Source organism: Malaclemys terrapin, chromosome 5, assembly GCF_027887155.1.
Source record: "Malaclemys terrapin pileata isolate rMalTer1 chromosome 5, rMalTer1.hap1, whole genome shotgun sequence".
Classification (NCBI taxonomy): domain Eukaryota; kingdom Metazoa; phylum Chordata; order Testudines; family Emydidae; genus Malaclemys; species Malaclemys terrapin.
This window is the reverse complement of record NC_071509.1, coordinates 138,176,642-138,248,730: the sequence shown is the minus strand read 5'-3', so window position 1 is coordinate 138,248,730 and position 72,089 is coordinate 138,176,642.

Below are 72,089 nucleotides of genomic sequence, written 5' to 3'. Positions count from 1 at the left end.
CTTGACGTTCACCAAATTAATTTCTCATTTTCTACCCAGGAACAAGGAATGCTGTTAATTTGCAGCATATTCATGGCATACAGCAGCCTTTATGTAATTAGATAACATATGGCAACTGATGCGGTTGTTTGTGTGACATTGTGTTCATAACATGGGGTTCTACTAAGAAAAATGACTGCGAAAGTGGCATGGTGAGGTTCAGTGTTTTACTATCTTGCACTGATTTTCGGATCCAGTATGCAAAGTTTACAAGTAAAAAGAGATGGTGCTTGTGGCATTAAGCCCCATATTCTTCATAGTAATAATATTATGATATGAGTATGGCATAATTATGATGTATTTTGTGCAAGAAAAGGCATGCGAGATATCATTGAAAAGGTTATGATTTACTGATGTGATTATCCTATTTGTATGCATGTATCATATTTGTATCTGAAGTTAGGAATATTTACTGTGTAGCTGTATTACAAATACGTTTACAACAGGGGAACGCCCACTAAGCAGAATGCAATCAGTCTAAATGGCTGACTGGGAAGGGCCATTCGAGAAAACAATAGGCCTTAGAAGAAGTTTATCTCCCACCGGAGAGCCTTCCTAAGGACGCTACAAACAGCCTCTGACTCATGGCTGCTATGACACTATGGGGTCATGTGACCAAGACACCTGGTATTAGACTCCATCTTGGAATACCGGTGTTTTTCCACGGAAAGGTGTGGGAACCAAGCTTGGAGACAAAGGGTTCCTGCCCTATGCAAAAGCTATTTAAGGCAGGGGAGTGACCTCATCGTGGTTCTTCACTGACTCCCTGCCCAAAGGGAGGAAACATCTGAGGAACAAGGACTGAAGTGGGGGGAAGGGTTGGACCCAGGCTAGAGGGATTTCTAGCCTGTGAAAGGAATACCTGGGGTTTTAAGCTGCAAGCAGCTGGCCCCTTAAGAATCTCTGCAACAAGCTTAAATCATCATTTTGGGTGAGAATTTGCTACTTAGTATATTAAGCTTAGATTGAGTTTTTGTTTATTTGCTAGGTAATCTGCTCTGATCTGTTTGCTATCCTTATAATCACTTAAAATCTATCTTTTGTAATTAATAAACTTGTTTTTGTTTGTCTAAAATTAGTGTGCGGAAATCATAACTCGAGGGAGAAAGTGTTGCATATCTTTCTCCGCGTTGAGGGAGGGGGCGAATATCATGAGCTTACGCTGTACAGTTCTCAGTGCAGCACAAGATGGTATACTTTTGGGCTTGCCCTCCAGAGTGGGGTGGGTGCTTAGGTGGCTGGGAAGTTCCTTAGCTGAAGCCTTCCCATGCACAGCTGATCACAACATCTGTATGTTTCTGTAACTGGATGTGTCCCTCCCTGTATGTGTTGATGAAAGTGCAGACTGGAGCTTGGGAGAGGGCTTGGCAGGCTGGTCACAGCAGTATAGTGTAAAGGGAACCCAAGCTGGTGGGTCAGGCAGGCTCAGTGGTACCTCAGTTCCAGGTGCCAGCCCGGGGGGAACCCGTCACAGTGGTTATTATTGTTTATTTATTTGTATTGTTGTAGCACCAAGGTGCCCCAGCTATGGACTAGAGCCCCAGTGTGCTAGGTGCTGTTGAGGTTATGATTTCTATTGGAGTTGTGGCTGAAATTTGGCTAATGCAAGTAACAAAACAATACAAATGCTTGAATTTCACCAAAGGATGTTGCCCTCACTTCTGCTACTTCTGCTTCCCCTACTCTTACAGGTTAGAGGGGTAGTAAACAGGGTTTGCTTTATCATCTACCTGCACATTAGACATAGCCCAGTGGATCTAAAATGATGCTGAACCTTGTAAATAAGTGTTTTATGGGTCCCTAATTTTAATATTATTCTGTCAGAAGCAATTTAGTTTGCCAATTTCCCCTTTTCCTCCCAGACAGAGAGTGCCCAAAAGCACGTCCTCTAAAGTTTTTACAGCAACATGTCAGCTGCTGGTCAAAGCTTCAGTGACGTTTGTTTCCTATTGGCTTCGAAATTACAAATTAAAGGCACAGAGACCGTTAGCCTAGCGGATTACAGGACATGAGCGAAATGCATAGTTACAAGGTCTCTAAGACCTGGGGGGTGGGAGGGAGCTGAGCTGAGCTTTCAGTATTTTCTGGTCAGTAAGGGTTTTTCTCTTGATACTTCATATTTAACCATTTCTTTGTATTACTATTTGATTTACTATTCTGGATTGTTATTGCCCTGCTTTGTAAATTGGGCTTATATTAACAGCTATGCTTAGTCTTGTTGCTTCTCATTTCTCCATTCCTTCTCATTACCCCACCCGACAAGCATTAGCTATCTATGTATCTGGTATGAAACTGCAGAAAAACCTGAGAGTCTCTGGATAAAGTTGAGAAGAGTGAGCAACAAGGGTGATGTCGTGGTTGGAGTCTGCTATAGACCACCAGACCAGGGGGATGAGGTGGACGAGGCTTTCTTCTGGCAACTAACAGAAGTTGCTAGATCGCAGGCCCTGGTTCTCATGGGAGACTTTAATCACCCTGATATCTGCTGGGAGAGCAATACAGTGGTGCACAGACAATCCAGGAAGTTTTTGGAAAGTGTAGGGGACAATTTCCTGGTGCAAGTGCTGGAAGAACCAACTAGGGGCAGAGCTTTTCTTGACCTGCTGCTCACAAACAGGGAAGAATTAGTAGGGGAAGCAAAAGTGGATGGGAACCTGGGAGGCAGTGACCATGAGATGGTCGAGTTCAGGATCCTGACACAAGGAAGAAAGGAAAGCAGCAGAATACGGACCCTGGAATTCAGAAAAGCAGACTTTGACTCCCTCAGGGAACAGATGGGCATGATCCCCTGGGAGAATAACATGAAGGGCAAAGGGGTCCAGGAGAGCTGGCTGTATTTTAAAGCATCCTTATTGCGGTTGCAGGAACAAACCATCCCGATGTGTAGAAAGAATAGTAAATATGGCAGGCAACCAACTTGGCTTAACAGTGAAATCCTTGCTGACCTTAAACGCAAAAAAGAAGCTTACAAGAAGTGGAAGATTGGACAAATGACCAGGGAGGAGTATAAAAATATTGCATGCAAGAGTGAAATCAGGAAGGCCAAATCGCACTTGGAGTTCCAGCTAGCAAGAGATGTTAAGAGTAACAAGAAGGGTTTCTTCAGGTATGTTAGCAACAAGAAGAAAGTCAAGGAAAGTGTTGGCCCCTTACTGAATGAGGGAGGCAACCTAGTGACAGAGGATGTGGAAAAAGCTAATGTACTCACTGCTTTTTTTGCCTCTGTCTTCACAAACAAGGTCAGCTCCCAGACTGCTGGACTGGGCAGCACAGTATGGGAAGGAGATGACCAGCCCTCCGTGGAGAAAGAAGTGGTTCGGGACTATTTAGAAAAACTGGATGAGCACAAATCCATGGGGCCGGATGCGCTGCATCCGATGATACTAAATGAGTTGGCGGATGTGATTGCGGAGCCATTGGCCGTCATCTTTGACAACTCATGGCAATCGGGGGAGATCCCGGATGACTGGAAAAAGGCTAATGTAGTGCCCATCTTTAAAAACGGGAAGAAGGAGGATCCGGGGAACTACAGGCCAGTCAGCCTCACCTCAGTCCCTGGAAAAATCATGGAGCAGGTCCTCAAGGAATCAATTATGAAACACTTAGAGGAGAGGAAAGTGATCAGGAACAGTCAGCATGGATTCACCAAGGGGAAGTCATGCCTGACTAACCTAATTGCCTTCTATGATGAGATAACTGGCTCTGTGGATGAGGGGAAAGCAGTGGATGTGTTATTCCTTGACTTTAGCAAAGCTTTTGATATGGTCTCCCACAGTGTTCTTGCCGCCAAGTTAAAGTAGTATGGGCTGGATGAATGGACTGTAAGGTGGATAGAAAGCTGGCTAGATCGTCGGGCTCAACGGGTAATGATCAATGGCTCCATGTCTAGTTGGCAGCCGGTATCAAGCGGAGTGCCCCAAGGGTCGGTCCTGGGGCCGGTTTTGTTTAATATCTTTATTAATGATCTGGAGGATGGTTGGACTGCACTCTCAGCAAGTTTGCAGACGACACTAAACTGGGAGGAGTGGAAGATACTCTGGAGGGTAGGGATAGGATACAGAGGGACCTAGACAAATTAGAGGATTGGGCCAAAAGAAATCTTGTTAAACAAAGTTAAACAAGGACAAATGCAGAATCCTGCACTTAGGAAGGAAGAATCCCATGCACTGCTACAGACTAGGGACTGAATGGCTAGGTAGCAGTTCTGCAGAAAAGAACCTAGGGGTCACAGAGGACGAGAAGCTGGATATGAGTCAACAGTGTGCCCTTGTTGCCAAGAAGGCTAATGGCATTTTGGGCTGTATAAGTAAGAGCATTGCCAGCAGATCGAGGCACATGATCATTCCCCTTCTATTAGGCATTGGTGAGGCCTCATCTGTGTTTTGGGCCCCACACTACAAGAAGGATGTGGAAAAATTGGAAAGGGTCCAGCGGAGAGCAACAAAAATGATTAGGGGTCTGGAGCACATGACTTATAAGAAGAGGCTGAGGGAACTGGGAATGTTTAGTCTGCAGAAGAGAAGAATGAGGGGGGATTTGATAGCTGCTTTCAACTACCTGAAAGGGGGTTCCAAAGGGGATGGATCTAGACTGTTCTCAGTGGTACCAGATGACAGAACAAGGAGAAATGGTCTCAAGTTGCAGTAGGGGGGAGGTCCAGGTTGGATATCAGGAAAAACTATTTCACTAGGAGGGTGGCGAAGCACTGGAATGCGTTACCTAGGGAGGTGGTGGAATCTCCTTTCTTGGAGGTCATTAAGGCCTGGCTTGACAAAGCCCTGGCTGGGATGATTTAGTTAGGAATTGGTCCTGCTTTGAGCAGGGGGTTAGACTAGATGACCTCTTGAGGTCCCTTCCAACCCTGATATTCTATGATTGTATGATCTGTGATACTTGTAAATCTAGTTTTCTGTACTTTCCCTGACTATAACATACCACATATTAAATATTACATTAAACACATGATCATATGATCAAACTCCACAGGTTAGGGTGATTAAAAATAGCATCGCTATGTTGCATTCATAAAAAACCTCCTCCATGATCTCTAACATTTCTTCGTGCTGTGTTTTGGTTGACCACAGCTGCGTTCCCAGCACTCTACTCAATTCACCTCCAACTTCTAATCCAAATGAGCTCAATTAAATTTTACTAGCTAACTTCATTCTGAATCTAAACAATCCACACTTAACACTATATCTATGGAGAGGCATCTCTCCTTAAATAATTAACCCCTTAACCGGTTTCAACAATTACTTTTAAAAGTCCTAGTAAAAAGCGGGGAGGAGGAGGGGATTCTGGTCCCTCTCTCATTGGCTAATGTGCTCTTAGCTGGTTGAGAGACAGTTACCCAGTCTGGACCTACCGAGCAGTCGAGAAGCTGGCAGTAGATGAATCTCGGCGCAGCCCAGAGAGCTGAGGGGACTGTACTACTGCGGCCTTTTTGGCAGTACAATTAAAGCATAAATCAACTCTCCCACCACCTCAGAGTGTGGGTTACCGGGCCCCAATGATACTCCAATATCAACTTCAGGTACTTCAATATTACAACGCTGTTCTACTTAGAAAACCCTCTTAACATATGTATAAAGATTTTAAACCCCAATGACTAGTAAATAATATCCAATGAGGATGTCCTCGGAATGCAATGAGGTATCCTTGCCCAGTTACAATTTCCATGGAGACCTAATGGTTGGGGACTGGTGGTCACCACAAGACATGTCAGGTTACTCTGATGGTCAACACTCCTTTGTTTGAAATATGAATGTTTGTGTCTATGCATATCCCTCCCTCTGTTACAAAGTTGATCAGTGAAGAAAAATAGAAGTAACATACTAGAGCAAAGAAACAGAAAAGAGAAATGGCTGAGGAAAAAGTGTTCTTGGTGAGTTGCAGTGTTTCTGACCAGCATCAAATTCTGACTGACACATTAGTTAGGTTTCAACTTAGATTTTTACTTAGTTTCCTATCCTCTGTAGAGAGTCTGTCCCTGTGCGCTCCTTGGGGGTCCCATCTGGGGGTGCCAAATCTGTAGTCCGAACTATAGATTATGAATTAATTATATTCATTACTTAATGAATTCCCAGTTATCACTTTGAGGGTTTACATGTTCTTGTCTCAAGATCACGCCCAGTATTATTCAAATTATTATATAGTTGGAACTCCAATGTGCATAATTGCAACACTCGCACTATAGGAACTCTTTTATATTTACAAATAGTCTATTAATACATTTAGCACAGTCACAAACACCCCAACTCTGAAGGTAAACAGAGATACTACCGAATGTACATTCGCACAACCATATACTCACACCATTCCTTGAAGAACAACCTGAAATGCTAGCCATCAACTTCCTCATCACCATCACCTTCCTCATCATCACCAGTGGCCCTCATTCTGACACTTCCCAAGGACAACGTCTCTTTCTCCTACTGTTCCTAGGCTGGGATGCAACTTTTATAATATGGTATGCCAATGCCACTATGTTTGATGCATATGCAGTAGGGTTTTTTCCCCTTTTCCTTATTTGTATATTCTCCCCTTACTAATGTTGGAGGTAGTTGGCATACCACTGCCAGAAGCTGCCTTGTGGTGAGCAGACAATCTTCAAGCTACCTTACTCCAGACGGCGACCTGGGAACAATTGAAACGAGGTGATAGGAAGTGGCCCCAGGCAGGGCTGCCTTAACTATTCCCAGATGTCAGAGCACTGACAGCTCTCAAAAGGCCCTGGATCAGTGCCTGCTGAAAAGGAAGGCCCGGGCTTCCATACCAACAATCCCCCTGCACATCACTGGCCTAAGACCTAACCACTAGGTGGCTCTCCCCTACCATTCCACCCCAAGCGAGGGCCATCACATTCTGTCTAACTTGTTTTTAAGCCCCTGAACTCACACACTGCCTCCAAGACAATTGAACACACAGTCCCACTCATTTGCAGGTCGGGCAGAGATAATCACTCACCCACAAACATACACACAGGATGCAAATAAGAATATTCCTAGTTAGCTAATCAATCAAAAGGAGATCTATAGCTATCAGTGATTTAAACTGCCATGTTAGCAACCAGTTGACAGATCACTAGACTAGGACTGGGAGACCTGAGTGCTATTGGGCAAACCACTTTGTTGCTTCTTGCCTCAAGTTCCCCATCTGTTAAATGGGATAATGATACCAATCTCCTTTCCAAAGTGCTCTGTAAGAGGTTGGGATCACTACAGACTCACACTCAGACTTCCAGGCCATTATCATGAGTCTCGCAGTTGTTGTGATTTTACCTGCAGCCCCAGCTCCTGAAGTCTTGTGATGGTGCGAGAGACTCAGCTTTCATTTGAAAAAGAAAGTATGTTTCTCATGATTGCAGAGAGAAGTTTGGAAACATGACCCCCTCCTCCTCCTCCTCAAAGGATCACAAGCCAGACTGCAAATTTGCCCCAAATTTATTATTGTAAAGATCTTGTGATTTTGAAGCCAGTCTCATGATTTATGAATGTTTGGGGTTGTAAATGGTGTAATTGTCCCCTAATCTCACAGGGTTAGCAGTCTGAGAGCTGTGTTACAATTGTTATGACTCCTCTGTCTGCTAAACCTCTGGAGGGTTAAGTTACCACTTCATTCTACAACCTGTGTGAATCCCTATGCTGAAAACTATCTGTCCTACCTTGTATTAAGTATGGACAGTCTGGTTACCTTCTCCAGACCTGAGGAAGAGCTCAGCGAAGCTCAAAAGCATATCCCTTCCACCAACAGAAGTCAGTCCAGTAAAAGATCATCCGGTAGAGTGATTTGGTGGCTGGTTTGAGGCTTATTAGAATTTGGTGGTTGGAGGTCACGAGTTGATATTGGGGCCTGCTCAGACTGGTTGTTCCTCAGAGCAGGGACCATCTTTCTTTAGGTTTGGGAGCGTGTTTAGAACACTGAGTGTGACCCCAAATCGCATCCCACCTTGTGATTTCTTCTTGCCATTTCCTCTTGGAACCTCAAATGGCAGAACTTTTCCCTTAGGGCTCAATCTTAGCCAACCTGGGCAACTGCATGGGGGAGGAAGGGGACATACGGCGCTAGCTCCCTTCCTTCCCCATGCGAGCTGCCTGCACCAGGGGAAGACCTGCTGGGTGGGGGCATTACTCCCTCACATGCACATGTGGGTGGAAAGGTGCAGGGAACTTGACCCAATGCAGTAGCCAGCACAGCTAAGCCAGTGAGGAGGGGGAGCCTGCTCTAGGGTTGACATCGATTATTTCCCTCGTGATGCAAGGAGTAGCAGGGACCAAATTGACTTGTTGGGCAAATATGTACTACCCTTTACTCAGTGCAGACCAGCAGATGTGATGGGTTTTATACAGAAAATAGATGTCATTTGTCTATATATGAGTGCAAGTGGTTAGTTAATAGAGCACCATCTACTAGCATTTAGGGAAATGTAACATTAATAAATGTGTAGGACCAATAATGTTGCTGATGTTCACTGCAAATGGTTTCCAGATTACACGGCCCTTAACACAAGGTGCCAGTCTAGTGCCACACTATCCTTATTTCTTCAGACTGTCACCACTATTAGTTCTCTGCCTACGCCCAGGAAGTCTAGGAAGGGGTTGTGCGCCCACACCAACCCCAGTGTATCAAGGTATTGTTACAAGGTATTGGCATGGCTCACGTGCTGTAGACACTCACTACTGCTTGAATGCAGGGCAGAAGTTTTTTAGACTAGCCAGATCAGTAAGTGGCTTGACAGCTCCTCTTTGACTGGTGCAACCCCACTGTATTTCAGAAAATAAGTGACCCGTTCCTTCTATACCAGGGGTCCAGGGAAAGATGAACCTCAATTCTGAGGACAGGCCCCCTGAATTTCACAACACTTTGGTACAGCACATGAGAAATTTGGTAGCAACAGTGGGTGAATGAAAAAAACTGAGGATTTTTTATTCCGTTTAAGCAGTAACAGAACATCAGGTCCCTCGTTCACTTTTATATTCAATTCAGTTTATTTTGTGCTGCCTCCAATTGCTCATTTCTCAATACGCTGTAGGATTCACAATGACACAAATGCACTGTAAGAGATGTCAGGAGAAAGGCTGAGGTTTTAACAGCTGGGTCTTCTGGCAGCTGGGAAGGTGAAGGGGTGGTTGGAGGTCTTGTCACCGAGAAGCAGGGGACAGCACGACTGAGTGTCTTTCTCATCTCTTTGTGAACAGAGGCGAAGGTGACTTTACATGATATTTGGGGAATAGGAGGTGGAGCTTGAACTTCTAGTTCCCCATTCCAGCAGATCAAAAGTGAGGTGAGCTGGCAGAGCTGTGTGAGAGAAGTAACGCCATCCTTAACCGTGATTAACCTGCCTGTGACTATTGCTATCTTACATACTAGCAAGACACCCAAAATATTGAAATAGGGAAACTGCTCACAGACCAACTGACATCATAAAAGACACCCTGGTGAGACAATTATTTCTGTTCCCCTTTAACATTTGACAATGCGCATCCCTAATCTCCTACACCGTGAGCTTCAGCTGAATCAAATTGCACTGAAGACAACAATTGTACTATTGATTTCTGATGCTAAAAATGATGCATAATTCTCACTGGGCTATCAGATCTGCTCAGTGGATGAAAGTGCTATCAGAGAAGATGGATCATCATTGGCAATGATGAAAGGTCTAGAAAACATGACCTATGAGGGACGATTGAAAAAATTGGGTTTTTTTTAGTCTGGAAAAGAGAAGACTGAGAGGGGACATGATAATAGTTTTCAATTACATAAAAGGTTGTTACAAGGAGGAGGGAGAAGAATTGTTCTTAACCTCCGAGGATAGGACAAAAGAAGCAATGGGCTTAAATTGCAGCAAGGGCGGTTTAGGTTGGACATTACGAAAAACTTCCTAACTGTCAGGGTGGTTAAGCACTGGAATAAATTTCCTAGGGAGGTTGTGGAATCTCCATCATTGGAGATTTTTAAAAGCAGATTAGACAAACACCTGTCAGAAATGGCTTAGATAATAGTCCTGCCTTGAATGCAGGGAACTGGACTAAATGACCTCTTGAGTTCCCTTCCAGTGCTAGGATCCTATGATTCATCAACCATGTTATTCTTGAGGTGCAGCATTATCGCTTCATTCAAGTCATTTCTCTGCAGTTGTGCTTAAGCAAAAAGTCACAACATGGTGTGCGTTACTTGGGCAATGGTGCATGTCTGTGATGTGTTCAGCCAATGTCTTTATCCACACAAGCGTACCAAACAGCTTCCTCATGCACATCCTGTTGTGGCTTATTGGTATGAAAATGACAGCATTAGGGTATTAACCGTAGGGTTTTTAATAACAAAATATTAAAGAATTAGTTTATATACCACTGTGCCAGGAGAAAGTCCCAGAGAAAGAAATATAATGAGATCATTTGCCAGTAGGGGAAATTTACGATACACTCCAGGGAAGGAGAGACTGGGCTATTATGGGGTGCTGCAAAGGAGTCACACCATTCAGGGCAAGCGGTAGCAATTGTGCTGGTAATTAGACCAGCATGTCGTGGTTTTCAGTTCATTCTTGTCTATTTTCTATCACAAGGGCCATGCTGTGCACTGCTGGAAACTGGGCATTATTGGTCTGGGACTGTGACATTACCTTAAAAGCTCAGTCAGCCAATCAGAGCATGGCTTTGATCAGTGCCTAAAGCTGCGTGCTAGCAATTGTTAAAAACTTGTTAAAAGAGCACTGGCTTAGGAGATTAGTAATAACAGAGTCTTTGAGTCAATAAATCAAAGCCAGTCCATGTTAGCAACAGCTGAAAGATGTTCCTTTCGGACAGCAGCTTGACATATGGGAAATGTGTTGGTGGTCTCAGTCCAGGGGGTAGCGGGAAGAGAAGCTCTATCAACTACTGGCATTAACAATTGCCCCTTCATTTGGCATTTTCAGCATGAGACCTCAAGGAAGGCATTGCCCTGGAGGCTATGGGGGTATATGGACAGATTGGGGTTATATGGGTGAAGGTTGCATGAGGATGCTTGAACTGCAGCCTGTTCTTCATCTCCTGTCTGGTTGGAGGATCCGGTTTCTTAATATTGCCTATCCCAGAACTGTTCACAAGTGCAATTAAATTCCAGCTGTGCATTTTCTGAGGCTGTGTGGTCCAATGGGTAAGGCTACCAGCCTGGGCCGCGGGAATCCTGGGTTCTATTTCCACCTCTACCAATCACTTGCTGGATGACCTAGGGCAAGTCACTTCATTTCCTGACATTTAGGCTGGCCTGTCTATTTAAACTGTAAACAATTTGGGCAGGGAAGGTCTCTCCCTAACCGTTTGTGCAGTGCTGGTCACAATGGGGCCTTGATTTTAGTTGCAACCCTTTGGCTGTGCTGTAACAATAGTTTAATTCCAAATCTGGATAGAATCCAAACCTGTTATCGTCGTGGATGATTATTGTCATTCTTTTAAATTATTATTCATTGTGGTTTGCATCTGCACTTCCGGGTTCCTGCCAGGACCTGAAGCTGAAGTGCTGAAATGCTACAACTGGGGCATATTTCACAGGATCAGTGGCCTGACCAGTAGCAGGAAGTACTGGAAATCTCACAAGAAAGCCAGTTCTCACAACAATCCTAGTCTAAGGGGTCTAGCCAGTTGGGAAGGTTTGGCAGTTTGGGGTGTTTATCTTTATGTCCAAACCTACTTTCAACCAAACGATTGGCCAGCCTACTTACCCTCAGTACTGAACGCTGGCAATGAATTTATTCAGCATCAGTGTCTTAATCCAGTCCTTAAATCTGGCCAGGCAAACCACTAACTATGTGAGGCTTGATCCAGAAATGTGTCTTACATGGCATCAATGTACACCCTTCTTTGTAGCCCTGTCCTCAGGACTCCTTGGCTACAGAGCTAGACCGTACTTTCCTAATAATCCTAAAAATATGTTTTATTTTAATGTGCTAATGGATATTAGACTGAACATTTCCTGCCGTTGGGGATTTCTGAAACCATAATTGCCTTTTGAATTTAATTGCCCCTGGAATGAGATCAGAAATTGGCTTTTTACTTAATGGGGAAATATTTAAGAGCCGTTATGGCTCTGGAACTATTATTTTTAGACCTAAATTAAGCCATGGAAATTAGATGCAGATAACAATCATGGAACCACCATTTACATACCCTAGAATGCACTAGTAACAGGGAGATTAAAAGTCTGTTTTAACCATTCCTGAGAACCTGTTTAAAAGACTAAAAGGCGCTTTGAGATTAAATCGCAAATTGTTATCTGCCGATGTGTAATCTTACTTATTGCCTCTATGTGAAAGCAAAGGCCACTGTTTGTAGGCCTCCTTTTATTAATAAATTCGCCACTGTGTTTACATATTAAAAATCACTGGCTTTCTTGGAACCAGATGGAAAACTTAAGGCATTTTCATCTCATCTTAAAGAAGAACTGAATAATGACCGAATAGGTTTTAACAGCTGCTGTGCCAGCATGCGGAGAATTCATGGGATGAAGCTCTTCATTGAGGGACAATAACATTTTTGAGCACTTCAGAGCTCGGTGGGGGCAGTATGTTTTCCTCATAGTAGTTCTGAAACATAGCAAAATATACTCTCCAGTAGACACAGCAACTGAGAAAGTAAAATGAGCAGTTTTATTTTATCCCAGAGTCATTCCTTAAGATGGAAAACTATGCTTAAAAAACACAGCATGCGATGCAAGCTAACATGACATCTAGTCCCAGGAATGTAGCGTATTAGAGCATTATTCGTATTATTAGTCTCATTATTTATTGATTTCTTCAAAGGACCATGCTCTTACATGTTGATCCTTTGCTCTTATTGTGGTTTATTGTTATTGTAATCAGATACTGCAGGCAAAGAAGTAAGTCTTAAGCCCAGATTTTAAACAAAATAATTAACAAGCCAATGTTCCTTGATAAAGCATTCCACCAAAAAGTAGCAAGGCGGGCAGATATTTTGCTAATATTTTGTGACCCTGTGGAAAGAAATAGCATGTTGTTCTGCAATTAAAGACTATAGATAATACATGCATGGGCGGGGGGTGGGGGGATTAAGGTTGTACAGGTTTCCTTGATTGTGGCATTCTTAATTTTTCAGTGCTTGACTTTGCAACTTTAACATCTTTTAATGTTTTTTTTTTTGTATGTTTCTTTCTAATTATGGTTGCCAAGAAAACCTAAATGGTAAAGACTTTCTATGGGTCTTAGGCTCCTAAATCACTGAGATGCTTTCGAAAATTTTATCCAAAGTCATGAATGAAATGTAAACCAATGCCTTCCTGAGTCTGCAGGAAGCCTGAAATGAAAGGTCTGAACAGGGAGTCAGTTCTCTCAGTTATTGCTATGTACTGTTGACTCTGAAACCTAATGATGATTCTTTAAATGTCAACTTTGTTAATTATTTTTTGGTTGTTCATTTTCCCAGAATCATGTCCCAGTATGTTTATTTCAAAAATCCCATACCAACTCCCTTGTTGTGTCGGTTGCCAAAAACCCCAATTGCCCTTTACCCAGCTGCTAAAACCTTCTCTTTCCCCTGCATGCAATTATGTGTTATCAGGACAAAACCCATGAAAGCTAAAGATGTGGAAAAAACAGTAAATGATCTGAATGTCAAAAGAAATAACATAGAGGGTCTGTACTGTGTTGTCCTATTGCTTTCAATAACAACCCACTATTTTAATATGTAAAGAAAGTTGCGGCAGAAATTCAAGTCTGATCTCCAGGGTGCAGAAGACACCATCAGGCCCTGCTGCAGAATTTTGCTCCTACATTCAGAATAGTACTGGCACTTTGTATCCAGAGATATCACTTTACAGCATGATTATCCCCATTTTACAGATGGGGAAACTGAGAAAGAGGAGGGAAGTGACTTGCTCAAGGACACCTAGCACACCAGGGGCAGAGCTAAGTGTGAGTCCAGTGCTCTATCCCCAGGCCATGTTTACTGGTAGAGCTGGCCAGAAAACAGAATTTAACTCGTGTGACAAATTTCAGAAAAAAGTTTAATAAAAACCTAATAAAAATAAAAAAGTCAAGAGTTTGATTCCCCCCCCCCCCCCGCAGGAGCTAAAATCTCAAACAATTCTATTTGGGGAGAACTGCAAAGGAAGCTTTCAGTTTGTTCCCGGGGTACTGACCATCCTTGGGAGTCCAGAGAGCCCAGCAACTGGTCACCCATCACCCCTGGGAGCTGGCCTACTGAGCAGCAAAAACCCTGGGAGCCAGGCTGCTGGGGATCCAAGGAAGACTGGCAGCCCACCAGCTGGGGAAATGGGCAGCCCCCAGAGGTTGGAAGGTTTAATTTTGATTTTCCTGATGAAATTTTCAGGCAAGACTGAAATGTCCCCATGGAAAATTTCAGATGTGTGGAAACATTTTTCTGTTGCAATATCATTCCAATAGCAAAGGCCCAAGTGGATCTATTTATTAGTAGAACTGGTCAAAACTTTTTCTTTAAGAAGCTTTTTTATTTTTTTTTTCAGTGAAAAATGAATGATGCAAACACTTTTGGGGAAATTCCCCTCCCTTGCATGCACACACCTTTTCCCCCTGGATAAAAGGGAGGGGTGAGCCAAAAAAGTGCAAACTGAAACATTTTCATTACAAATCACGAAACAAATTGTTTATTTGGTGAAAGTTGGAAAATTTCCAGGAGAAAAAATGTTGAAAAATCCCCTCAGTTGTTTGTTTCTTTTGAAATGTTTTGCGCAAAAAAGTATTATTTTCCCAACGAACTCTAGCTATAACCTGCAAATACATGTGTCATTAGTTTGGCCATAGTCCCATGGGAATGTGCTAAGGGTCAGATTTTGCAAGATCCCCTATTTTCACCTCTCCGTGCCTCAGTTCCCTGTCTGTAAAATGGGGATATGATATTGGCCTCCTTTGTAGAGCTAGGTAGTATTATAATAGTCAATGGGACTCACCACAGGCATAGGGGTTTCTCAGTCTAGATCCTCTTGCAGAATTGGGGCTTTACCTGTTTTTTTTCATCCCTCTCAAATACAGCAGTAGCTAGGTCAAGAATCAAGCTGTTCCCCTCTACCTTGAACCTAGTGTAACTTCCGCTGCCCTTGTCTAATCTCAGATGTCCAGCATTGCTGCAAAACAGCTTAACTGCATTAGGGTCTGTAATGAGATGCCGGAGGTGTTTTGCAACATACCACTTTCTTCTCTAAAGGATAAGTGACATAATATCTGGGAAGTCTGAAAAGCCAAAGCCTATTTGGCTCTGACAGGAGCAATCAGATTTATATAATTTCCTGACAGATATTTAAGCTTAAAGCCGTATAAACTAGAAATCTACTGTCAACTAAAGTTAGCATGTTAGAAGCCTGGGGTTTTATAAGGCTAGTTGCTCAAACCTCTTTTTCACTGAGAAGCTGCTTTCTATCTCTCTCTTTTCTGATGCCCTCAGGAATCATGCTGCCATCAGACAAGACCCCCTACCTATATAAATGTGATCCACATTAAGGCTAATAAAAAGAGAAGCATTTTAATGAGGGACACTGTATCATGTCTGAAGGGCTTCCATGTGTGGTTGGCAAAGGCAGCAGTAAATTTTTCTCCTTGATTACAATCAGAACAATAAGCCTGCTTCCACGCTGACTAACAAAGAGAAATATTAAGTGACTGCAAAGCCGAAGCTGGGTCTTCATTTTCGAGGCAGTAAATTGTCCTTCAGGCTTCCAAAACAGTAAAACATGTTTCTTTATTAGACTCTTGTGGTGCCTTCTAGGAAGAATTTACCAGCTTCTTAGAGATCAGAATGAGACCTCAAACCTCATGCTTTTCTAGTATTCAGGATAGACGTGACCGTTCTGCCAGCTACTCTGACCTCATTCGGTTATGGGCCACTGTGCCAACTCTTCACACTAATGCTCCATCAGCAGGGCTCAGGTCCTAATCCACCTGGTGTACCCCGACTATAAACTAACAGTGCTTTTAATCAAAGTTCTGAGAACAGGGCGAATCTTTCCCAGCGAACAACGTAGTCAAGGAATTTAGGGCAAGAGTTTCAGAAGTGATGAGTTATTTTAGAGCTCTTAGGTGTCTTAACCTGGGCCCACTTAAACGGAAGAATTCATACTAAGCAGTCACTTTTGAAAACCTGGGCCTGCTCTTTTATTTTCTGCTCACGGGGTGTTCACTGGGAGACTGCAGCTTCCTAAAATGGAGTTGTTGCTTTAATTATTTATTTTGTTGCGATTGAACAAACCAAACCAAAACATGGATTTTCCTAGTTCGCTGTGAACATTTGATGTTCAAAGTTCAAGCCATGTTAGTTAGAGATGATTGGCTACCTAAATCACATGGGATTGTTTCAGTTCTCCAATTGAGTGAGTGTAACTTATAATGACGACAAAGGCTTAAAGAAGTAGTCTCTGCAACTTTGAAACTCTGACAGCTTAGAGAGGTAACCCATAAAAAGGATTAGGAATTTTAGAATTTTTAAAACCTTTTTCCTTTCTGAACCAAGACATTAATTCCTTGAAAAATTAGGCTTCTTTAGTATGTCTTGTCTGGGTGAAGAGTTTAAATCTAATTTTCCCTCTTCACATTCATGCAAAGTAATTGCATCTGCATATTCTGTAATGGGAAGGTTTCTATTTTAAAAGGGTCTAACCTTAGGAAGTGGTTGTTTAAAGAAAACAGGGGCTGTTTTTCTACAACAATAATCTACCTTCGTTTAAAATGAAATATGTTGGGTATCAAATTAAGTGGCTTCTTAACACTGAGTTTCTTTTTCAGTATTGTACTTTAGCAGAGGCAAAGATGTGGAATTCATTAAAGAGGAAAGTGAGGGGAGTACCACAAAAAGAGGAAAGGCACCTCATGATAGCTGGGCAAATTTTTTTGGATTAATAGTTTCTTTAGCAAAAAAGAAATGCAGTTTTGGTTGACCTGAAAGTATTCATAAATTTGACACCCATTTGCTGAGCAGTTTTGGCCAAAAATATTTTGTTTTCAGGACCTAGATGCCATTCACAAAATTGCCTGTGGAGGAGGTGCCCACCTTACAACTTTCAGCCCAGAGACTGGGGTACTTACCTGCGATGTCGGGGACGCAGTATTAATCTCCCCCACAGCCTGATATGGAGAAGGAATTTGAACTTGGGATTCCTTCTGTATATGCAACTGCCCTAATCACTGGGCTATGGACTATCCAGGATCAGGGTTGTATCAGTCTCTCCTGTTGAAGTTGTTCCACTTTTTATAGATCATTAAATAGTCATTGTAGCCTGGTGATTCAAGTTCAAGACCCTTCTCCAGAGTCGTTCTCACTCATTTTCCCTATCCCAGTGACTATTAATTGTCATTCATAGTGGCAATTCCAAGTCATTCATTTCAGTGTTTCAAGCCCAATTCTAAAGGACCTTTTGTTTTGAAAGTTCCTTCCATTTTATTTTTTCAAATATTTAAAATGTAAAAATACCAAACCCCAAATCCTCAATTCGAAAATGAATGTTTCATCTCACGTCAAATAAAACATTTTGTACGAACCGAACCTTTTTTGTTTTGTTTTACTTTTTGGGTTACCAAATGTTTTGTTTTGAAAAGTTCTCATTTGAGTTGCCCAAAATGATATTCTCTCTCCCACCCCCATCCCGCCCACCCCAGAATTGCCATCAAGCTGAACAATCCGTTATTCACACAGCTCTACTGGTGACTGCTTGGAGATTTTCATGTTTCTGGGTTTGTGAGCAGCCCTGTGTGTGTGTAATTTTATATCAATGTAAATCTGGAAAAGCTCCCCTGAAAAACCACTTGTGAGATTGGCTTCAAATATGTACTACTTGTTATTATTATTACTGTTAATCACAGGGAGGGTGACCAGATGTCCCATTTTTATAGGGACAGTCCTGGTTTTGGGGCCTTTTCCTTATATAGGTGCCTATTACCCCTCACCGTGACGTGAGTGAAACAACTGCTTTATGCCTGGAGTTCCTGAATGGAATCTCAAAGAAATCACCTACGCTCAGTGCTTCTGCTTTTCAGTTTGCAATCAAGACTTGATTGGCTTTATTTAGCCTCTGAAGCTTCAGGAAATTGCTGTATACAGCGGGGGAGGGGGAATGCCGGCATTTCCTCACTGCACCAAGATTATATGAAAATGGTGCTTCTGTAATGTCATTGAGCCATTTCCCTACCAGGGCTTCACCGTTCAGCCCAATAGAAATATCTTTGTATTACAAGTGCAGCACCATTTTGATTACAAACAGGCTACTTTTCAGGGGGAGGGAGGTTGGTCTCCTTCCCCTGATGCATCAGCTAGGTAACACTGGACAGGTGGAGCTGGTGATACTGAGAATTCGCTCTCTCTCAGGTGCTTGGCTGGCGATTCTTGCTCACATGCTAAGGGTCTGGTTGCCATGTTTGTGGTTGAGAGGGAATTTTGGCAGGTACTGTTTTTTTGTTTGCTTGTCTTGGTTTTCGTGTGTTTTGAGGGGGTATTTTTTGGCCTTCCTCTGCAGTATGAGTCATGGATCACTTGCCAGGATTCTCTGGGTAGGTCTGACTCAATCAATTCCCTGCTCTGGCAGGGGCCTCAGGGATTGGTTCCCTGTCCTGGTCTCTGCCTGTGGCACACAGAGTTTAGTATCCTGGGAGCTGTAATACTTTGGTTTCATTCGGGCTGTTGGGGTAGTGTGGGGGTTAGTGACCTGTGCTATACACAGGTCAGACTGGATAATCTGGGGGCCCCTTCTGGCCCTAGACTCTGACTCTATGACATTCTTACATATTCCAATGAGGTTTTATCACTCATGTGGTCCAGGGGCTAGGGCATTAGACTAGGATTCTGGAGACCTGATTTCTGCTCTTGGTTTGGCCACCAGTCCACTGAGTGATCTTGAGCAAGTCCCTTCCCTCCGTGCCTCTGGTTCCCTTCCCAACCTTTGGCTGTCATTTCTGTTGAAACATAAAGCTCTTTGGAACAGGAGCTGTGTCTTGTTATGTGTTTGTACAGCACCTAACGCATTGCTTACACAGACCTCTTTGGCCACCCCAGAGCGCACTCATCCTCGAGGCAACTGTTGTGGGCCCACTCGCCCAACCCACCTTACTCTGTGACGTTGGTGTGATGTGAAGAAAGGTCTGTGGCTGACATCAGAGACCCATCTATTGTAAATGATCTGACCCTGTGTGTACCTGGCTTTGGTTTGCCATGCAGCACATGGGCCCTTCCGAACCAATTTACAGTAAGTCAGGCTCAATGTCCAACCAGCCTTTGCAACTGGGGCCCATGAGAAGATGCTCAGCTGTGGCCAAAGACAGATAATGTCACTGTAGCCAGTGCCTCCTGCTGGCCATTCTGGAATTAGCTCAAGTCCTTCCGCAGGACACCCTCCTCCAGTGGTGTCTTGCTCACCGTTACTCCTGCTTTGCTGTCTCCACCACTCTGTGGCCCACATCGCTCTGCGGCGTCCTCTTCTGGACAGAGTCCTCCAGCTGTGCCCTGTTCTGCTGTCTCCCCCTGTTTCAGGGGAACAAGCCGTCTATAGTCCAGCCACTCGCCTCGGTGGCCAGCTGCAGTCACCAGTCTAGTCCCTTGCTCCAGGGGCAAACTGCAGTCTGTGTTGGCCACTTCTCTCAGGGCAAGTGGGGGCAGCCCTAGCATCTTATCTGCCCTTCCTCTAGGGCCTCAGTCTGACAGCGGTCAGCCAGAAGCTCCTTCTGCAATGCTACCCTGCCCAGCACTGCTCTAGCCACGTGCTCCTAGGTAGCCAGTCTTTCTCCCTAGCCTACCACAGTCCCAGACAGAACGCTGGGTGGACCTAGTCACAGAGAGTATTGGGGTTCTTAGGGATTGGCTTGTTTTGGCCTTGTTTTGAAATAGGATTTGCTTGATTTTTGGCTTATTGTGTAAGTCCGGAGGCTTATTTACCACGTGAAAGTTGGCAACTGTGTATCCAGTTCACATCAAAATAATGCATTTGACTGAAAGAGTTACCTTAAATTTTAACAGGATAGACTCTATTGTGAATCAGTCGAAGTTGGGAGCCTTCATTCCTATTCTGCACAGGAACTAAAAAGCCAGTGATTTGAACAGATGTGATCTTGACAGGATTCCACTCTTTCTAGAATCTCACGTCGCGCTCTCATAAGCCAGCTGGGAGAATAGAGGAGCAGACTTCATGATATTCCTCTAGCGTTCTTGTATTTAGCAAGTGGGACGTGCAGTCCTTGTGTCACATTTCTATTTTTTTCCTTAAATAGCATTTTTTTTAAAAGCCTTAAAGGTATAAAGCATTAAATAGCTTCCGCCCAGAGGATCAATGAGCAATCTGTCTCCTCAGTCAGCCCAACAGATAAACAGAACAAAGTGTAATCCCACTGAGAAGAAATATGGAAATACTTCATTTAGAGGTGACATAACTAACTACAACGCTCATCCCTCAAGGCACTGATTAATTTAGAGGCACTTTCACACTATATTTCAGGATTTTAATTAAGATGAGAACAGTTGAATGTGTGTTCACATGATTATATATTTCAGGAGAACCTAGTGGTTCCAACCAAAATTGGGGGCACCATTCTTCTTCTTAGCAGGTGCAGAGCTTGCTAAGCCAAGTGTGGCAGCCCTACTAGTGAAGCGCAGACCCCCTGAGACCACCATCCAGTCAGGTCTGAGAGCAGTCGTCAGTGATATGTGACTGTAGTGGGGCGGTTGCCCCACACCAGGAAGAGGAAGGGTTAAAGCAGGCCAGAGGGAGCCTGCACAGAACCCTCCAATTAGAGGATGGCTCACTAAGGGAGCCAATCGGGAGGTGGCTTGTTGCAGTTGCCCATCAGGGGCCATATATAAAGGGCTGCTCAACAGAGCAGGGGCAGTCTCTCCCTGGTCTGCTAGGGAGAAGGACTGACTGCCTAGGAGCACCATGACCCCCCCCCCCCTACACACACACACACACACACACACACACACACACACACACACACACACACACACACACACACACACACACACACACTTACACTTTTCTACCTGCAGCATTCATCTTTGGTGAGCAGCTTTTTTTCATCTCAGCAATTTCTTGTTTCTCCCTTAATCGAAGTTCTATCATTTCTTTTCCATGCTCCCACTGCTGCCTGTCTGCCAGCTTGTGCATTCTAATGCTTCTGCTGAAATTGCATCTGGGACAGGTGAAGGTGGATCCCCTGCTTTCTGATCACTGGTCATTAGCAGGTTTCTTTAGTTCTGGAACTGGGGCTTACTTCTTAAAGGATAACCCCCTTTTGTAAGCACAGTTCTTCAAGGGGTTTTCTGCCAAGACCCTCATATGATCATGGCTCACTTATTGTAACTAATCTTTTACACTCTTAATATCACACTCTTAGTCCAGGGTCACATAAGACTATCAAATATCCTTACATGGCTTGCTGACTCACAGGGGGCAGCCACTGGCTCCCTGGAGGCTGAGGCATAAGCAGGAAGAGATGAAATGAGTTTCTTTTATGGCCCATTGTGAGAGTGAAGTGCCCTTAATGGCCAATCGAGCTTGAAAAGTCCATTCACAATGTGCTGGCTAGACAGGATGTAAACTACCTTGTGGGTGTTACCCCAGGAACAAACACCACGGTGATACATGTATATAGCCAATATTCATAACTTCAGATACAAGAACAATACATGCATATAAACAGGATAATCATACTCACCAAAGCATAACTTTTCCATTGCCACCTTACGTAACATGCTTTGTAAAAGATTGGTTGCAATTGTCTAACAGTGGCAATATCACTGATCTAAATGGTCATATTTCAATCATACAGCAGCACAATTCCCTAAAGCTTTGGAAGAATCTAGGACACAGTGATATCTGTGCATTCCCATTGGCTTCACGGGGGTTGCACAGATATGCATGCAGTGTTGCTAACTCTTACAATGTTATCACAAGTCTTGTGATATTTTTGTGATTTTTTTTTTTTTTTTTGGAACCCCCAGCTCCTGGAATCATGTAATTATAAGTAAATTTCGAGCCCTCCTGGGGACAAAAAAAGGCTGAAATGTAAACTAAGTGCACTCAAAAGGTTCAAAAACTAGAAGGCAATTAAAAAGAGCTGCATAATTTTGGGGGCCTGACTCACGATTTTTCAGGGCTTGGGCTTGGCAATGCTGGAATGATTAGAATTTAGAGAAGAATCACCATGATGTTGTACAAAAAGAATGAAATCCAGTTCGCTCCCTCTTAGCCTTTTTGCCTCTGTAAAGCTAACAGAAGTACAAAGCGGAAAACATAAACCCTTATTTTTAGCACTAAAGTGAGTGGATATGCCTCGGAATACACACATGCATGTGGTCTGTTGAGTAAGAAGGTGCCATTTTTACATCACAACTTTTCAGAACAGATTCACATTTAAGGTTTAATAGGAAAGGCCCATATAGAGAAAACGGCATGGTTTTCAATTTATCTACAGTCCCTCAGAAAGATCAAAACTGAGTCAGCTCTGTTGGCAATTGAATCTGTTGTTCAAGGGACTTGGCGTATTAGATATCTGAGCTTTTTGATTATTGATATGGGGTTGAGTGCTGCATAAAGGAGAGATGTGTGCCTGTGTAGATAAAAGGTGGTCAAAATGATATTTTCTGGGGAAAAAATTGGAAAGAAACTTTTCTAGAATTTTTTCAAAAAGTGAAATCCCATATTTCCCTTCTAGCACTCAAACATTTCAATTTTTTGGTTAAAATTGTCATTTTTTCAGTATTCCCAAATGAAAAATAATTGTTGAAAAACGGAAAATTTTCAAATGAAATGACTATCTGCAGTGGGAAAAAAAAGCCATTTTTCTTTAACAAACAAAACAAAAGTTTTGACAAGGTTTTTAACCAGTCGCAGTAGATAGTTAATATAAGGAGTGCCATCTACTGGTAGATAAGAATATGTCGTCTTGTTCATAAATTCGAAGGTTCAAATAAAGTTTTTGTATATGCAAAGCATTCTTGATCCCAAATTTTAATGACTATGCCACCCCTCTAGTTATACTATATATTGGAACGATGACTTTTTAAGTATCCATAAGTTCCTGAAAAGTACCTTATGGTAATATATTAGTTTGACTGATTAGGTACCTGAAATAAGTACCAGAGTAGGTTAAATATTTCATGCTCAGATATAGTATATTAAAATGATTTCCTGGCATTAGCCTAACATGTCTTCATTAGCATTCAGCACCAGTGCTGTAGCATGAGAAAAGAGAACCACTGAACTGTAGAGGGAGAATATAAAAATGAACAGGGAGGAAACTCAATTATTTCTTGACTGTGATGTGGAGACCTCTCTCTCATCTCACCTGCTGCCAACCAACCCCCTACCTTCTCCCGATCATCTACCGGTGTGCAAAAAAACTCCCCAAATAAACAAAACAAACAAATAGAAAAAAAGCCGACATACAAGAAGAAAAGTTTCAGAACAATAATCAGCCACTGGTTTGTGTAACCTACTTTCAGCCATCCCACCAGAACAGTGCACATAACCAATGCGCAGGTAGCAAGTGGAGGAATCGAGAGAGCACATTATGGCCATGTTTTGGCAGGGAACCTCAAAGAGAATATATACAGAATCCACTGAAAAGGTGCATGACAGGCTGACTCTACTAACACAGCACATGGTGAAGCAGGAAGGATTTGGGACAGGAATAGTTTAGCTGGGACAAGTGGCAAAGCTCTCACCTAGCAGACTTTATGTAACAGCACGGACTTGCCTCCAACTGCTGTGGGAGATATAGTGACCAATACCCATAACCATAGCGGGGAGGTTAACAATAGCTGTCTTGTAAAGAGAAGCCATGTCCCATGCTAGACTCAATGTGTACCTTCCCCACAGAGGAGTGGCTGATGGGTTGTGCCGGATGCCCCGTTCCCCTTCCCACTCTCTGCCAACACACACTCTATGCACAGTGTGGCAAGAGGACACCATTGTGCTTGCTCTGGACATCCAGCCCCTTTCATTATCATGTCTGAAGGCCAGTATTGTTCTGTCGCATCAGAGATTTCCCGCCTGACAGTCCTATCAGCTTCCCTTTATAAGCACCGGGCCCCTCCCCCCCAGCAGTCCACTGTTGCCATAGTAACAATGTGCATTCACACAACACAAAATACTTAACAGCTGGCTGTGACAGCCTTCATTTATGCTCTCCTTGCACTTCCGTTCTATGTGTTGGCTGGATTCCATCTCCTGGACATATTGGTCTAAAATCTGCTCTCAGTCACACTGACGTAATTCTCAAGGCACCTCACTGACTTCAGTGGAATCACCCCAGATATACACCCAGTGTAAATGACAGCAGGATTGCTGTATCTTTGGCAACTCCCTCTTTCTGCGGCTACTCTGGCTGTCCCAAGTTCAACTTCTGTGTTGCCTACACTGCAGCTTTGTGGTGCTCCCGGTTTGGAGCACAGCACACTTCTTTGCACTATGCGTGCAGCAACGTGTGCCTAGGGTGTTTAGGGGCCCTCGTGTTAAATAATGATTATGGGACTAGAACTTCAGAAGTTCAGACTTTAGCTTATCAAAGTGAAGGTTAAGCAGTGATCTGATCAGGTCTAAGAGTATCTACTTGTGGAGATTTCTGATACAGAAGGGCTCTTTAATTTAGCAGTAGGACTGTCAATTAATCACAGTTAATGCATGTGATTAACGCAAAGCAAATTAACTAGATATTTAAAAAGGTGCAATTAATCGCAGCTTTAATCGCACTGTTAATAATAGAATACCAATTTACATTTATAATAAATAGTTTTGGATGTTTTTCTACATTTTCAAGTATACTGATTTCAGTTGCAACACAGTGTACAAAGTGTACTCACTTTATATTATTGTTTTTTATTACAAATACTTGCACTGTAAAAAAGAACTAGCATTTTCTATTCACCTCATACAAGTCCACTCAGTCCTACTTCTTGTTCAGCCAATCGCAAAGACAAACACATTTCTTTACATTTACGGGAGATAATGCTGCCTGCTTCTTATTTACAATGTCACCTGAAACAGGTGTTCAAATGGCACTGTTGTAGCCAGCACTGCAAGGTATTTACATGCCAGGTATGTTAAACATTCTTATGCTCCTGCATGTGTTGACTTGCAGACTCTACAGTTTTACATTGTTTTGTTTTTGAGTGCAGTTATGTAAATAATAATAATAATTCTACATTTGTAAGTTGCACTTTCACAATATAGAGATTGCACTACCGTACTTGTATGAGGTGAACTGAAAAATACTGGGTTTTTTTGTTTATATTTTTACAGTGCAAATATTTTCAATCAAAAGTAATATGAAGCAAGCACTATATACTTTGTATTCTGTGTTGTAATTGAAACCAATATATTTAAACATGTAGAAAAACATCCAAGATACTTATAATAAATGTAAATTGGTATGCTATTATTTGTATAACAGTGCGATTAAAACTGTGATTAATTGCGACTTTTTCTTAATCTTGTGTTCAATGGTGATTTTTTTTTAATTGTTTGACAGCCCTGGTTAGCAAACAAATGCCTAATAAGGTCTGGATGTTGAAATTAGACAAGGTCCTGGTCTACACACAGAAATGGCACCAGTTTAAATAAAGGTGTGATGTTAAACTGGTTTAGTTATTCCAGAACAACTTTGTGTATGAACACCCTTACATTAGTTTAAACCTGGCTGAAATCAGTTTAGCTTGCCCCTATTAAATGAAAGGTGCACAATAAACTGATGTAAGCTTGATTTAAACTAGTGTATGAGCGTCCACACACAAAACTGCAACTGTTAAGGTAAATTGATTTAATATTGCACCTTTAGCTAAAGTGATGCAACTTCTATGTAGGTGTAGACCGCTCCAAATTCAAATCAGAACTGAGGCACGCATTTTGAAGTGTGAGTAACTGACCACTGAAACAAGGTACCAGGGATGAGATGGATAAGCCATCACTTGAAGTTTTTAAATGAAGACTGGGTGGTTTTCTAAAAGAGATTCTCTAGTTTTAAAAAAAGTTATTAGATTGATGCATGACTCACTACGTGAAATTCTCTGCTGTGTGTTATGATCACAATGGTCTCTTACAGCCTTAAAATCTATGACTCTATGATGAATGGTAGGTGAATCTCAAAAGGTGCCAGTAGTTAGGCTCAGATAATTAGGTTGTTTTTTTGAGGAGGTGTTCATTTGATGGGCTATGTGCAGAGACTTGGTAGTAGCAAATGTGATGTTAGCATGTCCCACACCCCCAGATTTGGTTGATGGCTTCAAATAAGCTGCCGAGTCAGTTAGAGACGATGGGACCCTTAGCAACTTCTGTTCACATCAGTTTTAAATTATTATTATTATTATGTATTTGTCTTACAGGAGCCCCAGTCACAGACCAGGACCACTCATTGTTCTTGGGGCTGTACAAGTACAGAACTCAAAGAGCGTATCTGCTCCAAAGAGGTTACATTTGTGTTACTGCACCTCTCCCCACTTCTTATTAATACTATGACAAGAGCATCTAGAGGTCACATTGGGCTAAGCACTGTACAAACACCTACTAGGTAAGAGGCAGATCCTGCCCCCAAACAGTATACAGTCAAAATAGACAAAAGACGTATTATTACCCTCATTTTACAAGTGGGGAATTCAGAGATCAAGGCCCAGATCCACAAGGGTATTAAAGCTCCTAACTTCCAGAGTAATCAATTAGAGAGACCAGGTGGGTGTGGTAGTAGCCCACCTACAAGGGGGCAGAGATCCTACCCCCTGAGCCCCAACCCCACCGGCCGCTTCCAGTGCTGTGAGTGAGCCAGGAAGACTTTGCCCACTCGTAAGGGGGAGGGGACCCATACTTCCCCCCCCCCGCCCCAGCCCTGAACCTGCCCAACCCCATCGGCCACCGCCGATAACGAGAGTGAGCCAAGGGGACCCTGCCCACCTGCAAGGGGGAAGAGGCCTATATACCCCCTCCCCCCGATGGGCCTTATCTCTTGAGCCCTGAACCCACCCAACCTCACCGGCCACCGTCAATGCCAAGGAGTGAGCCGGGGAGACCTCACCCGCCCGCAAGGGGGACGGGACCTATTAAACCCCCCCCCCCGCAGGGCTTCTTTCCCCTGAATCCCACCTCATGAGGGTCGCCCCATCACCATCACCCAACCCACCTACTTGTGCCCATGGCTATTTGTACCCCATGTGTGGATGACTGACCCTCACCAGTTATCAACTATGTCTTGATCTCGCCCACCGCCCACCCCCCATTGGGGACACTACAGTCCGTATGTATTATGTGTGCTGCCAACCCCAACATAACAACATCCCCCATACTCTGTATGTTCCCCCCAATGATTGACAAGTGACTCCTTGAATCGTTTGTACCGTTTTTATTTTTTAAATATTCTCTAATAAAATTTAAATCTTTTATTGGACCAACTTCTGTTGGTGAGCGAGACAAGTTGTCAAGCTTCACAGAGCTCTTCTACAGACCTGAGGAAGTGCGCTGCGTAGTTCGAAAGCTTGTCTCTGTCACCAACAGATGTTGGGCCAATAAAAGATTACCTCACTTGCTTTGTCTCTCCAATATCCTGAGAGTGACATGGCTACAACACTACATCCATTGACATCGATGGGAGTTAAGAGCCTCAGTAGTTTGTGGATCTGAGCTAAAATGCTTGGCGCAATGCAGCAGAGACAAGAATTGAACACAGCTTTTTTGAAGTCCAGCCCAGGGTCTGTCCACAAAGACCATCTTTCTTACTCACAGCTGTCTATTAGTTTTTAGTTGTTTTCATCACTTGTAGCAGGAAGCTTGTGAAATGAAACTTTTCTGAGAAGTAGGCCATGTTGCTATGCGCAAATTGAAATTGCAAACCTATAGTGCTGGTAACTGAGGCAGTTTGTTGTTAGCGGTGAAATCAAATTAGCAACCCAATTGGCCTAGAATTTTCAAGTAAAAAATATTGTTCTCCTGTTTTTGTTCACAATCGCTGACGTGAAGATAAACGACTTTGATTCTCATCTCAACTCAATGTGCCTTGCTCTAGACACTACACAATAATTCCTTGCTTAGCAATTGATTTTTTTATTAAAAATTCTGAGAACAATTTCAAACCCAACCTTTTTTTTTCCCTGTGGTCTTTTATTTCTTGTTTGCTCGCTCACTGATCTGGCTGTCAGGGCAGTGCATTGACAAATAAATCACTGTCAGGGCCCAATTCCCCAATGCATAACCGCCACGAGTCCCAACATAACAACACAGCCAGTGAAGGATCTGTATTCCTTAGCTTTCTCAAAGTTTGCTGACTTTGTGGCATCACATTGTGAATGAGGATGCATGAAATAGAATAACGCCGAGCCACATACCCATTGATTGGAGAAATGTGGCTAATCCAAGCCCTGTACTACAATGCGGTGGGTAGACCTACCTAATACAGATGAAAAGTCATTTATCACAAGCACCATGTGGTCCAATGAATTGGGCCCTGGATTCAGAAGTAGGAGATCTAGCTTCTAGTCCTATCTATGATCTTAAGAACATAAGAATGGCCACACTGGGTCAGAGCAAAGGTCCATCCAGCCCAGTATCCTGTCTACCAACAGTGGCCAATGCCAGGTGCCCCAGAGGGAGTGAACCTAACAGGCAATGATCAAGTGATCTCTCTCCTGCCATCCATCTCCACCCTCTGACAAACAGAGGCTAGGGACACCATTCCTTACCCATCCTGGCTAATAGCCATTAATGGACTTAACCTCCATGAATTTATCTAGTTCTCTTTTAAACCCTGTTATAGTCCTAGCCTTCACAACCTCCTCAGGCAAGGAGTTCCACAGGTTGACTGTGTGCTGTGTGAAGAAGAACTTCATTTTATGTGTTTTAAACCTGCTGCCCATTAATTTCATTTGGTGGCCCCTACTTCTTATATTATGGGAACAAGTAAATAACTTTTCCTTATTCACTTTCTCCACACCACTCATGATTTTATATACCTCTTCTGTGTGACCTTCCTCTTTCTGTGCTTCTGTTTCCACCCTTTCTCTCCTCAGATTGTAAACTTCTCTTAGTAGGGGAGGGGCTCTTACTCTGTGTAAGAACAATGCCCAGCATAAGAGAGTTCTGATCTCAGTTGTAGTCTCTGGGTGATATCACAGTACGAATAATAATAAGTGGTGCAAACTGAGGACTCTGCTTGAAAATTGGAAAAACAAAGATCTTGTTACAAAATTATTTCCCCCACACTATCTCAGGGCCAATTTCTGCCATTCATTTGTACACTTAGATCAATGGAAGGCTACACTATATCCAGCTCTTGTCTCACACTATTGGATGGCTTTGTTCGAGCCTCAGCTAATGGAACTGGGTAATTACCTGAAAATTTTGGCTTTCATTTTTTTTTAAAAAAAAAGGAAATTTCTGTCCTCCTTGTTTGCTATGATCAGCTTGAAAACAGGACCCCAAATCATTCTAGCACAAAAAATAAATCCTAGATTTATTATTTTAAGTCTTATGATCTTTAAGCCAATCTCATGATTTTGTCAGACCTGATTTTTGAAGTGTTGGAGAGGCAGTACTGAGCAAACTTTTCCCAAGCCCTCTCCTGAGGTATTAGCAGGCAGGGTGACAGGGTGAGAGGGGACAAATCCTTGCGTAAGATCATAGGATCTACTTCTAATCTTACTTTCACTGCTGTAAAATACCAGTGATTCTCCTGAAGTCCATGGGAATCATGCTGATTTACAACTAGTGTAAGAATGATCAAAATCAGACCCACAATAAATGGAGATGGAAAAGGAGTAGACAGCTGTAGAACACCAGGGCCATCCCTCTGCTACCGCAGAATACAGACCCAAACCAAAACACAGCAGCCTCCTGCTAGCAGCGCTATGAAAGATGACAGTAAAGACACTGTGCCTGCAGCTGACTCAGAATGTATGGGGACACATGGCATTGACAACAATGCTATCAGACTAAGTCACAGAAAAATAAAATAAAGATTCAGCAACAGTTGACTAATGGGAAAAACCTTACAGCCTTCTTGATGCCTTCGCTGAGTCTTAATCTATTAGTTGCTTGTTCATGAACATCCTTGAAATACTTGATCAAACATGCAGAACAAGTTTATTCACTGCCTGAGTTGGAGACAATGGTGGGACATGGGTTTCACCCACACTTAGATGTGTATCCTAACACCAGGACCGGCTCCAGGCACCAGCCCACCAAGCTTGTGCTTGGGGCGGCACCTGGGGGGGCGGCGCGGTGCTCTGGCTCCGGCCGCCGGGGAGAGCGGAGCTGCAGCGGGCTTGCCACCCTCCCCCTGGCGCTCTGGCCGCCGGGGAGAGCGGAGCCCTGTCCAGGCTCACCACCCTCCTCCCGGCGCTCCGGCCGGTCGGGGAGAGCGGGACCGCGGCCGGTCTCGGCGCCCTCCCCTGACTCGCTGGGGGGGGGAGGAAGCGGCGGGAGGCTTTTTTGCCTGGGGCGGCAAAAAAGCCAGAGCCGGCCCTGCCTAATATACAGAGATAGCTGGATCTTCCCCAGTAGGAGAAGTCCATCTGCATTATGAAGATCAAGGTGTGTGTTTTAGTCAGATTTAGTTAACGTAGGTGCACAAGTCCCATTGACTCAGCACCTGTGATCCTAAATCACGTAGATGCTTTTGAAAATCTCACCCACGCTTACTTAATGAGGTGCCTAAACAGACTTAAAGCGTCAGATTTTAGCATCCTATTTCTGAAAACCTTGGCTCAGAGCCCCTTCAAATGTGTTGCGCTCTGGGAAACATTTCTTTTTATGATGACAATCACTGGCCTCTTTCCGATTTCCCTGTCTCTCTCCAGCCACTAGCATGGAGCCTGTACCTCCAGGTCACAAGGGAAGGATGAGCACGCCGTTAACTGATCTTTCTATAATTCTCACACAGGATTTCACAGTCTGTCATATAGAAGTAATAGTCTGTCACATTAATATGGTTCTTATATCAGTATTGATGTCAAACCCCCTGTCTTTCTTCATTTTCATCGGCATCAAAAGTAAGGTTTTTAACAACTATGGTAATAGGTAATAATGTAGTATTAGAACATAAATGGAGTGACAACACAGATATCCATAAAGTGACAAGGAGATGTTACAATTTGCCTCAAACACTTATTTTGGAGATGTGCTTTTGTGGCTTAATTTTAGTATGTACTAGCTATAATTATCAAAAGGAACAGACAAGCTCAGCAAAGAGAGAAAAAAATCTTTCTATTTTAATTAAAGGCAAGCATACAGCAAAGCACAGCATTTCCAGTAAGTTCTCAGAATGTGTTGGGGACTACTTTTTGTGTTAGAAAGTGGAGGAAGTAACCCCGGGGGACAGCCATTTTTCACTGGATTCTGACCAACAGGGAAGAATTGGTTGTAAATATGAAGATGGAAGGCAATTTGGTGGAAAGAACACAAAACGATAGATTTCATGATTGTAAGGAAAGGAAGGAGGGAGCGCAAGAGAATAAGGCCAATGGACTTCAAAAAAAAGCAGACTTTAACAAATTCAGAGAACTGGTAGGTAAGGTTAGTAACTCTAAGGGATAACGGAGTTCAGGAGAGCTGGCAGTTTCTCAAGGAGACAATATTAATGGCACAACTGTGAAGTATCCCAATGAGAAGGAAAAATAAGAATACTAAGAGGCTCTTTAATTCCCTGAAAATCAAAATGGAATCCTGCAAGAAGTGAAAACAGACTAATTGCTAAAGAAGAGTATAGAAAAATAGCACAAAGATGTAGGACAAAATCAGAAAGGTTAACACACAAATTGAGTTATGCCTAGCAAGGGATATAAGAGGCAATAAGAAGCGGTTCTTTAAATACAGTAGGAGCAAGAGAAAGGTGAAGGAAATGTAGGTCTTCTATTTAGCGTGGAAGGAGAGCTAATGACGAGTGGCATCATGAAAGGTGAGTTGTTTTATGCCTATTTTTGTTTCATTCTTTACTAAAAAGGTTAATGGTGACCAGATTCTCAACACAATTAATATTCACAACAAGGGGAAAGAAACACAAGTCACAAAAGGGAAAGAACAGGTTACAGAATATTTAGATAATTTAGATGTATTCAAGTCCGCAGGGCCTAAGGAAATTCACCCTAGGGTACTCAAGGAACTGGCTGAAACAGTCTTGGAACCGTTAGCAATTATCTTTGAGAATGCATGGAGGACAGGTTAGGCCCCAGAAGGCTGGAGAAGAGCAAACATTGCATCTATCTTTAGCAAGGGAACAAAGAGGACCCAGGGAATTAGAGACCACTCAGCCTAACTTTGATACCTGGGAAGATACTGTAACAAATTATTAAGTGATCAGTGTGCAAGCACCTAGAGTATAATAAAGTCATAGGGAATAGCCAGCCTGGATATGTGAAGAACAAACCAGGCCAAACCAACTTAATTTCCTTCTTTGACAGGGTTACTGGCCTAGTGATGGGGGGGAAGAAGTAGATGTGCTATATCTTGATTTTAGTAAGGCTTTGGACACAGTCCCACATGATATTCTCATAAGCAAAATGTGGTCTCCATGAAATCACAAGGGTCAACCGTGGGTCCAATACTGTTCAATATTTTCAATAATTATTTGGATAATGGAGTGGCCAGTATGCTTATAAAATTTGCAGATGACACCAAGCTAGGGTGGGGATGGGGTTGGAAGCACATTGGAGCACACGATTAGAATTAAAACAACACCGAAGAATTATAGAATTGATCTGGAATCAACAAGAGGAAATTCAATTAAGTACTATGCATAAGAAAGTACTATACATAAGAAAGAACTAACGAATGCACACCTAAACATGGGGAGTAACTGGCTGGGTGGTAGTACTGCTGAAAAGGATATCCGGGCTATAGTGGATCACAAACTGAATATGAATCAATACTACAATGCAGTTGCAAAAATGGCTAATATTTTGCAGTGTATTAACAGGAGTATCATGTGTAAGCTACTGGAGGTAATTGTCCCATTCTACTTGGCACTCAGCTGTAGTACTGTGTCCAGTTCTGGGCACCACACTTTGGGAAAGACATGAACAAACTGGAGAGAGTCCAGAGGAGAGCAATCAAACTAATAAAATGTTTAGAAAACTTTAACTATAAGGAAAGATTTAAAAAAAAAAAAAAAACAACAACACAGGCACGTTTAGTCTGTAAAGAAAAGACCCAGAGTTGACCTGATTATAGTCTTCACATATGTTAAGGGCAGTTGTAAAGGGGAGTTTGATCAATTTTTCTCTGCCCACTGATGGTAGGACAAGCAGTAATGGGCTTAATCTGCAGCAAGGGAGATTTAGGTTAGATATTAGGAAAAAAACTTTATAATTATAAGTTAGTTACACACTGGAATCGACTTCCAAGGGAGGTTGTGGACTCCCCATGATTGGAGGTTTTTAAGAACAGGTTAGACAAACACTTGATGGTGTGTGTTTACTTGGTCCTGCCTCAGCGCTGGAGGCTGGATTTGATGACCACTCAAGGTCCCTTCCAGTCCTACATCCCTTTGATTCTATTTGTCTGTATGCAGATATTCAAAGGTGCTCCGGACCCACAATGGGGCTCAGAAATCCAAAAGAGGTCAGTGTCTAGCAGCTGTGCACGTCTGACCCATAGGGGTGTTGGATCTGAAGGCACACAAAGGGTTCATTGCAAGGTTTAATCGAAGGAGACACTCATTAGGAGCAGTGTACAGATGGGCAAAACTTGAACCACATTTTTTACCTAAATAAATAATGCTGCAACACGTCTAGGGCTGTTCACCCAGAAGAATCGGGAATCACTTTGCAAAGTCAAGGAACTGAGGTTCAAACTATACACAGGATAACTTGCTCAGCCAGTAAAATGTAGCTACATTTGGGATGAAAGAGGGCAAATGTTTGACAATTTAGAACCACATTGTACAGCAGTTTAGTGCAGGAGGTTAAAAAAAAATCACATTGATTGGAAAAGCAGAGGGAATATAGTTCTACAAGTTGGAACTTGAATGCCATGTATTTTATGGCGACAAGTGGGCAGTGACTTGTTTTTACATCTCACCTGAAAGACAGTGCATAACATTTTCAAAAGGTCTGAAGTGACTTAGGAACCTAAGTCCCACTGAAAGTCAATTTAAACTTAGGCACCTAAGTCATATAGGTGCTGGTCAAAATTGTATCCAGTTTCTTCTATAACACACGACTCCTTATACTGTGACTGGACCTTAGGTTTGTACTAACAAGGAGGGAAGAGTGCAACCTACTGATGCAACATTACGACATTCTGCAGCCCCTGGGTTTTCACCTGCTTAGGCCCTTCATTTGTGATATCTGTTTAAGTCACAGCTCATAAAAGTGCTGAGAAGTCCATGTTACTCTTCATCCTGAGGGTACTAGTAATACCATGAATGACGCAATCTGTTTGTTAGACTTAGCCCTTTTTTCTGTTCGTGAATTGTCCATTGAATCATAAATCATCATGGTTTCTATGAGTCAGTTACTACTACTACTACTAACTTCCTATATACAACTTTTTGTCCATTTATCACAGAGCTCTTCACAAAGGCAGGCAAGTTCCATTATCTCCATTTTACAGATGGGAAAACAGACAGTGTAGCAAATTGAATTGCCCAAGGTCACACAGCTGATTAGTAGCAAAGCTGGGCGTAAACCCTGTCTCCTAGTGACCTAAGGATTCCTTGCATGTCACAACGTGACTGGCCCCTTTAAGGGTAGCTAGGGTCAGTCATACCTATGCCATAATTAATTAGCTGCTTCCCAGCCTGAAGGGGCAGAACTAAGGAGCATCTGGTGATAGCGTAATGGACACCTGAGCCTTATCAAAGGACTGAGAGTGAGATCAGTCTGGAGTTGGAATTACAGGACCAGATTGTCTGTCTGTCTCGCTCACTCGCTCCTATGGTAGGCCCTGAGCCAAGGAGTGCGAGGAAAAGGGTACGCCAATCCAAGGCTCTATAACAGCCAGATAGGACACAAGGCACAGAGCGCTGAGGAGGGGCTGGAAGCAGGGCGCACAGGGCCAGCTGAAGGGCACTGTGCCCTTTTGTTGGAGAGTTTTCAGTTTGGACTGTGGTCCCTGGAAGGGGCTGTGTTTGTTGTGACTTGGCTGGTGGGCTAGACCACAGCTACCCCACAGCTTGGTGTGGAGAGCTGAGGAGACTAACTTTCAGGAGGGAAACTGAGGCAAAGAGTGCCAACAGTGAACAGGGGTGCTACAAAGCAGCCACGCCCCTCCCTCATTGCAAATGACTACTAGTGCTTCATGCAGTGTTGTTGTAGCCATGGTGTCTCTGGATATCAGAGAGACAAGGTGCACGAGGTGATATCTTTTATTGGACCAACTTCTGTTGGTCAGTGAGACAAGCTTTCACAGAGCTCTTCTTCAGGTGGGGGAAACTTACTCTAAGGCCTGGTCTACACTACAGAGTTAGGCCGACGTGAGACACTTACATCCATCTAACTCTGGAAGCGTCTACACTGAAATGTAGTTCCCATCGATGTAAGTCACCCACTCCACCAACCTAATAGCTCCACCTCCATAAGAGGTGTAGCACTTAGGTTGATGTAGTTAGGTTGATGCAGTGTCTGTGTAGCCACTGTGTTTCTTACATCGCCTGTTGCTGCCTTTGACCCCCTGAGCTGTCAGCCCTGCCACCACTCTGGGCTGACCACCAGAGCCTCACCACTCGGTGCTGACAGCTGGAGATTTCAGATTCACATGGAGCTGACCACCAGAGCCCCGACGCCTTGGTCAGCCCCCCACAAGGCCCCGCTAAAGTTGATGCAAGCACTCCTGGTGAGGATGCACACCGCCAGCAGAAGGCGGGTAGTGTGGACATAAACGGCCAATTTAATTACTGTGGTGGCTGACATAATTGCCTCTCTATTGCCTGGTCTACTCTATATTAAGTCAATGCAAGGCAGCTTACATTGACCTAACTATGGAATTGTCTACACTTAAGTTTGTTCCCGCCGACGTAACTGCCCAGCTATGCCGATTTAATAACTCCACCTCCACAAGTGGCGTAGAGTCAAGGTCAACGTAGTTAGGTCAATGCAGTGTCAGTGTAGACACTTCATTGCTTACTTCGACTGTTACTGGCTTTCAGGAACCATCCCACAATGTCCACAATTTAATAGATACTCACTGCTGACACAAGGAGCCAAGTGTGCACACACACAAGTGATTTAATATCTGCATTGCCTGTATGTCGACATAAGTTAGGTTGATGTAATTTTATAGTGTAGACCAGGCATGAGTAAGTTTCTCAGATCTGAAAAAGAGCTCTGTGAGGCTCAAAAGCGTGTCTCTCTCACCAAGAGAAATTGGTCCAATAAAAGATATTACCTTATCCACCTTGTCTCTCTAATATTGCTTCAGATATGCAAAAAGTGCAATTTGAAATATTTCACTTGATAGACAGATCACACAACCTTTTTGTGCTTCCCCCGCAGGGTGAGCATACCTAGGATGAGGGTGCCAATGTGAATATTCATTGCCCCTAAAATTAAAAAAAAAAAATCACTTTCTTCAAATATTCTTCAATAGTCGCACATGTTGGCAATTATTCCTGCCTGTAAATTTGCTTACTACACTATTTAAAGAATAGACCACAACGGGCATAGACACAGTCAAAATGAATTAATGTCAAAGTTTCTACTACTATTTATGGAGTATTCACCTGGGCCTGATCCTGCAAGTGAAACAGATTCAATATTTATGAATAATAATAATAATGAGCAGACTAGCAGGGTCATTGGTTTGCTATTATTAATAATTTATTTGCTTTAAGTAGCTCCCAGAATGTGCAGAGCAACATAGGAGACGGTACAGGGTCAGATCCTCACCTGATGTAAATCAGGATTAGTCCAGTAAATCATTGGAGCGAAGCCAATTTATGCTAGCTGAGGATCTGCTCCCAGGCTTTGTCCCAGAGATCTTGCGATTTTAACCAAACCGATAAAAGGGAAGGGGGAAAGGGTACAGCATATAAACAAAGCATAAATTGTGATGATTGGTTATTTAATCAAGCCCTTTTTGAATGTTATTGTGTAGCTAGCTACTTCTTCGCACTACTGTTGTAAAGTAATCAGCCGCTGTAAATTACTCTGACAAGCCTGAGGATAAATGCCCTCAGATTTGTGCCTGGGCTGATGCAGCCTCTAATCTCTAAATAAACTGGACCTGGCAGAGCTTGTGAGTGTCTTTCTGAGTTAGAAAGCTTCCTGATTATGTACATTAAACCCTGCTCATTTCCCAATTCAGACAGTTAACCCTTGCTCCTGTGCGGTGCCCTTTGTATGCTACATATCAATGTACTTACGCTTCCACTCTGCAGCTGCAGGGCGAAATCTGTCTGCGGGCTGGCAAAATGCTGTAGGTTTCTCTATGGAAAAGCCAGTGCCTGTACTGTATTTTAGGTATCAGTGCTGCCTGATTATTCAGGAGTTTGGAGGATTAGCCCAGGATGATGGTTTTTACTTCAAAAGTAGATTAGTGGAAGTGGACAGCCTCATGTCCAGCCATACGCAGTGCGAAGTGATAATAAGTATAGAACTGCTAGTTACTTGGGTCCCATGTCACACACTCCGGCTGGATAAATGATGAATCTGTAATGACATTACATAGAATTGAGACAGATGGCTCTGGCTTTTGATAAATGCATACATCTTCATAATCAGATCATAATCCCAATGCCTGGAAGATCAATTGGAATATAATAACTTTGAAAACTAAAATCATTTTGCTGGTTTGACTGTAAGATGCGCATTAAAAACAGAACTGGTCTTAATTTAATTAGACCTGTGCCGCCTTCAACGTGAAATTAAACAAGAAGAAATGAAACCATAAGAAAACAAATACAGGGACATTCTCATCTTATTTTACTTTGAACTCGTGTTATTTATCCTACTGCATATAATGAAATACCATTGCCAAAAAGAAAAGACAATTATTTTCTCTCCAATGGACATTAAGACAGATTGATGGTCTCCCCTATAAAAAGGACTAAATGAAATTCTTGACATCTTTTCAGCAAGATCTCATTTCACTCCTAAGACTCTAGTTATGATGAAGCTTATAATACGGTCCACCTGTTATTGATAGTGATGTTTAATATTTGACTGGCTATTTAAGGTGCAAAGTCCTCGAGATAAATCTCTCTTTCCTGATTTTACTAGTTTACTTTAGGCACACATGCTGGAAATTGAAATGATTGACTAAGGACACGGTGCAAAAATTACCATTTGAAATAATGTCATTACCAAAAAGGGAGGATTTTTGAGAACAAAATAATGATGAAGCTCATTAAATTCACAGTGTCTGCATATAGCAGATTAGGAAAAGACTAATGGCGGATCTCAGCACATAATTTTGCCCAGTAGTAGTGTATTATCGGAATGACTGTCATTTGCCCTAACTTTAAATCCTTGCTCCTGCACATAAATAAATATCTTTCCCTCATTTGCATGGGATTTAGGATATCTTTCGGTAAAATAAAGGCAATATGTGGTTCTGCACAGAATTTCAGCCAAACTTGGATTCTCGTTACAGTAACTCCTAGAAACCCTAATTAAGATCAGAGGTCCTTTATGGTGGGTGCTTTACAAATATGTAGCCTGAGATAATCCTGTCATGAAGATTTTACAATCCAAATAGACAAAGGGGTGGAGGGGAAACAGAGGGGCAGAGAGAAGTGACTTGACCAAGGTCACACAGCACATTATCATAGAATCATAGAATATCAGGGTTGGCAGGGACCTCAGGAGGTCATCTAGTCCAACCCCCTGCTCAAAGCGGGACCAATTCCCAACTAAATCATCCCAGCCAGGGCTTTGTCAAGCCGGGCCCTAAAAACCTCCAAGGAAGGAGATTCTACCACCTCCCTAGGTAACGCATTCCACTGCTTCACCACCCTCCTAGTGAAATAGTGTTTCCTAATATCCAACCTAGACCTCCCCCACTGCAACTTGAGACCATTGCTCCTTGTTCTGTCATCTGCCACCACTGAGAACAGCCGAGCTCCATCCTCTTTGGAACCTCCCTTCAGGTAGTTGAAAGCAGCTATCAAATCCCCCCCCATTCTTCTCTTCTGGAGACTAAACAATCCCAGTTCCCTCAGCCTCTCCTTATAAGTCATGTGCTCCAGCTCCCTAATCATTTTTGTTGCCCTCCGCTGGACTCTTTCCAATATTTCCTCATCCTTCTTGTAGTGTGGGGCCCAAAACTGGACACAGTACTACAGATGAGGCCTCACCAATGTCAAATAAAGGGGAATGATCACGTTCCTTGATCTGCTGGCAATGCCCCTACTTATACAGCCCAAAATGCTGTTAGCCATCTTGGCAACAAGAGCACACTGTTGACTCATATCCAGCTTCTCGTCCAGCATAATCCCTAGGTCCTTTTCTGCAGAACTGCTACCTAGCCATTCGGTCCCTAGTCTGTAGCAGTGCATAGGATTCTTCCATCCTAAGTGCAGGACTCTGCACTTGTCCTTGTTGAACCTCATCAGGTTTTTATTGGCCCAATCCTCTAATTTGTCTAGGTCCCTCTGTATCTGATCCCTACCCTCCAGCGTATCTACCACGCCTCCCAGTTTAGTGTCATCTGCAAACTTGCTGAGAGTGCAGTCCACACCATCCTCCAGATCATTAATAAAGATATTAAACAAAACTGGCCCCAGGACCGACCCTTGGAGCACTCCGCTTGAAACCGGCTGCCAACTAGACATGGAGCCATTGACCACTACCCATTGAGCCCGACGATCTAGCCAGCTTTCTATCCACCTTACAGTCCAGCCCATACTTCTTGGCGGCAAGAATACTGTGGGAGACCGTATCAAAAGCTTTGCTAAAGTCAAGGAATAACACATGCACTGCTTTCCCCTCATCCACAGAGCCAGTTATCTCATCATAGAAGGCAATTAGGTTAGTTAGGCACGACTTCCCCTTCATGAATCCATGCTGACTCTTCCTGATCACTTTCCTCTCTGCTAAGTGTTTCATAATTGATTCCTTGAGGACCTGACCCATGACTTTTCCAAGGACTGAGGTGAGGCTGACTGGCCTGTAGTTCCCCGGATCCTCCTCCTTCCCTTTTTTAAAGATGGGCACTACATTAGCCTTTTTCCAGTCATCCGGGACCTCCCCCGATCGCCATGAGTTTTGGCCTAAAGTAGAACCTGGTTGGTGCATTAGTAACTGGACCACCCCACCTCCCTCTTTGTGAGCTCTAGCCAAGGGGTTCCTATGCAGCCTCATGGTACTTTAAAGAGAACCTCCTTTCCAAGACTTTTCAGGGATGATGGTACTTAGAGGAGATGAAGAAGCTCTGGCTCAAAGGTACCACAAATGGGATGAATCAGGCCCTGTTTCTTGCCGGCTGTGTATCGATGAGTAAAGCGCCGTGGTCACCTTCAGGAGGCAAGGGGATGTGCAAATATAAATTAACGGATTCTCCCGAAATCATGGAAAGACGATTTTCTCTACACGTGGGTAAAGGATAAAATAAAAATCACACCTTAATTTTCACTCGGACCAAAAGCAAATGAATTTCAGGGCTCTGTCTCAGTCTTCAGGAGTTAGTGTGCCAGGCGCCTTTTCCCCATAGCATTGTTCACCTGTCAGTAGACAGCTGACGGTGCCCTGGGGCCCTGATACGAAGCCTATTGAAGTCTGTGGGAGCTTTTCCATTCACTTCGAGGGTCTTTGCATCAAGTCCTTGGAGTACTCCAGCGTATGTGCTTGGGATGGGGCTGTGGCCAGGAGCCTCCTCTTCCCTCCCTATGCAATAGCTTGCACCTCCAGGAAGTACAAGCTACACTTTTTATGCACTTGTTGTATGAGTAAGGGCTGTTGCATAATGTACTGCCCACTTGTGGCCAAGAGACATTAGACCTCATACAACTATAGCACCTTTCTCCATTATTTTTTTGTGCTCCCCACATGCTCTTGGAGCTGCCATGTGGCCCCAAACTCTTTTATGAGTCATAGACTATCAGGGTTGGAAGGGATCTCAGGAGGTCATCTAGTCCAACCCCCTGCTCAAAGCAGGACCAATCCCCAGACAGATTTTTGCCCCAATCCCTAAATGGCCCCCTCAAGGATTGAAATCACAATCCTGGGTTTAATAGGCCAATGCTCAAACCACTGAGCTATCCGTCCCCCCCGCCCTTTTGTGATGCTTGAATAAACACTGTTCATGGATTGGGTTTTCTCTCCATCTCCTCTGGTACAATGGATTCCCCATCCAATGGATTCTCACAATCATCTTTCTGGGCGACAGGATAATCTGTGCCACACTTTACACATCTGTTGGGAAGGGCACATAAAACAGAGAGGCAAATTGCTGGTCCACTGAGTGCCACAGCCCCGATGAGTCATCTTCAGTGTAATGACCTGAATCAAATATTTGGCTCTGTCTCTTTGTTTGATATTTCTCCTACTCCTGCTGCTGATTGCCAGCCTAAAATAGTGCATGCTGAAAGACAGCAATAGCAGCCTGAGACAGGAGAATTCATCCTGTTTGTGCTAGGACACCTATGCAGATTCCACAGCTACTTCCACGTCACTAATGGGCAATCTTCGTCCACTCGCATGCCCACCTCCTCCAGGCAGGAACTCACTGCTCACATATGATGGGAAAACAATCCAGGCCAAAATGAACATTGAGTTTGGGTGTCTTCATTTTTGGTTGCCCACTTTAGATGCATTTAAAGAGCCTTGCATTTCGCTGTGACATTTGGAGTACCTTTCCCAGAGCTGAAGAAGAGCTCTGTGTAGCTTGAAAGCTTGTCTCTCTCACCAACAGAAGTTGGTCCAGTAAAAGAGATGACCTCAACTCTCTAATAACTCTAATGTCGCGCTGATATATTGGGACTGATACAGCTACAACTACCTGGCATGCACTAAAAGAGCCTGGATTTTCAGAAAATGCTGATCACCCACTCTCTGAAAATCAAGTCCCTTTCAAGTGTCTCAAACTGGGCACCCAACATCATTGGGCACTTTTGAAAATTTTGGCCTTAGCTTGCAGCAAGTTGTTGGGTTTTTGTTTTGTAAAGCAACATATTTAAAATATCATCCAACCATAGCGTAAATTAGTAGCAGATATATTTGTCTTCAATTTGCCTTCATGCCCAACCATAAAGGAAATTGTATGGAACCTTAGAGAGGCTATCAAGCTATGGCAGGGGCGGGCAAACGTTTTGGCCTGAGGGCCGCATCGGGTTTAGTAAATTGTATGGCGGGCCGGTTAGGGGATGGGGTGGTGGCCTGGCCACCCGACCACCCGGGACTCCTGCCCCATCCACCCCCTCCCCGCTCCCTGTCCCCTGACCGCCCCCAGACCTCCCTGCCCCATCCAACCACCCCTTCTCCCTGCTCCTGACTGCCCCCTGCTGCCCCATCCACACACCACCCTCCTTCCTGACTGCCTCCCCAGGACCCCCACCCCATTCAACCCCCTGTTCTCCCCGACCACCCTGACCCCTATCCACACCCTGGACCCCTGGCCATCCCTACCCTCTATTCAACCCCCCTGCTCCATGCCCCCTTACCACGCTGCCTGGAGCACGGGTGACTGGCAGCGATACAGCTGCACCACCCGGCTGGAGCCAGCCACACTGCCGCCGCCGCCACTGCGCAGCACAGAGCACTGGGTCAGGCCGGGCTCTGCAGCTGCGCTGCCCCAGGAGCTCACAGCCCCGCCCCCCAGAGCACTGTGCTGGGGTGGAGCAAATGAGCTGAGGTTGCGGGGGAGGGAGGACAGCAGGGGAGGGGCCAGGGTAGCCTCCCGGGCCAGGTGCTCGGGGGCTGGGCAGGATGGCCATGCAGGTCGGATGTGGCCCGCAGGCCGTAGTTTGCCCACCTCTGAACTATGGTATTGCCTCCTAAGGTGAAAATCCTTCTCCGCTATTGCTGAGCCTCATATGTGTGATAGCTTATTGATCAGAGTGAGACGCTCAAGGAGAAGTAGATGGAGCCATACATTTTCACTCTGATCTATGCACAGCTGATGAATGATTGCACTGCAGTAGGCTAGCTGTTAAACCGTGCGTGCCTGGTGAAAAGAGGCAGATTTTATTTCTAGCCCTGGCTCAGCTCTTAACATCAGCACTTCTGCTGTCAGGAGCATGGCGAAACCTTTTCAACACACCCTACAGTTAATCTGTGGGAGCTGAGAGATGCTCGGGTATTATGAACATCAGGCCATTCATTCATTTGGGTGCCTAAATGAATACATGGCTCTAGGCTTCTGCCCTAGGCTGGAGAGGTTAAGCAAAATGCACAGCGCTCATCTGTGCACAGATAGGTATAAGAACGGAGACCAAGGTATCTTTCTCTGGACAGACAAGAATGCTGCATTGATGATAAAATATCCCAAGTGTGAAATTTTCATTAAGTACAGCGAATGCATTGCTACGGTAACAACCGCACCATCCACATCAAGGTCATTCATATAAGCCAGTGCTGTCGGTCAGTTCTACACGAGGTACAGAGGACATCTAAGGAGAAGACCCACTCTTTGTTTCTTGATGATATCCAGAATGCTGCTGACAATGCTCATGCTTTGGCAGAACTAATACAAGCCCACCCAGCCACTGGGTAGGAATCACCCTGGTCATCAAATAGGCTGTTGCAGAAGGAACTGCCTCGAAAATGTCACAGTTATGGGGCTAGCCACACCTGTTTCCCATTTCTGGTGTCTCTGAGTCTGTCCCCACAGCTGTTTGGTCTCATGCCCTTATCTGTCTGGGGTTCTCCTACTCTTGGACTGGGAACTGGATACAACCCCCGGTCTAGCCCAATTGCTTATTATTGTGCATGCCCACATGGGTGTAGGCATGTGTTGGATCCTCTCTTTGGGAGCCTGTGACCAGGGATACGATGACCCACGGTCTTCTTAAAACAATGTATGTTTATTAGCAAGTGGAACAAAGCATGAAGGAATTATTCAAACAACCAAATACCCTACACACATATTGAAACCTCAGTCCTAGACATCTGCCTGGGCAATATGGTAATAGAAATTTTAACTATCATGAAAATGCAGACTGCTGTTTCTGTCCTTCTCCTCTTTACTCATAGTTTTGAATATAAACAATATATACACACACACACACACAAAATATTCTGCAATTAGCGAAATAACATGTTATCTAATGGGCTACTGCATCTCTCTTGAATGGAGAGAATGTATTTTTTCAACTTTAAAGCAGCTACAGTAAAACTCAGATAAAAGAAGTGACTAGAATTGAAAAGATAATTATATAGCCCAGAATCCTGCACATGCCACTTGGTTCTCTGCCTCCTGATGTGGACTTGCTGGTGAAAGCACAGGAAAAGCCTTTCTTGGTGCATTGCCATTACACAGTTAGAGGCTGCAAATCAAACCCACAGCATGATTATGTTTGAATCATAATAATGAACAACATGTTCTGCTTAATTATGGGAGTCAGAGATGGAAAAGGCCTAAAGGCCACCCAGTTCCCCTTTCTACCAGTGCAGGATTGTTCTTTGCAGAACATTTTGTAATTTACTGTTCAGTCTAATTTTAAATATTCCAAGTGGTGGATCTCATATCATTTCTGTGGAACTTGTTCTACATCATGGTAAGTACTGCTAAGTACAACAAGATCCTGGCCACTCCGGACCTGCCAATACACCAAGACCTCAATCCACTGCCACCCTCTCAACTCAAATCCAGGAAGCCTTTCTGGATTCCCAGATCAATGCTCCAGGACAATGGAAAGGACACCAGCACTTGCTGGCTCGAATTGTGAGCCACTTGTGATGTTCTAAACAAAGACCTGGTGGAAGATCCAACTAAAGTCCAGGGATTCTGTCTTCCCTGTAGGAAGGGGACTGGATGTAGCTGCATTTGGACAATGCACAGAAAGGCCAGGTATCTCCTCCAAAATGGAAAATCAAAGCATCACCAAATTGTGACTGTGGTGAGGTAAAAACTATGCAACACATCAAGGACAACTGCCCCATTCACACACACAATGGTGTCATAAGCAGTGAATCCACCTAGCTATACCAGAAGCATTAGAATAGCTTTTGACTCTTAAGAGCCAATTATAATCTCAGCCCAGGGCTCTTCAAATGCCAAAGGGAAGAAAGAAAGGCTATGCACAGCACTGGATATTAGTGATGTAGGATTTATTCCAGGGCTTAATATGGACCTTGGGGCAGCTACTCATCTTAATATGTAATCAGATTTGGTGATGAGTGCTGGATAAAAACATAGTTAGGTGGCATATCTCACTGTCGGGAAGTTTTCCCTTGAATTCTGACTAAAACATATTTTTCTTGATTTCACCCTGTAGCTCTAAGCTATTATCCCTTTATAGGAAAATAAATATTTCCTCTCCATCCAGGGTGTTGACACCCTTCAGATGTTTGTTGATTGTTCTCTGTGTCCACAGAAGGTAGGACAAGAAGTAATCAAATTAGGTTGCAGCAAGGGAGATTTAGCTTGGATATTAGGAAAAAACTTTCGGACTACAAGAGTAGGTAAGCACTAGAAAAGGTTACCTAAGGAGGTTGTAGGATCCTCATCACTGGACGTTTTTAAGAACTGCTAATATATACCAGAATGATGTTCACATTTTTAGTAGAAGAATTTCATTGTTGACTCACATTTTGTTTGTGATCCACTGTAACCCCCTGATTCTTTTCTGCAGTATTCCTTCCAAGGCGGTCATTTCTCATTGTGTATTTCTGCAGTTGCTTGTTCCTTCATAAGTGGAGTACTTTGCATTTGTCCCTATTCAATTTCATCCTATTTATTTCAGACCATTTTTCCGGTTTGTCAGGATTATTTTGCATTCTAATCCTGTTCTCCAAAGTGCTCGCAACCCCTCCCAGCTTGGTATTGTCCACAAACTTTATAGAGTACTTTCTGTGCCATTATCCAAATCATTTGTGAAGATATTGAATAGAACTGGACCCAGGACAGATCCCTGTGGGACCTCTCTCAATATGCCTTTCCAGCTTGACTGTGAACCATTGATAACTGCTCTCTGAGTATGGTTTTCCAAACAGTTATGCACCCACCTTATAGTAGATTCTTCTAGGTTATATTTCCCTAGTTTGCTTGTGAGAAGGTCACATCCACTGCTTCCCCCATCCACAATATTAGGTTGGCTTGACATAATTTATTCTTGACAAATCCATGTTGACTGTTATGTATCATCTTATTACCTTCTAGGTGCTTCCAAATTGATTGTTTGATTATTTGCACCATTATCTTTCTGGGTACCAAAGTTAAACTGACTGGTTTATCATCCCCTGGGTTGTCCTTATTCCCCATTTTACCCATAGGGACTATATTGTCTCTTTTCCAGTCCTCTGGGATCTCTCCCATCCATGAGTTCTCAAAGCTCATGGCTCAAAGATCTCTTCAGTCAGTTCCTTGAGTATTCTAGGATGTATTTTTGTCAGGCTCTGCTGACTTGAAGACATCTAACTAGTCTAAGTAATTCTTATTTTAGCATCAGAACCTACCCCATTTACACTGATATTCACAAAGTTGGTCGTGCCATCACTGCTAAACTTTTTTTTGGCAAAAACTGAAATAAAAAAGGCATTTAACACTTTGGTCATTGCTGTGTTTTCTGTTGTATTTTCCACCTCGTTCAGTAACAGACTATCCTCTCCTTGGTTTGCCTCTCACTGCTAATACATGTGTAAAATAATTTCTTGTAACCTTTTATGTCCCTAGCTGGTTTAATCCTGTTTTGTGTTGTGGCCTCTCTAATTTTGTCCCTACATGCTGGTCCCTACATGTCCCTACATCACCTTAATTATAAGGCTTGTTTAAAATTTTCCAGTGAAAGTGTTTGCTGATGGAAAATTATATTGTCAGCTAACATTTTTCACAAGTATCTGCTTTCTGAAGAAAATGTTGATTTTTCATAGAAAAAAACAAACAAACAAACCAAATATTTTAATTTGGAGGTACTGTATTTTCTGGCGTATAAGACTACTTTTTAACCCAGGAAAATCTTCTCAAAAGTCGGGGGTCGTCTTATACGCCGGGTGTCGTCTTATAGGGCGGGTGCTGAAACTTCCGAGCCAGACTGGAAAATCTGCGGTCGCCGCATATGGTGGGGGGAGCTCAAAAACGGCCGCGGCCGCATCCCCGCCCGATGACGAGGTGAGGGGGCGCCTCACCGGGAAGGTGTAAGTGAAGGGCGGAGCAAGCTGCAGGCGTCCGGGACGCCCGGGGTATGGAAAAAAGAGCTAGAGCGGCGCTGTGCCCAGAAAAACACGCCTCTTTCACCCGTCTGGCCCGCCCTTGTATCCTATTACCGTACCTCCTTCTCTGCCTCTCAGATCTCGCTCCTGAGGACTGCAGTGAAGCGGCGCAGGCGCGCATGTGCGAGATCTGAGAGGCAGAGAAGGAGGTAATAGGATACAAGGGCGGGCCAGACGGGTGAAAGAGGCGTGTTTGCGCTACCGCTCTGATAGTCTTGGAGACAGGGAGGGCTGGGCAGGCAGGGAGAGCTGACCAATCCAAGCAGGCTTTGTATACAACAACCAGCCAATCGCTTGCCGTGATTGGCTGGTTGTTGTATACTGGGTACCACATACAGTACAGCACCAGTATCTGTACCTGTTCATACAGTATAGCACCAGTACATACAGTACAGTATACAAATGTCCAACAGTCAAAACCCCATCATGGCTCCACCAGCAAGAAGAAAGAAATATGAAGCCAGTTTCAAACTTAAAGTTGTAAACTTTGCCATGGAACATAATAACTGCGCTGCTGCAAGACAATATGGAGTAACAGAAAAGATGGTTCGGGACTGGAAAGCAAATGAAAAAGCATTAAAGAGTATGCCAAGGGGTAAGTGTGCATTAAGAAGAGGCACTCCACATTGGCCAGAACTCGAAAAACATGTAGCAGACATGGTGAATGAGCATCGCCAAAACGGTTATGTAGTGACACGAAATAAAATACATTTGTTTGCACTTCAGTGGGCCAAATCTAACCCAGATCACAGCAACAGATTTAAGGCCACTGTATCCTGGTGTACTAGATTCATGGGAAGGCATAATATGGTACTGAGGCAAAAGATGAAAATTGCCCCAAAATTGGAAATATGGATGAAACTCCAATGAATTTTGATATGGTTGGAAATAAAACTGTCCATCAAAAAGGTGAAAAAACAATTTTAATTAAAACAACAGGACATGAGAAGTCCAGTTTTACAGTGGTACTAGGATGCACAGCTGATGGCGCCAAACTGAGACCAATGATTATTTTTAAAAGAAAAACAATGCCGAAATTCAAGTTCCCTGTTGGTTGTTTTGTACATGTGAATGAAAAAGGCTGGATGGATGAAGAAGGGGTAAAGCTATGGCTTGATAATGTATGGAGCAGGCGACCAGGTGGACTTATTCAAAAATGTAGTCTACTGGTGTGGGATATGTTCAGTGCTCATTTAACTCCCAGCACCAAGCAAATGCTTGCAAGACTAAACACAGATGCGGCAGTTATTCCTGCAGGATTGACATCGTTGGTACAGCCACTGGATGTGTGCCTAAACAAGCCATTTAAAGATCGCATTCAAGAACAGTGGAATGAATGGATGGTTATCGGTGAAAAGTCATTCACAAAAGGAGGAAACATGCGTGCTCCACAGTTGGATGTTTTGTGCAAGTTTGTCATAAAAGCCTGGAATGATATTGATGCAGAAACAGTAATCAAGTCTTTCAAGAAGTGTGGCATATCAAATTCATTAGATGGTATGGAGGACGACTACTTGTGGCAAGATGAAGAGGAAGCCGAAGCTGAGACCACACCATCTGATACGGAATTCTATCCATACGATGACTGCCTTACAAATGTATCACAAGATGTCATTGATGTACTTATGATATCAGATGACGAACAGGAGGATTTTGAAGGCTTTTAAAGGGAAACTGTCACGCCAGCAAAACCTGTAAAAATACCATAGCTTGCAGTTATGATGGGCGTTGCTAACTCGCCAGGGACTTGCCCGGCACTTGCTCTCTCTCTCTTGTTTGTTATCTTCCTCCTATCATCATCAGTTCCAGTTTGGTTGACAGCTTAGAAAACAAACAGCATGGCAGCTCCCATGGGTTTATTGTCTTATCCTTCCTTTCAGCTTTAGAGTGAATTAGGAAAAGTTTAATCCACTTGCACTGTTTTATGTTTACATGTTTGATGACAAACAGCCTTATGTTTATAAGTGACAGTTTTCCTGCTAAGTACCTGCATGTCATAAGCATTTGAATTAAAATTACCATATTGAAATCAAATCTGTTTTTTTAATTTTTTTTGGTGTGCGTTGGAAGAGGGGTAGTCTTATACGGCGAGTATATCCCAAACTCTATATTTTAACTGGAAAAGTTGGGGGTCGTCTTATACCCCCAGTCGTCTTATACGCCGGAAAATACGGTACTTGCTCCATGGGATTTGTACTTTGGTTGTCTCAGTTACTATTCTCCTCAATGGTTGGACACCTTGCCCAGAATACGTCTCCCATGATGCACCTCCCCCACCCAAACCATGAAGCACTTTAACTACAACTCCCATGAGACACCAGGGCATTTCTAAATCAAAATGCTTCAGCATTTGAATTTCTGCCGGAAAATTGAATTTTTTTTTAAATCGACCAACTTTATTTACTTGTTTATTTTAATGATCTTTTGTTTTGTTTTGGGAAATATATTTCATATCAATCTAGATATTTGTGTTGACCTTGAGATGGAGATGCATCCACACTCTCCACATGAGGAAGTGACATCCATGTGATAAATACACTTTTGACCACATCACTTGTCCTATGCTCAATGTGTCGTCTCTGGTACTTGTTCTAACATTCCAAACACCCGAGTGGCACAAACAGCTGTTTTATCTAGTTAGCTTTTTATCCCAACCTTCCAGAGAAATATTTCCTCCTTTTCACCCCAAATTACAACTGTCGGAATCCCTCATTCAGTCCTGCATCAAGTACTGCTTCTCTGTTCCTAAAAATGTCACAACTTTTTAAATGTCTGTTATCTGGCAGCCAAGCAGGGCTAAGAATGGGAAATCCAAATTACTGGGAAGCCAAGATTCCTGTAGCGGATCCCTGTTAGAAAGAAGTGCTTGTAACTTGTGGACCCGCCTAAGAAGAAATGAAACGTCATGCTTTCCCAGTGCCTTGACCTACCCACAAACTTTGTTTTGTTTTAATTTTGTATATATTCCAACTAAATAGACATGCTATAATATATGATGGCCTAGCAATTAAGGGGACAGTTGGCTGTCATCCTTTTAACTTTGCATGGCTAGTGTCCAACTAGCTGCCAACAGGTTATTTGCATAGCAATGGCACATAAGTTCCCTATAGGCAAAGTCCTTTCCAGCTTTATTCTGCTCCATAAACAGGACAGAGAGCTTGTTCACAACCACGTGATTCCTTCCTTATCCATGGCCAAATGTTAGCCCAACAGAAATCAAGCATCTTACAGATGGCTTGTATCCGTTCTGAAGGGCTTATGGCCAACTTGCTGCCTCTTGGGGATTTACACTGCGGTGAAGTGGATTTTTGTTACATGCAAACTTCTCCCTGTCTCAATTTATTTCCAAAGAAATTAAATGTTTAGGACAGAAAAAATATACCAGGTTCCAATTCCCAGTTTAGGATTTCAACCCAGTGATTATGAAACACATCTAGGTGACGAGGTTGACTGTTGATCTTACAACTGCCATAGAAATGTCCAAATTCCAGTTGTTTATTAGTTGGTTGCTTTCACTATACTGATAAATTGTTTCTGAAAAGGCAAATTTCCATTCTGCATTGTCCTCCCTTCCTGATCCAACATCAGATATTCAACTGGAAATAGCATTCCATTGACACCCCACAAAGGAGCCACTCTTACTATAGGAAAAATGGTCAATGGGTCTTAGTCAATATTTGACCGATCTAAGTGAAGAGCCTGGAGGTTGCTGATTCTCCTTGTCTACTGATACTTTATTAATATCTGGTGTTCTTCCTACACACTAGAGACACCAGAGACTGTGCCCATCCGTTGGTAAATATACCGTGAGATGGCTCCTGGATTGGCTCTTTATATTTCATTGCCGTTTACATTTACATTTAATAGTTTATTCTGTATGTAGCAACAGAGGGTCCTATGGCACCTTTAAGACTAACAGAAGTATTGGGAGCATAAGCTTTCGTGGGTAAGAACCTCACTTCTTCAGATGCAAGACATACTTCTGTTAGTCTTAAAGGTGCCACAGGACCCTCTGTTGCTTTTTACAGATTCAGACTAACACGGCTACCCCTCTGATACTATTCTGTATGTAGCTCCAGTACACCATGCGCCAAGTGTCCTATCTCTCCTGAATGAAATACAATTACCTCCAAACTCTGCAATACAGTATTATTGGCTTGGTGGAACCAAACCACACATGGGTAAGAATTTCAAAGCCACATGGAGGAATTGGATGACTAATTCCCATTGATTTCAGTGACATGTGGGTGTCCAAATCCCTTAGGCAGCTTTGAAGAAGAAGAATCTTTGGTGGTGTTGACCTGTAACCCCTAATGTGATCCTAGGGTGCAAGATTAAATTGTATATTACACGCTAAGGCATATTAAAATGCTTTGAGAAAGTAAAATAGAAGATACTAAAGCTGGGATGCAAGTAATGCTAGTAGAGAAACATAAGAATTTGTATAATAACTGAGGTAGGCTTGGCAATAAGCTAGGCCTAGTAGGCCTGTTAGTCATTGCAATGGTTACCCTAAATAGCAAAGGCACTAGCATGGCTGCTTAGCCTAGGGTTATAAGATTTAGCAATAGTTCACAGTAGGTAGCTTTTACTAAACAAGAACACACCGAAATACAAAATGGCAGATTTTTAGCACATAGAACCATAAGGTTAACAGCATTTACATACTGGAAACATTGGCAAATGTATTGAAACAAATAGCTTGTGTCAGCATTTGGAACCCTGAATATGGGAGCCCGGAAAGCCACATATGGATAAGGGACTGAGACCTCAGCAAATAGGGCCATGGACAGGTAAGTGTGTGGAAAGGGGAGTATAAAACGTGATGCACGAATGTTCACAAGTGGGCCATGGGGAGTGACTGAGTAAGCATCAGCCCAAAATGTCATCTCCTCTTGGGGTGTACTCCACTGACTGTTTCTTCCATCTTTGTGTCTAATGGGCTCCGTTAGGTTGTGAGCATTCACAAGGTTGTAAGTATGTCGACACTGGAGGATTGTAAGCATGCACGATCCAGGGGGTCAGTTTGCTATACTTTTCAAACTCGTTCTTATTTTCCTTTGATGTCAATTATTCTTCTCTGTACTAAGCAAATCTTATAAAGTCTCTGTGTACACCTCACCAATCTCAAATGCAAATAAAATGTCTTACATAGCCAGCTGCCTGATGAGCTGTGTTTTGTGACAAGTGCATTTTCATGCTAAATTTACCAGAAGCTGCCATGGGGGGAAGGATGGAATTATTAGAGCACCAGGATGTCCAGGTCCCATAACTTTGCTCTGCCACACACTTCCTGTGTGACCATGGGCGTGTTAACTGAGGCCAATTTTTAAAGCTATGTAAAAAAAAAAAAAAAAAATAATGGAGATATCCCATCTCCTAGAACTGGAAGGGACCTTGAAAGGTCATCGAGTCCAGCCCCCTGCCTTCACTAGCAGGACCAAGTACTGATTTTGCCCCAGATTCCCAAGTGGCCCCCTCAAGGATTGAACTCACAACCCTGGGTTTAGCAGGCCAATGCTCAAACCACTGAGCTATCCCTCCCCCCAGGCACCTAGGCATGCAAACAGACACCTAGGCACCTCACTTCCATAGATTTGAATTGGAGTTAGACATCTAGATGCTTTTGAAAATCCCACTAGGCATCTATCTACATACGTTTAAAAATCTGTTCTTGTTCTCGCTATGCCTCAGTTCCCCATCTCTAAAATGGGTATGCTGCTTTCCTGCTAGGCACAGGTGAGGCAGAAGTAAAGATTACATTAAAGATTGTGAGAAACTGTGACCCTGCAGTAATGGCAGAGGTATCTACAAGAGATTAAAAACCTCAGCCTACCTCTATTCTAAATTTGCCCACCTTATGCGAAACTGTGGCAACACCACTATCTACACTCACTGTAGTGTCTTACAGCATGAGGTTCTCAAATGAGACGTTCTAAGCATTGGCTGACATCAGACCCTTAAAATTAGGTGAGCTGCTTTCTGCCTCATTTTGTCTGCTGGATGGTAAAAAAGAAGAAAAAGGAAAATCTGAAACTGAAAAGCAAGGCAAATGGTCTTTTCTCATACATGCACGTACCCTATTTGTGCAGACAAATCTATGAACAGATACAGTTATGCACCCAGGCCATCTATGCAAACACATGTCTGTGCCCTGTTTACACACACACATTGGGTATTTTCACATACCCAATAGGTGCTCACGATGGGCTACATTGAGGCTTTCTATCTAGCCCTGTGCAACGGGCGGTAGGCAGCTGCTCTGCTCAGGTGCCAACAAGGGAAGGGATTTTCATACGCTCCCTTCCTTGGTTCCCTACTGCGCCAGGAGACAAGAAATCTGCTATCAGCCCGTACCAAGAGCAGATTATGTCCCGTTCTGCACAAGGTCAACTACAATGGCTGGTGTGATGGGGCGGAGCCAAAGTCCTACCCAATACCCACCCCTTTCACTCACATGCCCCATACCTGCATTAACAGAGGGAAGTGGGAGCTCTCCCTTGTATGTGTACAGTACACACATCTAGAATTGGATGCTCCCTGTGACTGATTTGCATGTATGCATATTTAAAGTAGAGTAGCAATAAAGGCAGATACTGAGATGGTCTTAATATTAATGCCTTGTGATCAGAGACGGACAGCCTTGTGTCTACACTTAAAATGCTACAGCGGCATTGTGTAGCCCTTCTGTGTAGACACAACAGTGGTGGGAGGGGTTCTCCTGTTGCTGTAGGTAATCCACCTCCCCAAGAGGTGGGAGCTAGCTTGACGGTGACTTCTTAGAGAAGAAGCTAATTGGCTTCTCAGGCGAGCTTCTTACCAACGTCAGAGGAAGGAAAAGGACCTGGAAATAGCCAGGTGTGAGGTGTTACTTTCCAATGGACACACAACAATTGCTAGCTTAAGTTAAGTGGTGCTTTAAACTCAGTCTAGCTGGTCTGTCAGGGGATATAGACTGCAGCTCAAGTGATGCTAATGCTTCAGCTAGTAATTAAAGGCAGGCGAATTCGGCCTGGAAAGAAGGCATACATATTTAACAGTGAGGGCAATTAACCACCGGAACAACTTACCCAGGGTTGTGGTGGATTTTCTATCACTGGCAATATTTAACTCGGGATTGGCTGTTTTTCTAAGAGACCTGCTCTAGAAGTTATCTCCGGGACGTTCGATGGCCTGGGTTATCCAGGTCAGACTCGATGAGCACAGCCAGCCTTGGAATCTAGGAATTTATAACACAGTGGGGACTCAGATCTTATCCCATTGCCAACCCCACACCCAACCTCATTAGTGAACCCCTGAGCCATCCGGACCCCCATGGCATTGATTTTCCAATGTTAAAGAATCCTTCCTGTTATTTAGATGATTCATCCCCGCCCTGTCGCTCCTCCTCCTGATGTCTGAAATTGGATCTTGCAGAAGCATCTCTTCCTGTAATTGATAAGAGAGGTTTGTTTCTGGCGAGATGGATTTTCTGTCTTTCTCTTCTTCTCTGTCTGCTCTCTTTTCCCTCCTCTTTTACTTTTCTTTCCTCCCAAGTTGCCCCTTTCCTGCCTCCTGTTGCATCCCTTAATTTCCTTTGGCCCACCCCCTTTCATCTCTTTCCATTTGTAGGTCTATTTCCCAGCCTGCTGTGCTCTGCTCGGTCCCTCTGCATGGTGCTGAAGCAACAGAGCTGCATACAGCAGCACCCACAGATGAGGAGGAAACACTGTCTCTGGGCTAAGTGCATCACTCCCTTCTCCTTTGCCAGTAGGGAGGTGTGCAGCTTAGTCATGCAGTGGGAGACAGCACTAGTAAACCAAGCAGAGGACCTTATATATTGAGCGTGGCACATTGGGGCATTAGCCAGCCTGTTTTGAGGAGAGGGAAGCAAGTTCCACTCCATCAACCTTTGTGAATAATGCCAGTTTTGGTGGCCAGTATTATGCATTGTGAGCTTGACCCTGCCCCTGGAAAGTTTTGCTGTCAATGTCACATCAATTTTGCTGTCAATGTCAGCGGGAGCAGAAGCACGCTCAGAAGGGAGCAGGGAGGTGCCAGGCCAAGCTGAAAGAACATCAGAGCATCAGAAGGGAGGTAGAGGCTGGTGGAGTTGGATGGAGGAGCTGAGGGAAAAGAGAAGAGCTGAAAACCTGGTGCAAACTGGCTTAGGGAAAGTATCGTAGTGGCAGGGGGAGCGCAGAGGGAGATGAACAAGGTTGTGGGGAGAGTTGAGGAAAGGGAATGGAGTGGGATCAGGGTGGGAACAAAAAAATGGACAGCAGCCTGGAGGAGCTGAGAAAGCAGCCAGAGCAGCGTGAAGAGATGATAGACAGTCCAATGAGCACCAAAGGATCAGAAAGGAGGTGGAGGCTGAAGAGAGGATCAAAGTGGCCGGGAAAGCTGTAAGAGGCTGAGGGAGATGAGAAAGAATTGGAGCAAGGGGCTGGAGCAGCAAAGACATTGCCATGGCCTGCGGGGTCACAAAGAGAGGCTATCGCTGGGACCCAGGAGGGGCAGATAGAGGCTGGATCTGAAAGCCACACACAGATGCTACTTTGCATTTCTCCAGGTGGCTTCAAAGCACAGAGTGATCTCGTATGCTGTGCACTCCATGAGCCAAATGGGCTCAAGGAACTGGTTAGGGATAGCAGAGAATTCTGCAGCCCGTCTAGGAGAGGGCTGCGCTGCCTCCTTGGCTTTGGGGCATGGGATTGTCAGACATATGCCAGTACGTTTAGGAGATGAAGAGATTGTGAGCTGTGCAAGCACCTAATTTAATGGGAGCAGTGAAGACAAAACCCAAGGCAACTGCATGGAAAAATAGTCCCACTTCCTCTTTAATATGATCTTTTCTGTGTATGTGCTTGACTGGGACTCGCAAAGGATAATTCATTAAAACTTCCTGAGAAAGTGTAGCCCACATACAATGCCTTCCAATCTCACTGCTTTTGCTGTGCTGTTCATTTAGAAGGAGAGACTTTTATCAAGTCTTTAATTTGTCTCAGAGCTTTATTCCATCAGTTCTCTATTTTCAATTCCATTTTTATAACAAGGTTTTCTTTTATTTGCATTGGTGAAGACTTGAATTCATAAACCGCCAGAGTGATTGTAATGTAGAAAAAGGTTTGATCATGGTATATAAATATATTTAGCCTTAGATTCATTTGGAGTCACCTTTTGTGGGCTCAGAATACATGTAAAAATTTCTCTGAGGATATAAGGATAGATTTAAAACTAGATTTATGACTTTCACAGCCATTGTTACAGGACAGACAGAAATATGTGGGACTTTTCCTCACTGTTTAAGACTATCCATTTGAAATAATAAACCATTCTTTCCGACGTTAGTGTAATTTTGTACATAGGCTTAAAGGACACTGAGAACTTGTCTACTGCATCTTTAAGTTTGATATTCTGGCAGCCAAGGACACTTGCAAATTGTTATCAATTATTTATTGTTGGAATTATAAGAGCACTCCTGGGTCCTGCCTGAGATCAGGGCCCCATTAGCTACAAGCTGTCCATACACAACTAAAATACAATCCCTGCCTCAGAGATCTTACAGTCTAATGCACATGGCTGACGAGAGAAATAGTATAATGCATTATCCCCATTGGACAGGTGGGACTCTACACCCACACGCAGAGTAAGGCCAAGATTTTCACAAATAAAACGCTCCAGTTAGGCTCCTACATTTATATTCAGACACCTAACTAATGGGCCTGGTTTCCAAAAGTGCTGAACATTCACCAGCTTCCGCTGATGTCAGCAGTCTAACGTCAGGCTCTTTGTGAAAATCTTGGCCAAAGGGTCTCATACTAAGGTTGCCCAGGAAGTCTGTGTCAAAGGCAATAACTGGATTCAGCCTTTCTGAGGCCCAGTCAACTGCCTTATGGACAAGATTATCCTTCCTCTGCTATTTTTTTTTTATAGAAGATAAGAGCCCAAGTACGGTTGCAGTGCTCAAGTAGGATACAATGATCCGGCTTATTAATATAGAACACTGCATTATTTTTGTGTCTTCATTGTACTTTTAATATGCTACAATCTCTACCTGTCTGATCCACTGGCATTTTCGTTATTTGATTTTACTGGTCGCTTACTTGAGCAGGTATTGCTGATGCTATCTTTTCTCTTGGAAAAGTCCGGAGAAGTTATGTCTGCTGCTATGAGCACCGTAGGAAACATTCCTACAATTTATCAATTGTGCTGTCTCACAAATTTTGTCAGAGGAATCACTCAATAGCCTTTCACTGGGAACGTTCAGATGAAAGCCTCTCTTGGTTAATAATAACCTGTCTCCTTTTAAGTTCTGTTGTCACCAAAATATATGGCAATGGCCTGTTTGTGTGGTGCTGTAAATGACTGAGGATGTTAGAGGAGCACAGCGTTAGTACAGAGATGGAATGTGGTGTTTCTGTAGCTGTGTGGGTCTCAGTATATTAGAGAGACAAGGGGGTGAGGTAATATATTTTATTGGACCAACTTGTGTTGGTGAGAGAGACAAGCTTTTGAGCTTACACAGAGCTCTTCTTCAGTCTTGTGTCTCTCACCAACGCAAGTTGGTCCAATAAAAGTTATTTACCTCACCCACCTTGTCTCTCCACAGAGATGGAAGGCAGGCTCAGCGTGACCTGAATGAATGAGAATGCTGAGACCTTTTGTAACCACTGGAGCCTACAAAATGTACTCTATTGTGAGATATGAAGGTTCATAAGATGTTAACAATAACCATGAAAATTAGGCCAAGTTGTTTCTGATGTTGAACGTTATAACAAGTGCTAGAGAACAAGACAGAGAAACTGGATTAGTCTAAACCAAAAAGGGCATGTTGATAAAATCCAAGGACTGTTGAAATTCTGCTTGGTAAAAACAGAAGATGTGTTACCGAAAGCGAATAGACCAAAATTGGTGTGACGGATATTAGCCCTAATTGGCAGACAAAATAGTGAGGAGGATGGACTATATCACCCACTTTCCCCCTTTTTTTGGCATCTTCAAACGAGATTTTGGAAAACACAAGGTAAGTTCAGTTCAGCTGTGTTTCTCATGCTGCATCCCACCTCATCTTGCCTCATTTTCATCTTTCCCCAGTTCATCCTTCAATCTGCCATCACTGCAACTCATCTCGACTCATCTCAAGGACTTTCTTCCCGAAGAGAAGGCTGGCTGGTGTTGCTCTTGTTGAAGGAACTTTGTTTTCACTTGTGAGTGCTGAAAATCATCACAATACCATGATATTCCATCCTCAGCCCACCAGTGGGGAGATCTAATTAGCAGCACCACAAAGGCACCCAGATTCCTGTATTCCCCAGGGCCTAGATTGTTTTCCCTTCCCTTCTTATGTTATTTTCTGCCCCAGTGTTGCTTTTCTCCTCACTCTTATGGCTTTTCTTCAAATCCCTTAATTCAACTGTACCACATCCATCCAAAATGGCCTTGTCTGAGGAGAAAGGTTCCAACCAGATGACAGACTCGACCAAATTGTAACTAACCAGGGTCCAAACACTAGGTTTTGTGGTTGACTTGTCACTTGCAACTAACAAGCGGTCCAGTCTTCCAAAAACATCAACAAAGCCATATTTCACCTATCTTTTCTGTCCTGTCTCTCCTCCCTCTTGTGCCTCTTCGTTTATTCAGAACAGGATAAGTGACATCAGGACTGAGAGAAAAATCAACCTTTTCCTTCTCCTCAAAGAAAGGATGTTCTGAATATAAGAGACTGATATTTTGACTCCAAAAGGAGAGACATTTTGATAAGGTCTGATTAAGTCCATCCTGCATAATCACTCAACCACAATTTCAGTATAGATGTTTGTTTTACTTTCTTGTTGTCTTTTGTGTTTAACCAATAAACTTTCCATTTGAATGGATGTTTTGAGGTGTTCACCAAGTAACCGAGGAAAACCAAGCTCTGTTTAAAAGTAACCCCAAACCTGTCTATCACTGTTTAATGGAGGACAAGGAGAGAGTTTATAAACACCTTTAACTCTTTGGGCCTTTGAGATCAATATCAATACAACAAGCTCTCTCTCTGCCCGACGCCCCAATTGCTTTGAGGCGTGCATATGGGAAAGATGAGTTCTGCTGAAAAATGAAACCTAGTACCTGCGTGTGGGAAGGGATGCTGCTGGGAAAGATTGCTGCATAGAAGTGATACCAAATCAAAAATGCACAAGCAAGAGGAATGCTGCTGCTGGCAAGCCTTTTGGGGTGCGGATCAGCTGATCGCACCTTTGTCATCCATCGAAATAATGTACATTTTTCATAACCACTCCAGGTATTGGAATGCCTTCTTTTCATAGGCGATACATGCCTGTGAGTGAGTGCATATTTTCTATATACATTTCATGTATGATTGTATATTTCCATGTGCAGCACATGTATGTGAATGTGGTTTTTTCCCATATACACGAGAAGTGTGTGAGTTTTGGTGTTTTCCATATACAGTCCATGGAGGCATGTTTTCCACATGCAATACACAATCTTTTTGCTTATTAGAAAGTAAAGATTCATGAGCAGGTATTACTACACTTTCTGGACCAGATCTTCAGATCAACGCAGTCCCACTAAAGGCTATGGGGCAACAATGACTCAACCAGATGAGATACAGCCCTCTCTTTCCTCCTTTCATGTTATGGAAATCGTTCTGTTGCTAACGTGCTCAACTAACTGCCTGCCAGATATATTGGGTTAGGTTATTTCATGGCTGTTTTTAGAAAAATGCACTTCTAAGACTATTTTTGGTTATCTTGGTTCTCTCCTTTCTGGCAGGTTGTGCCTTTGATGTGTTTGTAATCCTGTATTATTCCTTCAAAGAAGCTCTTGGAATCTTTGCTCTTAGATGAGCTGTCAACTCCATGGCCACTTACCAGCTTCACACACTTGTTTTGCCTAGTTTTAATTTAAAGGGCAATCTTTTTTTTTTTTTTTTTTGGACTGCCTTCCTTTCCCAGTTCCAGGAGCTTTGTTCTGTGATTAGTGACCTGATTGGCAGATAATGGAATTGAACTGCACTCCCTTAAGTGCAAGGGCTCGCTCATTACCTACTACATCTGCTGTGTTTCATAGCATTATAACGAGATTTCATTTCTCATCGGTCTAAAAAGCCATTAATTGAATTCATGATCAAATATTTATTCCTCCTACCCTTTCTATCCAACACTAGCAGATGGCAGCCAGGCACATAGCCCCCAAAAACTTTGGATGGAATGTGTAATTTTTAAAAAAAGAGCAAAGATTGCTTTTGATTCATCCTAGACACAAAATAGAAGAGTTCTGAGCCTACCCTGTTTAAGTGCAAAAAATTAACAGGTGCCCTATTCCAGTGAGAGGAAAGGAAAGATGGATCGTTTTTCCTATATTTTAAAGTCACTGGGGACCATTGCGATCATCTAATCTGATCTCTTGCTTAACACGGGCCCTAGAATTTCATCCAGTGATTCCTGGGCCATCTCATGTTTCTCTTTCAGTTCTCCTTTGGCTCTGCTATGTGTTTTGCTGTGGGCCACTGAATGGCTTTGTGATCACATGGACAAAGTGCCCAGTGTGTTTCAGCATATATATGAAGTTTGGTCTATTCACTGAATTAAGAAATAATAGCACCAGTACTCTAGGCAGTCTACAGGGGGTCAGTTTCTTACTTCCTACCCTTGGAAGGGAATAGGATGGGGGACATTTTAGTTTGAACCCCAGGATAAGAGAAAGGATTGAAACAACCAGTGCATGTAGAATGGATGTTACAGCCCCGTTGCACTGCTTTGTGCATATTCAGGATGCACTACCTTACTCTGGGGACTGAAGCAGTCTCAGGAATGTGGGAATTCAAAGATTGCCTTGGACCATTTTTTATTGGATGGGTGAAAAAGTGCTGAGAATATGGGGAGGTATCTACAGGAGTCCCACCTCCTTCCACACAATAGGGGGGAGGGTTTGAGGGCTTCATGTTGTGACTTTAATAGCTTTCTCCTGTAGTTTTCTTCATATGACCCACCATGTACTCCCCAGAGACCCACATGGTGGATTGGGAGGAAACGGAGCCTGTAACACCCCATTGTCTAACCCTGGGGAACGCATCATTGGGGCTTTGGCATGGAGCTGAAGGGAGGACACTCCCCAGCAAGTCAATGTTATTCAATCGAGTCCCTTGCTGGGCAGGTGGAATGGCAAAACTCCCAGGAGGTAAGTCCATCAAGGGCTAAATGTGTCTCTCTCAGTGTCAGTTTGACTAAATTCTCCCCTCAGTTCGTTTGAGAGGCCAGGTCCTTCAATGACTAAGTTATATCGCAATTTTCCTATGTCTCACTGAACAGACCAAACATTTCATCTTCTTCCTGCGTGACTCAAATCTGATGCCTTGTCTACTGTTCATGTGATGAATGCAATGGAAACCCATTCCTGTCACAGGGCCTCATCTGGGATGGTGCTGATCAGTGACAATTCCCAATTAAGGCCCCGATCAGCAAAGTACTTAAGCACCTGCTTACTGATTTCATGGGCTTGATGCAATGGCCATTGATATCAATAGAATGATTCCCAATTTCTTTGGATCAGGTCCCATTTTCTTGGTTAAATCCGTGCTTATCTTCTCTGCTGTATCAGGAACTTAAACTTAAAAAAAAAAATCCCAGCTTTTTAACAAAACCCTACAACAGACAGATGTACAGCCTGCGCCATCAGTTTGAGAGATTTGCAGTGATCTGATTTTCTTATTGTCATGGTGAAGAAATTGTAGCCTTAAAAAATGAAAGATATTCTTCACTGTCTTTACATTTAAAACACTCAAAATAAAATCCTGCAACCCATTAAATATCTGTGTCACTAAGTAGGGGCATCATTTTTATCAGGCACATCTTGATTTAAAATGAACACATATTGCATTAAGAAAAATGTAAGTTTCAGCTTGGAAGATAACATAACTCACAAGTGGTATAGCCAGAAGCTAGTTGATGGCTTACTTATAAGTGGGCAAATCTAATATCCTACCTAGCTTTAGGGAATGGGATTTTCTGTATATGCTTTTCATACTTCAGTAATTGTTTGGTGTATAAGAGGGTGAATTTGCCAGTTGCCACCAGCTTATTTCTTGCCCTATTGCAGTTAATATAGATTAAACATTTTTAAAAGCGTTCTTGGAAATCTCTGTCATTTTTAAGCAGTTTCCTGAATAAAAATTTCCTCTTGGTGAAGTGAAGTTGTGGAGAAAATGACCTCAGGTCAAAATACTTATTGAATTACAAACTGTTTATCCCTGAGTTTCCTTAAAAAAAATCCATATGAGACTTCAGTTTCTTTGGCCAGTCTTAGAAAGCTTTACAACGAAATGTGAAATTTCTTGCTAACCAAACTGCACCACATCAAATGGCTTTATTTTTAATTTGCCCACAGAGATTTATAGGAAAATGTCAATGAAATGTAAAGATATTCTAACTGTTTACTGGCATGAATGCTGGCAACGAACATATTTCAGAAATTGCTGTAAGGATTCATGGATAAATAATGGTACACGGAAGCAAGTGGATGTTTGCACTGGACATGCTGGAATACTCATTCAATCAGGGAACAAACAAAAAAAAAAAAACCATGTGACTTACAGCCATTTCCACCTAATCAACACAGCTCTGACACTGACTACTCACATAGAATACTTATTGAGGTTGCAGGAACAAACCATCCCGATATGTAGAAAGAACAGTAAATATGGCAGGCGACTAGCTTGGCTTAACAGTGAAATCCTTGCTGATCATAAAAACAAACAAAAAAAAGCTTACAAGAAGTGGAAGATTGGACAAATGACCAGAGAGGAGTATAAAAATATTGCTCAGGCATGTAGGAGTGAAATCAGGAAGGCCAAATCACACTTGGAGTTGTAGCTAGCAAGAGATATTAAGAGTAACAAGAAGGGTTTCTGCAGGTATGTTAGCAACAAGAAGGTCAAGGAAAGTGTGGGCTCCTTACTGAATAGGAGAGGCAACCTAGTGACCGAGGATGTGGAAAAAGCTAATGTACTCAATGCTTTTTTTGCCTCCGTGTTCATGAACAAGATCAGCTCCCAGACTGCTGCACTGGGCAGCACAGTATGGAGAGGAGGTGACCAGCCCTCTGTGGAGAAAGAAGTGGTTCAGGACTATTTAGAAAATCTGGACGAGCTGAAGTCCATGGGGCCGGATGCGCTGCATCCGAGGGTGCAAAAGGAGTTGGCAGATGTGATTGCAGAGCCATTGGCCATTATCTTTGAAAACTCATGGCGAACGGGGGAGGTCCTGGATGACTGGAAAAAGGCTAATGTAGTGCCCATCTTTAAAAACGGGAAGAAGGAGGATCCGGGGAACTACAGGCCAGTCAGCCTCACCTCAGTCCCTGGAAAAATCCTGGAGCAAGTCCTCAAGGAATCAATTTTGAATCACTTAGAGGAGAGGAAAGTGATCAGGAACAGTCAGCATGGATTCACCAAGGGCAAGTCATGCCTGACTAACCTAATTACCTTCTATGATGAGATAACTGGCTCTGTGGATGAGGGGAAAGCAGTGGATGTGTTATTCCTTGACCTTAGCAAAGCTTTTGAGATGGTCTCCCATCGTATGCTTGCCAGCAAGTTAAAGAAGTATGGGCTGAATGAATGGACTATAAGGTGGATAGTAAGCTTGCTAGATCATTGGTCTCAATGGTAGTGATCAATGGCTCCATGTCTAGTTGGCAGCCGGTATCAAGCGGAGTGCCCCATGGGTTGGTCCTGGAGCCGGTTTTGTTCAATATCTTCATTAATGATCTGGAGGATGGTGTGGATTGCACACTCAGCAAGTTTGCAGATGACACTAAACTGGGAGGAGTGGTAGATATGCTGGAGGGTAGGGATAGGATACAGAGGGACCTAGACAAATTAGAGGATTGGGCCAAAAGAAATCTGATGAGGTTCAACAAGGACAAGTGCAGAGTCCTGCACTTAGGATGGAAGAATCCCATGCACTGCTACAGACTAGGGACCGAGTGGCTAAGCAGCAGTTCTGCAGAAAAGGACCTAGAGGTTACAGTGGACGAAAAGCTGGATATGGGTCAACAGTGTGCCCTTGTTGCCAAGAAGGCTAACAGCATTTTAGGCTGTATAAGTAGGGGCATTGCCAGCAGATCAAGGGACATCATCATTCCCCTCTATTTGGCATTGAGAGGCCTCATCTGGAGTACTGTGTCCAGTTTTGGGCCCCACACTACAAGAAGGATGTGGAAAAATTGGAAAGAGTCCAGCGGAGAGCAACAAACATGATTAAGGGGCTGGAGCACATGACTTATGAGGACTTATGGGATTATTTAGTCTGCAGAAGAGAAGAATGAGGGGGGATTTGATAGCTGCTTTCAACTACCTGAAAGGGGGTTCCAAAGATCTAGATTATGTTCAGTGGTGGCAGATGACAGAACAAGGAACAATGGTCTCAAGTTGCAGTGGGGGAGGTTTAGGTTGGATATTAGGGAAAACTTTTTCACTAGGAGGGTGGTGAAGCACTGGAATGGGTTATCTAGGGTAGTGGTGGAATCTCCTACCTTAGAGGTTTTCTATGGTCAAGGGATTGGTCCTGCTTTGAGCAGGGTTTTGGACTAGGTGACCTCTTGAGGTCCCTTCCAACCCTGATCTTCTATTAGTTTATGATTCTATGCTATGTGGAGTAATAAAAAAAAATGGTCAGATCATTCAAATCTGAGAAAATCATGCCCTGCCCAAGAATTTCCATAAACTGACTCTGGCATTATGAGATAAGCTATTTGCTCTGCATTGTGTGGTCAGCTGTAACCACAGAGAAGAATATATCAAGTAAAGCAGGTGCCTGTTTTCAATGCAATGCAAAAGAATAGTTAACAACAAACTAGGAAGATACGTCTGGGCATCTTGATGACACAAAGTAAGACTAAGAGAATGGACTTTACTGTTAAAAAGCCCTGGCAATCTGAAAGTTCCAAGGTTGAAGGGAAATACCATAATTTTTAAACAGATTTTTGGTAGAAGAAATAGCTGCTAAAATGATGGTTAATTTAACCAAAAATGTAAAGTAAAAGACTGGCTGCTGTGAGAATAAGAGACAGGAGGAACTGCGGCAGAAAAAGAGAGAAGGCCAAATTTCCCAAAGAATTCAGCAGCCGGTAGCTTCCACTGTTTTCAATGGAAGATGAAGCCGTTCGAAAATCTGCCCGCATCATTTAGGTATCTAAATGGGAACTGAGCCCTGGGAAATCCAGCCCAGAATCTGAGGGCCTGACTCTCAGCTACACTAAGGTCCTCTACCCAGTTATGGCAGTGTAAAAACTCCTGAAAGTGGGTGCAGGTCAGGCCATTTTACAGAGAGCTGTATGCGTCTTTCCTCGCACGCCGGCATTACTCAGAAATAGCTCCTGCAAAGCCAATGGAACGTCCACTGGTGTAAAAACTGGAGTGACAAAGAAATTACCCCATATGAGTTTATTTGAGTGCTAGGGTGAGAATTATCTGAGTAGGTCTCTGCTACTGGGACTTAGAAGTCTAAAACCTCATGGGCTGTTCTTTCCACTTCCCCTCTTTGCAGAGATGGTATGAACCAACTCGCGGCCGGGAGGGTGCGGGGGGGGAAGTGGAGGAAGGAACACCACAAAGGTATCTCTCCCTCAGAGACCAGGCTATGGTGAATTAAAGCATTGCTCAGGCAGAACATTCAGGCTCCTTGATTAATGGCATGTACTCCCGTGATTTCAAAGCAGGGCTTGATTCAACTGGCAACAGAATAGCAAGGGGAAAGAGAGAGCGAAGCTTCATTAGTATGGAAACTGTGCAGCTGCTCACTGACTGTTGCTCAGCATAATCATTATTGGCATATGAAGTAAAAAATGCCCCTCAAACAAAGGGTCAATTAAGATCCCTAGACAAAGGGTGGGATTTTCAGAGTGCCTAGAGGGAGCTGAGCACTTTCAAAGATCCAGCCTCCGTATATCTGAAGGGATATAAAACCTTAGATTTTAGTCTTTAACTATCGGGATGAGGAAGAGACCTTCCCAGGGGCAGATCATCGCACAGCTGCCAAATTGAAGGTTTCTTATATCTTCCCCGAAGCATTTGGGGCTGGCCACTGTCAGAGGCTGGGGGCTGAATGCTCAGGAAGATTTAGGTGTTGTGATGCTGAGGGTCACAGTGCCTAACTTTTAGGCGACTGGAAAAATCCCTCTGATTCGCAAAGGTGCCTGTACAATGAATGGGGAGAGATAGATGCCATAGCCAGCCATTCACAAAAGCTAGTACACTAGGTTGCATAAGCTAACCAATGGGAGAGGCTGACCAGATGGATGCGTGCTAAGCCCTGCCTCTTTTCCATAGATATATGCCTTATTCTGGGCTGTAGGGAAGTGTCTCTCTTGGCTTGGGAAGCTGAAGCCGGTAACCTCTTTAGAGCGAGGCACCATATGCCATTTTAGCAAGAAGCTGCTGGAAGAGGAGGAGGAGATGTCCAAATGATCATTTTTATCTCAGTGGTTAGAGCATTCACCTCGGAGATGGGAGAGCCCTCTTCAAATCCGTTCTCCCCTTCTGGCAGAGGGGGCGAATTGCACCTGGGTCACCCACATGTAGGGCGACCAGATAGCAAGTGTGAAAAATCGGGACGGGGGTGGGGATTAGTAGGGACCTATATAAGAAAAAGCTCCAAATATGGGGACTGTCCCTATAAAATTGGGACATCCCAGAGTGCTAACCACTGGGTTAATGTTATACAGTGGACACTACCACCTCCACCTCCTGCTCCTCTGGTTGGGTTTTGAATAGAAGCTGGTTTGGTAGGCGGTCTCTGAACACGTCTACTAGAGCAGGCCCTGCACATGACTTAGGTAGCCAAATGCCTATCTTCCACTGGTTTGGGAATTGTCCTGGGGCTTACGTGGGAGATAGATATCTGGACGTTCACAGGCAGCATACACATGCCAGAGGCAGAAACAGAGGCACCTAGGGAATTTGTACTCTGAAAAATGGAGTGCTGAGTTAATTTAGGAGCCTACAGGAGTTAAACAGGAGTTTTGTGCATTGCAGTGGAGCCAAAACTGGGACTTCGGCACCTAAAATAGTGACTTAGGCACCTAACTCCTTTTGAGCATCTGGTCCTTGGTCAACATGTAAAACTTCTATTGGCATAACTGTGTCAGCCCGGGTGTGGAAAAATCCCAGCATAGCTGCAGCTATCTCAACAGAAGAGGGCTTCTGTCGACCTTGCTAACATTGTTCGGGAAGGTGGGCTCCTACAGCAACAGAAAGAAATCTGTTGGTATATGATGCATCTCTGAAGCATGGGGAATGGGTCACTTGAATGTTTAAATTCGTGTAAACAGTGGATTTTCTGTACCTTGAAGCCTTTAAATCATGATTTGAGGACTTCAGTAACTCAGCCAGAAGCTATGAGCCTGTTTCAGCAGTGGGTGGGTCAGCTTCTGTGGCCTGCAATGTGCAGGAGGTCAGGCTAGATGATCACGATGGTCCCTTCTGGCCTTAAAGTCTATGAGCCTATCTACATGAGGCGCTATGCACAAGCTCTGTAGTGTCAGAGGCAGGATTATGGCCTGGACGGACCCTGAGTCTGATCCAGTAGGATAATTCCTACGGCCTAACTGTGTTCCCATCAAAATCACAGTAAAATAAAACAATTTTGAGTTGACGTTCAAGGTGAAGTATTCTGTGGCGTGTATTTTAGAAGTATAAACTTCTGGCTACATGTTCCCTTAAAAGAACACAAGAGTACACTGCATCTTAGGCTAGATATTGGACCAACTGTTCCTACTGAAAGCACAGAGCTAGTGCGAAGAATGCTTTGGGGCACAGCACTCACCTAGCACATCGGCCCTCATTTACTATTTAAAGCACAAGGTTTGAAGTGTTCAGAGGTAGCCAATATTGCCTTGACTCATTCATGGAGAATAGCATTGTCTGCTGGAAGTGTTGGAAATGACTGGGTGACATAGAACCAGATTGTTGTCCCTCCCCACCAATGGTTGGTGCACCTACTGGAAGGGACATTTTCCATGGAAATCTCCCCCCAGCATTTCCATCCAGAGATGGTCTCACAGCAGGCCATCGGAGAGACAGGGCTCACCATGGGGCCTGCCCCCGTGTTTCATGGATCCCCAGGCATGAACCCCAGCTGAGCACATCCTGTGTGGATGCCTCATTCCTCTACACCTGGCCACCATCACATAAACCCCTCCTGATCCCCTGGTACCACAACTCGCCAAAGGTTGTGACTGTAGCTGTCCCCAGGACCCTGAGGAAGAGATCCGTGGAACAGTTAATACTTCCTGGGGCCAAGTACCCTTCCCACATGTGTTCCACTCAGCCTGCAGTGCAGGGACGGGGAGAAAAAAGGAGGAAGAAGAAAGTCTCCCTTACTCCCCTGCTTGGCCCTGCTTGGATTCTGACTCGAGCTGTGGGGAGAGCAGGGGCAGCTCACTTGAGGCCCCCACTGCAAGCAAGTGGAGATGGAGGGAGCAGAGAGGGACGGGGGCCTACACACACTCACAGGCCAGAGGAGCTGTCTAGTTGCTCCAGGGGTGAATAAATGGCTCTGCGAAGTAGAGTGCATCACCAATTTCCTCTCCACTGGGATCCTGAGCTGCAAGGTCCTGGATAACTCTGACCTAGACAGGTAGCAACGCTGGTATCAGGAGGAAGGTCAATAATATCGCATGAGCAGGAAATCATAGCTGATTGGATATTAATAAGTGAAAATGGAGGTGGGGCAACAGAGGAAGAGCACAGAGAACAGGCAAGACAGTGGTGTGTGGTAAGGTAAAAGAAATGGTTCTGAGTTGGGCTTCCAGTGGGGAGGGTTGGTAGGTCAATAATTGGAGGAATTGTTTTTAAATGGCAATTTGATCCTAGCTTGGCTTGGGTTTGTTGCTCTCTGCATCTGATTCCTCCCACGGCACCCAGCATGGGCTGCTAACAAGTAGGAATTTAATTCTTTTAGTGACTGATAAATCTGGCTTTTATGAACTTATGTACTTTATTAGTGTAATTAGCTATTATGAAATATGTTCGTAACCTGAAATGACTTACAGAAGCAATCAGCATTGTCCAGCTGTGCAATCTATGTTCCCTAAGTTATTGTAATTAAAGTGGCAAGAAAATGTAAAATGGGTGAGGCTAGCGATGCTGTTTGCAATTAAAAATATCAGCCATATTTCTACACAGCTGATTTCCCCAATTGCAGCTGGAAATGAAATCTCCTGACATTTACGTAGGGCTGTGATTGTCATTTGTAATGTCCCACTGGAACTGGAGAGCCATGATAGCGCTAGCCTTGTGTTATTTTGGGATCGAGCTGCATCTTCCTGGATTTGTATTTAATGGATATGGATAACTAGGCCTAGATATTTTCAGACGTGGGCTCCTTCAACAGGACATCCAAATCTTGCCATTGGAGGTTCAAAATGACACTTGGCCATAATTAGGTGGGATTTTTAAAGCACACAGGTGCCATAAAAGCAGAAGACCTACTGCCTTTCAGTGGGACATATGCTATTAAGTAAAGCTGGGCAAATAATGGATTTTGCAGTTCATTGGAAATTCAAAAAACAAAATCAGGTTGAACTGAAAATGATTATTTTTCAAAAAATGTGTGAATTAAAATTTAAAATAAAAAAGGGCCATTGTGGGTCAAATGAAACATTTTGTTTGACCCAAGATGAATATATTGTTTTGATTTTGAGCATTTTTGAATGTTTTAAAATTAAAATAAAATTAAAGGAAATTTTGAAATAAAAAGTTTCAAATTGACAAATTTAAACAATTCATTTAAAAATGTCAATATGAGACATCAACTTTCTCAAGGTTTTTTAGTCTTAATTTGTTTTTTTTAACCCAAACAATTTGGCAAAATCAAAACAAATTTTTGAAATGTTTCGATGTCCACAAATCTGCATTTTTCAACCCAAAAAAGTTTCAGTCAAAACATGTCCACCCATTCTATTGCTAAGTCACATAAGCTCTTTGGAAAATCTCATCCGGGAGCCTCACTAAAAGTCAAAGAAACTTGTGCACCTAGGTCACTTAGGACCAGACTTTTAAAGCTATTTAGATGTTTAAAGATGCAGATAGGCACCTGGTGAGATTTACAAATGGGAGATAGGTTTCTAGATGCTTTTAAAAAGGTCACTGAATGCCTGTTTGCATCTTTAGGAACCTAAATACCCTTAAAAATCTGACCCTTGGGCTTTTTTGAAAATTCTGCCCATATGTTTCCATTTCTTTCACCCAGCAGAGCTGCTGGGCACTGATGTCGTTGCAAATATGGCTACATCCTATAAGTGCCTGAACAAGACATGAGCTGTTTTGAAATTCTGGCCCCATGTTTTTAAACCATGTTTGGACTGAGATTAAACATGTAATATCTGAGCCCTGAAAGGATTTATCTGCTAAAGTTATGAGCAACTGAACAAGAGGGAAGTGATGCTGGAGTACTAAAGGAGGCTGGGATTCAAAGTTAGCTATAGCAGGAGTCAATGTTGCCAGCATTAATGATATTCGGAGACCTTGCAGATACAATAGGGTGAGCTAAGGAGAGTCTCAATTCTATTTTTGCTCACTTCTGTCACTTCGATCAGCCCCTCAACATTGTCGTGGTTTTTGCAGGTGATGGCCATCATAAAAAGAATGGGGCTGACACATACTGTTCTGCTTCAGTTCTAACATTAACTTCCTTTTTTTCTTTCTTCTTTTTTTCTTTTGAAAGAAAATGACACAAGTCTCCTAAAATAAATAAATAAATAAAAACCAGACATGGACAAAAAAAAAAAAGACACCTAACAATGTTTGCCTACAACGCTAACGGGTGCTAAACGTCCAGCCATTATGAGAACACCTCGCCAGGTCAGAAGAGTCCAGGAATGCTTCTTCAGTGCCATTCCCACTGCCTGACTCTGCAGGGGATGAAGTGACGTTCTGGTTGTGCTTTCGAGTCACACTGGGCTATTGCTGCATCAATGGAATGATTAAACGGAAGTGACGGGTAAGCAAAATGAGAACCAAAGGCTCACGCAGTTAGAAAGAAATATCACTGTACCATACATATACCTCTACCCACATGAACTATACACACACACGCCAGATACGACAGGCGGCCCAAATAGCAATGCTGTGCTGAATATCAAACTGCTCTGTAGTAAGGTATTAATCCTTGCTACTGGGCTGGAGTTTGCCTGGACTACAGGCAGAAAGGAGGAGGTGGGTCGAGATAGTCACCTATCAGCCAGGGCCGGCTCTAGGCCCCAGCAAAGCAAGCAGTTGCTTGGGGCGGCAGATTTGCAAGGGGCGCAAGAATCCAGCCTGGGAGCTGAGAACCAACAGGGGTCCCTCGGAGCTGTAGTTCCTTGGTTAGCTCCCTGCCTATAGAGCCAGCCCTGGAGCAGGGAAAGAACTACATTTCCCAGCATTCCCTTGGCCACTAGCAAGAGGAAAGGGTGGGGGAAGGAGTATGGAACTGAAATCTGCAGCTTGCTGTGAATGGTAAGAACAGAGACGCTCTAGGTTTTTGCCGCCCCCCCCCCCCGCATCCCTGTATTGCCCCAGCCTGGGCTCTCCCCTGCCCACACCCCCTGCTGCCCCAGCCCTGGGCTCTCCCCCCACCCACACCCCCTGCCGACCCAGCTCTGGCCCCCACCCGCACTCCCCTGCTGCCCCAGTCCTGGGCTCTCCCCCCACCCGCACCCCCTGCCGACCCAGCTCTGGCCCCCACCCGCATCTCCTGCTGTCCCAGCCCAGGGCTCTCCCCCAAAGAAGGAATTGGGGGGACTAAATGGACAGTGCACCCCTCTATCTGAAGCCTAGCAAGGGAGGTATGTGGATCCCAGGAGAAT